Below are 71,212 nucleotides of genomic sequence, written 5' to 3'. Positions count from 1 at the left end.
AAAATCAATATCTAATAAGGAATGTTATCCAAAATTTACAAAGAACTCTTAAAACTCAACAATAAGAGAATAACCTAATTTTAAAATGAGTAAAAGACCTGAACAAACCTCTCACCAAAAAGGACACAGAGATAGTGAATAAGCATAAAAAATGATGCCCCACACCATAAGTCTTTAGGGAGCTACAAATTAAAATGACAAGATACTACTTCATACTAATTAGCTCAGCAAAAAATCCAAAACCTTGACAAGACCAAATGTTGATGAGGATGTAGAGCAACAGGAATGCTCCATGTTAGTAGTAGGAATGTGAAATTGTACAACCACTTTGGAAGAGAGTTTGGTAGTTTCTTATAAACCCAAACATATTCATACCATCAGATCCAACAATTGAATTCCTTGGTATTTACCCAAATAAGTAGAAAACTTTGTCCCCACAAAAACCTGCATGTGCAGGTCTATAAGAGCTTTATTAATGATCAACAAAATTTGAGAGCAACCAACATTTAGTAGGTAAATGGATAAAATGGGGTACATCCCCTCAATGGAAATACTGTTCAGAGCTAAAAAGAAATGAGCTACCAAGCCATGAAAAGACATGGAGAAACCTTAAATGCATATTACTGAGTGAATGAAGCCAATCCAAAAAGGTGCATACTCTATTATTCCAATGGTATGACATTCTGAGAAAGGCAAAACTATAAACACCGTAGTAAAAAGATCAGTGGTTGTTAAGCATTAGGGGAGAGAAAAGGGTGACTAGGTGGAGCACAAAGAATTTTTAGGGCAGTAAAAGTCTTCTATATGATATTGTAATAGTAGAAGCATGTCATTTTGCATTTGCTATAAGCCATAGAATGGACAACACCAAGTGTGAACTCTAATATAAACTATAGACTTCCAGTGATAGCACAATATGCAGCTTAATTGATTGTAACAAATATACCACTCTGGTGTAGGATGTTGACAATGGGTTATGTGCATGTATACATGGGAATTCTTTGTCTTTCTACATGATTTTGCTGTGAACTTAAATGTCCTAAAAATAAAATTTATTTTGAAAATGAAATAATACACGGAGGTTCCACATATAAGGGGCTTGGAAGTCACCACTCCATCCTAACAATAGGTGAAAACCTAAACATATTGAAAATTCAGTAACTCTTCTTGGATCTGTAAAAGAGGGGACATTACAGGGCAAATAGCTGCCCCCACAACTAGAGAGACAGGCAAATATGGAGAGTCCCATTAATATGGGAAGCTTTCTAGTACCCTTATTTCTGTGGTCTCTGTTCTCTTCTATTTCATTTTATGTATTAGTCCATAAGGTTTTAAAAAACGTTAAGACATTTTGAAGATCTTGATTTGATTGTCTATGTATCCTTTCATTCATTCATCATTCATTCATTCAGCAAACATTAAGTGCCTATAATGTGTTGAATAGTGTGCTATTTCTTTTTTATTTTATAAACATATAATGTATTTTCATCCCCAGGGGTACAGGTCTGTGAATTGCCAGGTTTACACACTTCACAGCACTCACCATAACATACCCTCCCCAATGTCCATAACCACTCCCCCCTCTCTCAAACCCCCTCCCCCCAGCAACCCTCAGTTTGTTTTGTGAGATTAAGAGTCACTTATGGTTTGCCCCCCTCCTAATCCCATCTTGTTTCATTCATTCTTCTCTTACCCCCTTAACCGCCCATGTTGAATCTCCACTTCCTCATATGAGGGAGATCATATGATAGTTGTCTTTCTCCTATTGACTTATTTCGCTAAGCATGATACCCTCTAGTTCCATCCACGTCATCACAAACGGCAAGATTTCATTTATTTTGATGGCTGCATAGTATTCCATTGTGTATATATACCACCTCTTCTTTATCCATTCATCCGTTGATGGACATCTAGGTTCTTTCCATAGTTCGGCTATTATGGACATTGCTGCTATAAACATTCGGGTGCACGTGCCCCTTCAGATCACTACCTTTGTATCTTTAGGGTAAATACCCAATAGTGCAATTGCTGGGTCATAGGGTAGTTCTATTTTCAACATTTTGAGGAATCTCCAAGCTGTTTTCCAGAGTGGTTGCACCAGCTGGCATTCCCACCAACAGTGTAGGAGGGTTCCCCTTTCTCCACATCCTTGCCAGCATCTGTCATTTCCTGACTTGTTAATTTTAGCCATTTTGACTGGTGTGAGGTGATATCTCATTATGGTTTTTATTTGTATTTCCCTGATGCCGAGTGATATGGAGCACTTTTTCATGTGTCTGTTGGCCATCTGGATGTCTTCTTTGCAGAAATGTCTGTTCATGTCCTCTGCCCATTTCTTGATTGGATTATTTGTTCTTTGGGTGTTGAGTTTGTGAAGTTCTTTATAGATTTTGGACACTAGTCCTTTATCTGATATGTTGTTTGCAAATATCTTCTCACATTCTGTCAGTTGTCTTTTGGTTTTGTTAACTGTTTCCTTTGCTGTGCAAAAGCTTTTGATCTTGATGAAATCCCAATAGTTCATTTTCATCCTTGCTTCCCTTGCCTTTGGCAATGTTCCTAGGAAGATGTTGCTGCGGCTGAGGTCAAAGAGGTTGCTGCCTGTGTTCTTCTCAAGGATTTTGATGGATTCCTTTCTCACTTTGAGGTTCCTTATCCATTTTGAGTCTATTTCCGTGTGTGGTATAAGGAAATGGTCCAATTTCATTTTTCTGCATGTGGCTGTCCAATTTTCCCAACTATTGACAAGGCTGTCTTTTTTCCATTGGACATTCTTTCCTGCTTTGTCGAAGATTAGTTGACCATAGAGTTGAGGGTCTATTTCTGGGCTCTCTATTCTGTTCCAATGATCTATGTGTTTGTTTTTGTGCCAGTACCATGCTGTCTTGATGATGACAGCTTTGTAATAGAGCTTGAAGTCCGGAATTGTGATCCCACCAACTTTGGCTTTCTTTTTCAATATCCCTTTGGCTATTCAAGGTCTTTTCTGGTTCCATATAAATTTTAAAATTATTTGTTCCATTTCTTTGAAAAAGATGGATGGTACTTTGATAGGAATTGCATTAAATGTGTAGATTGCTTTTGGTAGCATAGGCATTTTCACAATATTTGTTCTTTCAATCCAGGAGCATGGAACATTTTTCCATTTCTTTGTGTCTTCCTCAATTTCTTTCATGAATATTTTATAGCTTTCTGAGTATAGATTCTTCGCCTCTTTGGTTAGGTTTATTCCTAGGTATCTTATAGTTTTGGGTGCAATTGTAAATGGGATTGACTCCTTAATTTCTCTGTCTTCTGTCTTGTTGTTGGTGTAGAGAAATGCAACTGATTTCTGTGCATTGATTTTATATCCTGACACTTTACTGAATTCCTGTATAAGTTCTAGCAGTTTTAGAGTGGAGTCTTTTCGGTTTTCTACATATTGTATCATATCATCTGCAAAGAGTGATAATTTGACTTCTTCTTTGCCGATTTGGATGCCTTTAATTTCTTTTTGTTGTCTGATTGCTGAGGCTAGGACTTCTAGTACTATGTTGAATAGCAGTGGTGATAATGGATATCCCTGCCATGTTCCTGACTTTAGCAGAAAAGCTTTCAGTTTCTCTCCATTGAGAATGATATTTGTGGTGGGTTTTTCATAGATGGCTTTGATGATATTGAGGTATGTGCCCTCTATCCCTACACTTTGAAGAGTTTTGATCAGGAAGGGATGCTGTACTTTGTCAAATGCTTTTTCAGCATCTATTGAGAGTATCATATGGTTCTTGTTCTTTCTTTTATTAATGTATTGTATCACATTGAGTGATTTGCAGGTGTTGAACCAACCTTGCAGCCCTGGAATAAATCCCATTTGGTTGTGGTGAATAATCCTTTTAATGTACTGTTGAATCCTATTGGCTAGTATTTTGGTGAGAATTTTTGCATCTGTATTCATCAAGGATATCAGTCTGTAGTTCTCTTTTTTGATGGGATCCTTGTCTGGTTTTGGGATCAAGGTGATGCTGGCCTCATAAAATGAGTTTGGAAGTTTTCCTTCCATTTCTATTTTTTGGAACAGTTTCAGGAGAATAGGAATTAGTTCTTCTTTAAATGTTTGGTATAATTCCCCCAGGAAGCCATCTGGCCCTGGGCGTTTGTTTGTTTGGAGATTTTTGATGACTGTTTCAATCTCCTTACTGGCTATGGGTCTGTTCAGGTTTTCAATTTGTTCCTGGTTCAGTTGTGGTAGTTTATATGTCTCTAAAAATGTATCCATTTCTTCCAGATTGTCAAATTTGTTTGCATAGAGCTGCTCATAGTACGTTCTTATAATTCTTTGTATTTCTTTGGTGTTAGTTATGATCTCTCCTCTTTCATTCATGATTTTATTTATTTGGGTCCTTTCTCATTTCTTTTTGATAAGTCTGGCCAGGGTTTTATCAATCTTATTAATTCTTTCAAAGAACCAGCTCCTAGTTTCATTGATTTGTTCTATTGGGTTTTTCTGTTTCCATTTCATTGATTTCTGCTCTGATCTATATGATTTCTCTTCTTCTGCTGGGTTTAGGGTTTCTTTCTTGTTTTTCTCCAGCTCCTTTAGGTGTAGGGTTAGGTTGTGTACTTGAGACCTTTCTTGTTTCTTGAGAAAGGCTTGTACCACTATATATTTTCCTCTCAGGACTGCCTTTGCTGTGTCCCACAAATTTTGAACCATTGTGTTTCATTACATTTGTTTCCATGAATTTTTTCAATTCCTCTTTAATTTCCTGGTTAACCCATTCATTCTTTAGAAGAATGCTGTTTAGTCTCCATGTATTTGGGTTCTTTCCAAATTTCCTCTTGTGATTGAGTTCTAGCTTCAGAGCATTGTGGTCTGAAAATATGCAGGGAATGATCCCAATCTTTTGATACCAGTTGAGACCTGATTTAGGACCCAGGATGTGATCTATTCTGGAGAATGTTCCATGTGCACCAGAGAAGAATGTGTATTCTGTTGTTTTAGGATGAAATGTTCTGAATATATCTGTGATGTCCATCTGGTCAGGTGTGTCATTTAAGACCTTTATTTCCTTGTTGATCTTTTGCTTGGATGATCTGTCCATTTGAGTGAGGGGAGTGTTAAAGTCCCCTACTATTATTGTATTATCTCTCGAATTCTCCCCACGTGGTCTAGTAGCTGTTTGTCCATCTTTTGCTCAGCTTCTTTATTCTCTGTCATTTGGTATTCTATATCACTTATTCTTTCTTCTGCCTCATTTATCCTAGCAGTGAGAGCCTCCATTTTTTATTGCACCTCATTAATAGCTTTTTTAATTTCAACTTGGTTAGATTCTAGTTCTTTTATTTCTCCAGAAAGGGCTTTTATATCTCCTGAGAGAGTTTCTCTAATATCTTCCATGCCTTTTTCAAGCCGGCTAGAACCTTGAGAATCGTCATTCTGAACTCTAGATCTGACATATAACCAATATCTGTATTGATTAGTTCCCTAGCCTTTGGTACTGCCTCTTGTTCCTTTTTTTGTGGTGAATTTTTCCGCCTTGTTATTTTGTCCAGATAAGAGTATATGAAGGAACAAGTAAAATGCTAAAAGGGTGGCAAAGACCCCAGGAAAATACGCTTTAACCAAATCAGAAGATACCCCAAATCATGGGGGGAGAAAGGTGATAAAAAGAGGTTCGAAAAAAAAAAAGAAACAATTAAAAAAAATGAATAAAGAAAAAATATAAAGAAAGAGGGGCGCCTGGGTGGCTCAGTGGGTTAAGGCCTCTGCCTTCGGCTCAGGTCATGGTCCCAGGGTCATAGGATCGAGCCCCGTATCGGGCTCTCTGCTCGGCAGAGAGCCTGCTTCCTCCTCTCTCTCTCTGCCTGCCTCTCCATGTACTTGTGATCTCTGCCTGTCAAATAAATAAAATCTTTTTTAAAAAATTTAAAAATATATATATATAAAGAAATATAGATAGATAGATAGATAGATAGATATAGATTAGATAAACTAATTAAAAAACGTTTAAAAAGAAATGGGTAAAAGTTAAAAAAAATTAGCAGAAGAAAAAAAATTTGAAAAAGAAAAAAAAGAAATAAAAGCAAGTTAAATTAACAGCAAGACTAATGAATCATGGGGAGAAAGCCATGAGTTCAGTGCTTTGCTTTCTCCTCCTCTGGAATTCCGTTGCTTTCTTTGGTATTGAACCTGCACTCCTTGGTAGGTGAACTTGGTCCTGGCTGGATTTCTTGTTGATCTTCTAGAGGAGGGGCCTGTTGTAGTGATTCTCAAGTTTCTTTGCCCCAGGCAGAATTGCTAGGGTTTGCTTTTGGGAGCTTTTGTTCCCTGAACGCTTTCCGTAGAGTTCCAGAGGACAGGAATGAAAATGACGGCCTCCCAGTCTCCAGCCCAGAGGAGCGAGAGCTCTGAGCCCCACTCCTCAGTGCGCCCTCAGATAATAGCACCCAATAACTCCCAACTCCCTGCCCTCGGACCACGCTCCGAGCTCACCCAGGCTGCGACCAGTTCAAGGTAACCCCGAGCTGAGAGCTCACGCCTCAGCTCTGTCTCTGTAGCCGGCTTCCCCATTCTAATACCTGCAAGCTCTGCGACTCTCAGACATCCCTGATCTTTCTGTGACCCTGTGGGACTTGGGGCCATGCTGACCCCACGTGGGCTTCACCCCGGTTTAGCTTCTGGAGCGATGTCCCTCAGCATAACAGACTTTTTAAAGTCCCGATTTTGTGCTCCGCTGCTCCGCCGCTTGGGAGCCGCCCCCCCCCCCCCCGCCGCGGTCTATCTTCCCATTGCTTTGGATTCACTTCTCCACCAGTCCTACCTTTCAGAAAGTGGTTGATTTTCTGTTTCTGGAATTGCTGTTCTTCTTCTCTTCGATCTTCTGTTGGGTTTGTGGGTGTTTGCAATGTTTAGATAAGCTATTTAGCTGATCTCCTGCTACCTGATGTAGCCTCAGCCTGCTACTTCTCCGCCATCTTCGTGTTCCTCTAGTGTGCTATTTCTTATGGGAATATAAAGGTGCATAGATATACACACTTCATTCAGTCAGACATTCAATGGTTTTTGAACATCTACTATGTGCCATGCACTGTGCTAAGTGTTAAGGATTCAGCAATAAAGGGAGCATCCCATTTCAAAAATGGTGTGACAACCACAACGACAAACTCTTGTCCCCACTGGCTTTAACACGTCTCTAGTGAGATCTTCTTGGTACAACTCCTTGAACAGGTGAGGGTTTTGTTTGTTTGTTGGGTTTTTTTGGTAGTCACTCTCTTAACTTCTTTTGGACTCAATGCACTCCAAACAGACTTTCAATCCAACATATTCCAGGAGGACTTGCAACACGACTTTTCATGGAAATTCCACTTATCAAGTTAATTATTAAGTCTATGTTGCCAAAATCGAAGGTCTTTTTTTTTTTTTGTCATTGCATCTAATGCCCCACCGCCATTCAACATGGCTGGCCACACTTCCCTTCTTGAAATACTTTCTTCACTTGACTCTCACAGTGGCACTCTTCCATTTCCCTTCTGTCCCACAATGTTCCTGCTCAGGCTCTTCAGCTGGACCCTTTTCCTCTGTTTGGCCCCTAAACGTTGTTATCTGTCACAGGATTTAGTCCTGAGGACTTTCCTTCTATTCCTGAATACTCTCATTCTCTATTTCATCTAATCCTGTGACTTTAAAAAATTATTGTATACTTCCATTTCTCAAACTTACTTCTCTAGATGGCATAAGGGCATAATTGTCCCAAAGTGATCCAGGAATTTAACAAGGTACCAAGAAGTGGGATCCACTCTCCCCAGCATGAAGGACCAGATCCTGAATGGCTCTCTGTGGAAACAGTGGCTTTCTTCCCCGAGGAGAGGGAAACAGTTCCCGTGAGCTCCACTGACTCCAGGTGTTGGACAATTGATTTTTCTTACAACTTTTATAAACAACTGGCTTTCCAAACCCAGACTGTCTGGCACGAACATCACATGCGTTGCTCCTTCGATAAAGCTGCTTTCTGTGATTATACGATACAAATGTGATATACAGTATTATACTGTATACAGTATAACCCATGTAAATATAGCCAACTGATTTTTTATTGTCAAGAGAATGAGAAGACAAGTCACAGACTGGGAGAAAAACTTACAAAATCGGTATCCAATAAAGAATGTTATCCAAAATTTACAAAGAACACTTAAAACTGAACAATAAGAAAGTGAATAACCTAATTTTAAAATTTTAAAACATGAGTAAAAGACCTGAAAAGACTCCTCACCAAAGAAGACACAGACATAGAGATATTTTTATAATATAATAGTCTCCTTTATAATAAAGGAGGCTAGTGTCCCTACACTGGAATGTGGACCCACACTGGGCACCACTTAGGCATCAGTGTAGAATGAAAGGATGGGGAAATCATGCCTTCTGTTTATTCGCCAAGACTTGGCCTTTGTGAGTTTTCCTAATAACAGCATATTGATTAACCCATGCTATGGCATTTTGGGGAGTTCTTGGCAAACCCTGATGTCGAATGGTAAAGATGCAGATAGGCCACATCTTACATGACATGCCCTGATCTTCCTTGAACACCTGTCTCAGCACTATTTGTTTAAAAAAAAAATCCTCTTCTTCCATTGAATTTACTTGGTATCTTTGTCAAAATCAAGTGGCCATATGAATTTAAAGTATTAACTCATACCATAGGCAAAAATTCCCTCAAAATGGGTCATAGGCTTAAATGTAAAGGCTAAAACAATACACCCTTTGGAACAAAACATAGGTGAAAATCCTTATGACCTTGGGTTAGATAAAAACATGAGTGATAAAAGAGAAAAAATTTAGGGGCACCTGGGTGGCTCAGTGGGTTAAAGCCTCTGCTCTCAGCTCAGGTCTTGATAACAGGGTCCTGGGATCAAGCCCCACATCAGGCTCTCTGCTCAGCGGGGAGCCTGCTTCCTCCTCTCTTTCTCTCTGCCTCTCTGCGTACTTATGAGCTCTGTCAAATAAATAAATAAAATTGTAAAAAAAAAATTTAAAGATTTATTTATCAATTTTAGAGAGAGAGAGTACCTGCGAGCAAGGAGAGGTGCATAGGGAGAGAACCTCCAAGTAGACCCCCTACTTCGGGTGAAGCCCAGTGCAGGGCTCAGTGTCACCACCCAGGATATCATGACCTCAGCCAAAACCAAAATCCCACGTTTAACTAACTAAGCCACCCAGACACCCCCAAAGAAAAGAATTTTTAAATGGGATTTCACCAAAATTAAAAATGTTTGTGCTTCAAAAGACACTACTAAGGAAATGAAAAGATAAGTCATAGATTGGACAAAATGCTTTCAAATCATTTATCTGTGGAAATAAATAAAAAGAAATTTCATTTAGGATGGAGTCCGTAGGCCAGCAGGGGGAGGGCTTATGCCAACCACTCATTGTCAATTGCATACCAAACCAGGAGATGTACCTTGCAAGTAGATACCACTTTACTACCCAAAAAGGCTTTCCTCCTCCCCCAGAAGGAGCCCAACCAAAGAGGCTGTCACAGCTCAATCAATGGAAAGTTACTATCCTTCAAAATGGCATTTCACCCCAATGGACCTTCCATTAAAGCATCCCAGCTTCCCCTTTTCCTCTATAAAAAAGGCATTCCTATTCTTTGTTTGGTGCACTAGTCTATGGTTCTGTCCTAGCTTGCTTATCTGGGACTGCAATTCTCTGCTTTTCCTGAATAAACCCATTTTTGCTGGTAAAATAACTGGCAGTTTTATTTTGTAGGTTAACTTACCTATTAAAGAACTTGTATCCAGAATATGAAGTACTCCTACAACCCACCAATAAGAATATAAATAACCCAATTGAAAATGGGCAAAATATTTCAATAGATATTTCACCTAAAAGGTACAGGTACATCCAATAAACACATGAGAAGCATCACTAGCCATTAAGGAAATCAAATCAAAAGCGTGATGAGACACCACTTCTCACCCACTAGGACAGCTATAATTTTTAAAAAGGTGTATAATGATTGGAGATGTCAGGAAACAATGTGGAAAAAAATTGAAACATTCACTCAATACTGGTGGGAATGGTGGCCATTTTGAAAAAAGATTGGCACCTTCTTAAGTTAAAGATAAATTTACAATACGTCTCAGTGATTTCAATCCTACCAATCTACTTGGGAGAAATGAAAACATAGGTCTACACAAACACTTTATGTGGGTATTCACAGCAGCTTTATCTGTAATCGTCCAAAAAGTAGGGAAATCCCAATTATCCACCAACTGGTGAACCAATAAACCAAATATGGTGTATCCATACAATGGAAGAGTATTCAGCCCCTGAATGGAATGAAATACAGACACACGCTACAACAGAGATGAATCTCGGGAGTAAGAGTATGCTAAGCAAAATGAACCAGATACAAAAGACCAAATATAGTTTGACTTCAATCATATGATGTCCTGAAAAGGCAAGTTTGCCGAGTCAGAAAGGCAGTTGGAAGTTGCCTAGAGCTGAGGAGTGGAAATGAGTGGCCGCTAATGAGCACAAGAGAAACGTTCCAAAGCAAGATTGTGGTGATGGTTACACAAGCCTATAATTTTACTTAAAATGGTTGAATTACACACTTAAAACAAGTGGATTTTATGGCATGTAAATTATATCTCAATAAATTTATTTGGAAGTAAAAGAAATGTGATTTTGTGGCCCCCATCTGCCTTGCCCTTCATTTATTTCTCATTTTCTATAGAATTTATAGTTATTGGTTCCACTCAGAGACTCTAAACCCTTGTTCTTGCTCTTAGGCTGAAAGCGATTCCCAGAGGGACACTGGCCGAATTCTATCAGCCTCCAACACTCCCGACAGCTAGGGTAGTGAGTACCTTAGTGTTAAACCAGATGGGGGTTGTGTGTGGTTCACTGACAGCATGACTCTAGCAGGCAAAGCTGTATGACACACATTGGTGGCCCCAGCTTGGGCTCCACAGGTCTCAGCAAGACCGAGGGCCTTTAGCTAATGCTGACAGCTTCAGAGAACACGCTCCTACAATTCAGGGACTAAGCCAAAGTTCCCTAGGCAAGTGTGTTGGTAGCACGAGAAGTCAACTTTCAAGTGGGAAAAGGAGAATGTCCCCAACACAAGGAAAGGAGAAAGAGAGGCCCAGAGGAGGGTGTCAATCTTTGTAGGGCATTTCTCCCAAGAATTGAAGAAAACATTCTTCTTGAGTGCATGTCGTATTTTTGCCAGGACCTTAGGCTAGACTTCAAAACAGGTCTCCATAATTATCTAAGAGTCAAAAGCATACAGAGTGTATGTTCTGACCCCGAGTATTAAATTAGAAATCAATAACAACAGAATATTTAGAAAATCCCCAATTTTAGAAATTAAACAACATATTTTGGGATAACTCATGTTATCACAGGTAAATTAGAAAACAGTTTTACCTGAATGATGATAAAATCCAATACACCAAAACTGTCTGATGTGGCCAACCCAGTGCTGAGAGAGACATTTATAGCTTTACATGTCAATAGTCACAAAAGCAAAGGGATAAAAATCAATAATCTAAGCTTTAACCCTAAGAACCTTGAAAAGCAAGACTAAACTGAAGCCAAAGGAAATAAAAGGAAGCAGATAAGCAAAAGAAGCTGATGAAAGAGAAAAGGGACAAACAATGGAGAAATACAACTGTTAACTTTTCTGTAATCCACACAATTTAATTTCATATGTGTTCTATATTTAAATGTATATCTGGAACCATAAAGACTTTAGGAGGAAAAAAAAATCAAAGAGCATCTATTGGGACTAAAAATCAGAAAGTCATTGTTTCTGGGGTAGATTGGTGCGGGGAGGTGAGAATTGCCTGGAAAAGGGCAGGAAAGAGCTTTCTCAGGTGAAGGAAATGTTCCATATGTTGTCCTAGGTGGTAGTTACAATGATTATGTAATTTTTTTAAAAGATTTTTATTTATTTATTTATTTGACAGAGAGAGATCACAAGTAGGCAGAGAGGCAGGCGGAGAGAGAGGAGGAAGCAGGCTCCCTGCTGAGCAGAGAGCCCGATGCAGGACTCGATCCCAGGACCCTGAGATCATGACCCGAGCCGAAGGCAGTGGCTTAACCCACTGAGCCACCCAGGCGCCCCAAATGATTATGTAATTGTAAAGGGTTATTGAACTAACACTTAAGAGTTGGGTGTCTTAAAAAAAAAAAAAAAAGATTTGGATGTCTTCATGCATGTAAATCACACCTCGATTTTTTTAAAGTAGAAAAAAAAAGCTTATGGAGTTGGTATTTGGACAGCTCTGGAGCTCCCAAAGCATTCACAGCATCCTCTGAGATTCTGCTGAGAGTGGTTTTATAACCGAGACGTCATAAGATCTGCTGTGGCCACAACTCCTTATCCAAGCCATGGAGCTAAACAGTTACCACTGGAGATCTTCCCTTCAGTGGTAATCTTCCTCCCCAACTCTGGAGGTCTCCAAGGAGAAACGAAAATCGAGATTCTGGATATATAGTATTGGAAGGAAATTCACTGCCCGTAGAACTTCAAGGGTGACTGAAGCTGCTGCCAATGCAAATGTCTACACTTTGCAAGACAGTAATATTTCCAATGACACTCTGAGAGGGGAGCTAATGGAGTACACCGTGGATCTTCTCCCCAAATGTATTTACTTCACAAGGCAAACTTTCCCATTGCGCTGGCAGATTTTGTCTTTTCATTTAAATCCGCAGGTCTTGGCCTCCCAGACAGCTGGCACTGACTGCCGGATGTCTTGTTGCGAGGAGAACCAAACCTTTATCACACTGTGGCCCTGAAACTTGTTTCCTGTGCCTCAGAGGAATGAGAGATATATTAAAGGTCACTACTCATTGGGGGAGGAGGGAACCTGGAAAAGGCATGAGCAAAGAGTATGTGGTAAGAGTTCAAGGTGAAGAGGCTGAGCCAGAAACAAGAGTGGATAAAACTCCAGGCCTGCCTTGGGAAATAAGGAGACCAGAACCCAGGCTCTTCCAAGTGGCTTCCAACAGTCTAACAGGTTAGCACTTTTTAATTTTCTTTCAACTGGTCCTGGGCATGGGAGTTTTGCAAAAATGGAGCCTATAACCACCTGACTTCTCTTTCTGGCCATCCCAGGGTCACCCTGTAATCTAATCTGCTCACCAGTTTTTTCATTCCTGGAGAGTGCTTCTTGGCAACCCTATTTGACCATGGCTGGGTGGAGCTGTCTTGTGACAGGTGCAGGAGGGTTTCTGGGTCAGAGGATCGTTCGCTTGTTGGCAGAAGAAAAGGAACTGCAGGAGATCCGGGCACTGGACAAAGTCTTCAGACCAGAACAGCGGGAGGAATTTTCTAGTAAGTGAACTTGAGTTCATGGGTGGGTTGCTCCATCTTAACCTCTACACAGGTATGGGGAGGGGGTCTTGTCTAGCTGATCAAGGAAAGTTGTAGCCAAATCAAGGATGATTCCCTGTCCAAAGTCATCAGAAAGGAAATCAGAGGTGGTATAATGTAAGACATACACAGCTGTCAGGAGACCGGGTCTGACCCTGATCCAGAACTCGAGATCTGGATTACTGCAGGCTCACCACTCTGGCCTCTAGGTCTCTTTTCTTGTCATTTATAAAATCACGTATCTCTCCCTTGTCAACAACCCTAATGTTCTGAAGATTGTGGACTTGGCAATAGCTGTGCAACACCTCCAAAGGGCAGGCAAGCACCATTATCTGGAGATCCTACAAGTAGGTCCCTGCCCCTCTTAATTGCCCTGGTCTTTCTGTGGCTTCATTTAGCATTTCCAGTGAAGGTGAAGCTGAATGTGTTGTGTGTGTGTGTGTGCATGCGTGCCTGTGTGAGTGTGTGCGTGTATGTGTGTGTTCACACGTGTGTATGTGACAGGATGGGGGGAGGAAGGTGGAGAGGACACACAGCGAACAGCATGGGAGGGAGCCAGAGACAAACTGTGAGGCTCCAGAGCATGGGTTCCTCATGTGTAATTCCTATACATCTCTTCTCCACAAGAAAAGTGACAGCAGAGGGGCACCTGGGTGGCTCAGTGGGTTAAGCCTCTGCTTTCCGCTCAGGTCAAGATCTCAGGGTCGTGGGATCGAGCCCTGTATTGGGCTCTTTGCTCAGCAGGGAGCCTGCTTCCCTTCCTCTCTCTGCCTGTCTCTCTGCCTGCTTGTGACCTCTGTCTGTCGAATAAATAAATAACATTAAAAAAAAAAAAGTGACAGCAGAATCTGTTCACTGCTCTGCTGCTTTCCCCAGACTGCTGCCCCGGTGCTAATGCCAACCTAGACTTCTAAAAACCTGTTTCACCCCCAAATCCTTGAAACAGCCCTTTGAGGAAGGTAGGAAGGGGCTCTCCCCCAACAGGGTGTTGAGGAAATCAAGGTATATGAAGGTAAAGCAACTTGCCGAGGCACTCTGATTAATGGACTGCAGGGCTCAGAGTAGAGAGAGCCTCATCACGGATGTCCCCGTCATATGGCTCTAAGGCTGCCTCTTGGCAAAGGGAGTCTTCAGTCTCTCCCATTTCCCCACTGTGTATCCCCCAAAGCAGCCCCTCCCCTTCCCAGCCCCTGCGGACTGGGTGTCAACATGCAGGCCCAGGGTGCGCGGAAGACCCTACCTCTCCACACACAACCTCGCACACCCCCCGCTGCCCTCCAGGACTGTACCCGTCACTCTTCTCTTCCTCATTCCTGTGCTCTGAACATCTCACATGTCCTATTTCCTCTACCCTTTGCTTCAACGGGGCCTCTGATGAACACATATGAACATACACGATCAGCACCACTTGTTTGCGATCTTTTCTTCTCAGTAATACTCACAGTCTGACAGCCCATGCGGGGAAAGGCAAGGTTCAACCAGAAGACAGTTCCCCGGTGTGACCAGTCAGGCTGCATCCGGGGCGGGCAGGGGGCTCTCTACAGATCCCAATGGAGAATCCTCACAGCAGTCTGTCTACACTAGGCATTGCGCTCCGTGTTCTACGCAGGTCAATTCATTTGCTCCTGGTACCATCCCTGGAGGATAGGTAATGTTATCCTCCTCTTTTTAAACAAGAAAGCAGGCACAGAAGGGTGTCTTAGTCTGCTAAGGCTGCTACAAAAAGATCCCCCAGGCTGGGTGGCTTCAACCCGTTAGATATTTTATTTCTCACAGCTCTGGGGGCAGAAGTCCAAGAGCAAAGCAGAGTCATGTTCTGGTGAGAGCTCCCTCGGTGTTCAGAGCCTGTGTCTTCTTGCTGTAGAGGGCTCTCTCTGGGATCTCTTTTCGATGACCCCCTCATGAGGTCAAACCCTCGAGACCCTTCTCGAGAGAAGGCCCCATCTCCTGACAGCATCACACCGGCATTAGGATTTCGACGCATGAATTTGGCAGGACACAAACTCGCAGACCATAGCAAAGGCTAACTTGTTCAAGGTCCCCCCGCTGAAAAATGGCAACGCTGGAACTGAACCCCGAAGGTCTAAGTGCAGCGGCTGTGCTCTTAGCCACTAATTCGTCTAGTAGCTTCTCTCAGGGCCTCCCTACAAGGCAGCCCACACCGTGTAAGCAAGGGAGAGTTCGGGCTGCGCAGAATGCAGGAGTCCGCAGAGCCTTGAGGAAGGCGGGAGCTGCGCCTCGACCACCCACACATCGGCAGCGCCCTCTTCTGGTCTCTCCGCACCCCTGCAAACTAATAGGTTGATCGGAGCCAGCCTGCGAAGTCAGCAGAGAAGGGACAAGGGAAGAAGGGAGCGGGGCAAGGGGCGGGGAGGCAGAGATGGGGACACAATCAGAGAAAATCCTACTGATTCCCCCTGCCTTTCTCCCCCTCCGGGGCCTTCTTGGAGCTGCCCAGCAGCGGGAACTTGCCCAGGGCGGAGCAAACTTGGCAGAAGCGTAGGGAGAAGCAGATGGTTCTTCCAAGTTGTAACCCAGGAAGGAAAATTCCCTGCACTGAATTTTTCACTCCAGTTTCTCTCTCACTGTTCTCGGGTCTCCATTGCCTATTTCCATGAAACTGTCTTACCCTTTAAATACATACATACATAACATGCCTACAATGTATGTATGCAGATTATCCTTAATCTGCCTCAGGGAAAGAAAAAGAGTCCTGCCCTTGGGTGACACGGGAAAGAGAACCAGGCTTGAAGGCAGGGACAGGCCTGAGTCTTCCAAGGAACTGTGACTTAGACCTGCCCCTTAACCTGAATCTACCTCAGTTTCCCTATCTGTATAGTGGAAATCGGAATACCTATGTCATGAGATAGCCATGAAAGAAAAATCAGGACACTGTGGTGGTGTGGGCAAAGCAGAAAGCACAAAATAAGTGGAGGGTATTTATCCAAACTATTCGTGGCACCCTGTTTAGTTCACCGGCCAGTGTGAAGTGAGGACGTTACCTGAAGTGCCCCTTCCTGTGAATTTCCAAGAAGGTGATGTCCCTGAGGTTGAATCCACTGCCCTTGGCTCAATGGCCAGAATATTAGTCCCTTGGTGGCTGACTTATTTTCGGCACTGATACCTGCTTTAGATGATATCTAATCAGGTTTTGGTTTGGTTTTTTGTTTTTTGTTTTTTGTTTTTTCAGTTAAACCTCTCATTTGGGCCCATCCTAAATTCCCTGCTATTGGCTCCATTATCCTTCTGGTCACCTACGCAGGAAATACTTGGGTTGACATGGATTCTACCTCTTCCTCTCGGCCTCCCTCCAATAAGAACCAAGAGCTGGCTGGATAGGTTCTGAGAAGTCGAGCCTATGTATCCACCCCCTTGCCTGCTGCTGCTGGGGGAGCCCAGGCTCTGTCCTCCTCCTCTGAACTCTGCTGCAGACATTCTCTCCATTTCTCTCTCAATTAATGTCTCCATTTCATGCCTCACACTGACCCGTTTCACATAGTGCAGCCCGGGTTGGCTGCACCGACCCCACAACTGTGTTTATGTTTCTCTTCTTGTTCCAAATGCACGTGTGAGTCCTCATTCCCTCTAGGATTAAATTCAAATTCTTTCCTCTTATATCCACCCTCCATAATCACCCTAACTCTCCTTTATGAATTTTATGAACTTCCCATGAATCTCTTAAAGAATTTCCATCCTAGCCATACTTGACTCCTCACTGCACGAATTCCTTCCTTCTTTCCTTCCTTCCTTCCTTTAGAATGAAATGGGATGGAAACGGGTGTTCACTCTTCCCCAATAAATGCTATACCTTCGGACGTATGTGCCTCTGTTTAACTTGTTCCTTCCATGGATTTGTCCCCCATTCCCACCCTTTCCCCCCATGTACCTGTCCTTGAAGACCTGGGAAAACGCCACCTTTATCAGGAAACTTCCAGATCCAGAAAACCTTCCAGTGACCTGCCTTGTGTTCACACAGAGCTCCAGAGCAAGACCAATTTGATGATGGTGGAAGGAGACATTCTGGATGAGCAGTGCCTGAAGAGAGCTTGCCAGGGCATCTCGGTTGTCATTCACACTGCCTCTGTCATTGACGTCATGAATGTCCTTCACCGAGAGACCATCATGAATGTCAATCTGAAGGGTATAGTATCCCAGGGAGGCTATGGAGTGAGGTGGGTGCATGAGGCTCAGAAAACAGAACAGGAAGGAAGGAGAGGCTCCCATCCCCAAACACCTGCTGAGTCTGCCCCAGCTGCTTTTTCTGATCACTCCTGAGAGATTCAAGGCTGCTATGCTCAGTTTTTTAGAGGAGGAAACTGGGGCTGAGCAAAGCTAAATAACTTGTTCAAGTAGGAAAGCTGGAATTTAAGCCCACACCTATGTGTCTCCAAAGGCCACAAAAGCTCTTTCTAACTGAAGCTCCAATCAAGGGTCGACTCCAATCCAACCTTGAACTCTGGCTATCCAACTCTCTTCTGCTTCTCCTGGGCAAGGACCAGACCTCACAAGTGCCTTTCTGGTCATCATATTAGCCTTTCTGTGCCCCTCTGAGTTGGTAGTCACGCAGTAAGGCCAAGAGCTAGGAACTCTGTGATAAGAAGGGTCCCCGTGTCCACTATGAGTGAAGGGCCAAAGCTCCCGGCCAGTTTCCTTGTAGCAGGACTCCTGTGGGAGATCCCCCAGCCTAATGAGAACATCTAGCTCCTTCCTGCTTACCTCAAAGAAGGATTCATCTCAAGAGACCTGCAAAGCTAGTTCCCAGCCGTCTGGCAGGACAGAATTACCCAGGCCTGGCCTTCCCGTGGTATCTTCTTAACAATAATAGCTTGCCCATATCCATAAGAGTACTTCTTCAGCTCGCTGCTGGGTCTTTTGTAAAAGGGGCCTTTCTAGCTAGGTGCCCAAAGTCACCCCCCCTCGATCCTCATCGGTAAATGGCTGGTGGCTCTTTCTGGTTTGCGACTTTCCAATCTACTTTAAAAGGAGACACAGTTGTTTAAGGGATTAGCTTAAATCCCTTACTAGTTTCACATGCAAAGTCATCCTTCTGAGCGCTGGAGGCCAGTCCCTCTAGGACCACAGCGCCCCAACCCCCAGTCCCATCTGGTTTTCATGCCCTGCGCTACAAAGTTGGTCCTTAGAATGAGTCTTAGACAGAGGCTTCTTCTCTAAAGCAACTCGTTGCTTTAGGGTCTCCAGCGTAAAGTAGTACAACCTCAAGGAAGACCCTTTCTAATTTCTACTTACCCATACCCTCTCCACTCCCACACTGCAAGGAGGGTGCTAGATTAACTGAGTTTTCCTTTTTAGCCCCTTCTGCTAATTCCTGCTCTCCACGACTCCCAACAACAGGGCATTTGAAACCCCTGAGAAGTGGTAGAGGTATCAGTTAATTAAAACCAAGGTCAGTTCCAGGTTTAAAAGATACTTCAAATAACCAGGTGGTGGGTATTAGAGAGGGCACAGATTGCACGGAGCACTGGGTGTGGTGCAAAAATAATGAATACTGTCATGCTGAAAAAAAATAAAGGCTTTTGGGAAATTTCAGATACTAGATACATATGAGGACATTTACTTTCATACATGGTAATATTAGATGAGTTAAATGAATATTTCTCTGATGTGCACATTTAATTTTAAATCATCAAATTTTAGCAAAGAATTAATATTTCAAATGTAGCTTCCATGGACAAATAAACTAGTCCATAACTCAATAAATTAATTTTAGGCAAAAAAAAAAAAAAAAAAGATACTTCAAATAATGGTCATTTCCCTCTCTGCAGGTTGATTAGCCCCACATTTTCTCAGCCTCTAGATCTGATGTTTTTTTAATGAGTCTGTCTCTCTGAAAAATCAAATTGCACAGATAAAAAAGAGAGAGAGAGAGAAATAAAAATGAAACTTTGCGGGGGGCGGTATACTTAAGGGGAAGGTGCTCTGCTTGACCTCCCTCAGCTAAAAGGATTCTGCAAGATTATCCCATTATAGGTATCAACCACCAGAGGGCACACTCCCCCTACTGGTTCTCCAGCAAGCTCAGCCTAGAAGGTCAATGCCAGGCTCCAGAATAGTAAGTAAAAGGAAGGTTTCTCACCCCCACTCTTCAGACCGGGATAAAAGGAGTCACAGTCAGAATTAGGAGTGGCCTTTGTATGGAACACTCAATCAGGACTAGGTAAAATTCTAGTCCATATTCTGAGTATGGCCTCCTAATTATATTTTATTTAAAATAAACTGTTTTTAACGAGGTGGTAGGGATAAGTGAAAATTTTCTAATGTCTTCACTCAGCAAAACATAAAACGGCGATCCTCTGTCCTTTTCCAAAATTCAAAGTACACACACAGGTCCAGGAATTCCAAAAAAAAACTAGAATTCTTGCTCTCCAGAACCCAAAGTTCGGTTTCTTCTCACTTTTGCCTTTTTGCATTTTTCCTATGGCTATAGCATGTTCAGATCTTAGCTGGAGACACAGAGGAATGCACTCCTCCTGATCTGCAGTAACCATCTCACTTGGGGAAGGGGGTGGACATGGTCTGCAGCCATGATAGGCCCTTTAGGTTATTTGTTGACGCTGATGTTGTACTCCCTATGGGCAGGTACTCAGCTCCTTTTGGAAGCCTGTGCCCAGGCTAGTGTGCCGATCTTCATCTATACCAGCACCATTGAGGTGGCTGGCCCCAACTCCTACAGGGAAATCATCCAGAATGGCCACGAAGAAGAGCATCTCGAATCAAGATGGTCTGCTCCATACCCCTACAGCAAAAAGCTTGCAGAGAAGGCGGTGCTAGCTGCTAATGGGTGGGCCCTTAAAAATGGTGGCACCTTGCACACCTGTGCCCTAAGGCCCATGTATATCTATGGGGAAGGAAGTGCATTCCTTTATGACTGTATATACAAGGCCCTGAGGAACGATGGGGTCCTGACACATCAGAGCAAGTTCTCCATCGCCAATCCTGTCTATGTTGGCAATGTGGCCTGGGCTCACATTCTGGCCTTGAGGGCCCTACGGGACCCCAAGAAAGCCCCAAGCGTCCAAGGACAGTTCTATTACATCTCTGATGACACACCTCACCAAAGCTATGATGACTTCAACTACACTTTGAGCAAGGAATGGGGCTTCTCCCTTGATTCCAGAATGAGCCTTCCCATATGTCTGAAGTACTGGCTTGCCTTCCTACTGGAAATAGTGAGCTTTCTGCTCCGTCCAATTTACAAATATCCACCCCCCTTCAACCGCCACACAGTGACATTGTTAAATAGTGTATTTACCTTCTCCTATAAGAAAGCTCAGCGGGATCTGGGGTATAAGCCGCTCTTCAGCTGGGAGGAAGCCAAGCAGAAAACCGTGGAGTGGATTGGTTCCCTGGTGAAACAGCACAGAGAGACCCTAAAAACAAAGACTCACTAATCTGGGGGTGACAAGTAGATACAGAGGTTGTTGGGAGTCGTCTATTGAGCTCTCCCCCTCTGGCTTCATACAGGAAGAAACAAGGCCACAGGCCCAGGTCCTACTGCCTCCCTTTACAAGATGGCTGCCTTACTGTTTTCCTCCTACCACCGGAAACCTTCCCCGTCCCTGGCCCAACCGGAAGCTTTCTGTCCCGCCCACACTGCAGAGGACCGACAGGGAGATTTGCTGTAGCTGCTCAGACGAAAGCCTCCACTCCTGGCTCTGAGCTATTCGGGCCTCTTCCGTGTAGAATGTTGCCTGTTAGTTCCATTTCCTTTGTTACATGCAAAGTATGTCTTATCTTTTACAAATTCCTAGTCCCACGCACAGCTCAGTGGAAAGAGTAATAAATGTTTTAATGCCTAATCCGGAAGACGCTGTGGTTGACGTGAATACATACCTTCCTCCTTCCCCCTCCATTTCTAGGGATCATTATCTCCTATTTAGAAAAGCAGCATGGAATGGAGGTGGGCAGAAGCGTTGCGGGGGGTGGGGATTAAGACCGACGAAGCATTTGCTATGTTTCAGGCAAATATCACTTCATTTAACTCTCTCTAGAAACCTCTGAGAAGTTTAGAAACCTTACTAAGGTTTCTAGTAAGGTTTAGAAAGTAGGAAGTTCTTCCAGTACGGTCTAGAAACCTTACTGCCTTTTATGGCTAAGGAAACTTGATCATCAGATACCACTCACTAACTGCTAAGTGACCAGGACATTTTAGACTGACTAGAAAACCCCTATCTGTCCACTGAATCTTGCAACCTGAACTGCCTAAATTTATAACACAATGGGGGTGGGGTGGAGGGCTTGGTCAGCGGCGCAAACAGAGCACAGAGAGGAGGAGTGTGCCCAAGCTGCTCCTTGGGAGAGGCGGGTTCCTTTGGGTCACCTCCTTCTTGCTCAGCCCTGGGTAGGAGACCCAGCAGAACCCCGGAGGGGTAGCTGGGAGGTCTTCAGGCCCTTGCCAGATGGCCTGGGCAGGGGAAGGAGAGGCAGAGATGCCACCAGCCTCTATCACCAATGTCAACATCCTTGAAGACCCCTAGGACATAGGATGCACTGGGGCCACCTTGGCAGTTCACAACCTGTATCTAAACTTTCAAATCACATCATGAAACCACACCATGGAAACCACACCAGGAAAGTAAAGGGACCAGGTGTGAAGGCCCCTAAAACTTTGTCTCCTACCTGGTTCAAGACGTAGAGAAGTCTACTACCCCCACTGCCCCTGCAGAATCAACTGATCCCTACTGTTTCTCCTCTCCCCATCTACCTCTCACACTCCCTGCTGGAATGAGGCTTTATCCCTCTACCTCCTTAGCCTCTGTCCTTTCCCTCCGTCTTCCCCTTCATCACTGGCCTTTGCAACCAGCATCCTTCTCTGTTGTCCTGAGGAGAGGAGGCCAACCAAGGCAGGTCTGGGGACTTGAATGATGACACGGTCCTCAGTTGAGTAGAGGACCAACAGTTGAAAGAAACACAGTCAGGGCCAGCAGAGACTGGTGAAGCAGAAGCAGAAGCTGGTGAGGAGGTGGCTGTTGGGCTCAGAGTATGGGAGGTGAGAGCTGCCTATCTCCAGACTGGGCTGTAGCCTGTCTCTACGAACCAGAGCCACGGAAGGGTCATACCAAGCATCCAGATGGCTTCTTTCTTACCCAGGGAATGTACGGATTATGAATTCAGTTGAGTCTGATTACCCCGAAGGAGACAGTTTATGCTTTCATTCTAAGGAGAAAGGGAAAAACTATTCTGGTGGGGACGAGGGTTTCTATCACTTTTAAAACCCCAAGGGCCAGAGGACCCACAGTGGGCATCGGTATCAGAGCAGGGTGGCCCCATCCTGTGGGGGTAGGGGAGAATGACACGTTCCCTCCTGCCTCCCTCCAGGGCACAGAACACAGGGGGCAGCGCCTGTCCCCTCCTGGGCAATGCACACACCTTGACACGTGCCAGGAAAGGGAAGGAGGGAGGTGAAATCCGGGACAAGGGCTCTTCAGCTGAGTTTTTAACCTGGTGAGATTCCCTATCTAGGAACCCGCCAGGGATTCTCACCAGGAAGACGAGGAGCTCTGTGGCCAGAGGGCAAGGGAGCAGAGACAGAGGAGAGGGGAAGGAATGAGCTGGCGGTCTAGCTGAATAAGCCCAAAAGCCTTAGAATGTTTGGGCCCATGGAACTGGCCCTTCTTACTCATCCTGGGCACAGCACTGAGGGCTGCAGACCTTTAGAGCTAATGCACAGAAGCCCTCTTCCCTCCTCCCCTCTCCTCCCTCCCCCTCCCCCCCTCCATTCTCCACCCCTTTGCTTCCATCTCCATCTCCATCCCCTCCCCCGCTCCTTTCCTTTCCGGGCCCCTCCCCCCACCTGGAGTGGGGTGAATGAGTGAATGAAGATGCAGGGAAGGGCTCCGCGCCCAGTTAAGCCCTAAGGGTGAGTCCAGGGAACGGAGCTCACCGGATGTGGGGGGGGGGGGGGCAGTGAGGAAGCCCCACAGAGCAGTGGGGCCTCAGCGAGGCCTTTAGGGGGTGATGGGACTTGGGTAGAAGAGGGAGATATTCCAGACAGGTGAGGAGCCTGAGCAGCGGTGCCGCGGAGAGGGTGAAGTGTAGAGGTGGGAGGGCAGGAGGGTGAAGGGGAATGAAGAGGCTGGCCTGCGCGGTGGGAAGGGTTTAGCCCAGGGGAGATTAGACAGTTTAGGGTGTCAGAGGGGACAGTGAGGCTGGCCTGAGGGCAGAGGTGGGGCTGGCAGGCCGGTGAATGGCTGAATGAAGGGCCCACAGGAAGGTGGCAGGGGGCCTGAAGGCCTGAGAGGGGGTGAGGCAGACCTGAAGGCCAGCCAGACAAGCTGTTGTAGAAACCCAGAGCCCCTGTCTTTCACTCCACGTATAAAATTCTCAATTCATTAACATGCAAAGAGCAATACTGACCTCTCATCAGTAAGTCCAGATGTCCAAGAAAGAGCCGAATATAGTCTGGGATGAGGGCAGGGCAGCTCTGGGGTTGGGATGGGCCCCCTCATCGCTGGCACCCCGACAGCTCCAGGCCGTCTGTCCCACCCTGAAATGGATGACGCTATCAGGGAAGGTCATCCAAGAGATGTGACCCCCGACTGACCCTCGGGCAGGACCAGGGCTCTCAGAAGCTCTCCAGCCCCTCCCCTGTCCTTGGCATGCCGGCCCTTGCTTGCCTTTTCCATTCCCAGAGGCCAGGTCTTGAGATAATGTGGTGTTGAGAACACCCGCCCAGTATCCCTGACCGAACCCAGGGAAGGCCTCTATACAAACTTTTTAAGATCTGGCAGATGGACACAAGGATCCATTCATCTCGGGGCCACCCAAGATAAGCCTCGTTAGTAAGGTCCCTTGGCTTATTACAGCGTAGCTGCCGCCTACCAACCCGGAGCAGCCTCTTAAGTCTCTCCCTGCCCTCTGACTGTAGGAACCGGGTGCCAATTACACCTGGACACCTAGGAAGCTTCCATGAGGACAGCAAGCCAAGTCTGTATCACAGGTCATGTGAATATCCGTGCTTTTTTCCTGGAGATATTTCAATGTGTTGCAATTACGAAGTGCTGGCGCAGAGCCTCCTTGGGGTGTTACTTAATATATGATATTACCTTATTACCTCTTGAAAATCTGAAAGAAATCTGAATTTCAAAACACAGCTAGCCCCGAGAGTTTCAGACAAAAGTTCACGGACCACGGGCAGCAGAATTTCATACCAGGTATTCCCTTCCACATCTCATACAATGGTCCTAATTGGACTTCGGAGGAAGGGGCAGCACAGAGAGGTAAGTAATTTGCTCGAGGTCATTCAGTGAGTTCGTGGCTCAGGTCAAGTAATCAAAGGGCTTCCAAGGGCCTACCAGAAGAGGTGAAATTCCCACACCTGCAGAAGCCAGCCACCCAGACTGTAAGTGAGGTGGGCTAGAGCCGGGAGGCCTGGCGGGGAATGACGGGGGACTGTGGTGTCCAGGAGACCACACGCTCTGCTCCTGGGAGCTGGCGGCCGCCAAGCACCCCCGGTTCAGGCCTGGGATACACCCTAAGTTCCCAGATCTTCGGACTCTCTGACGAAAGCAAAACGTTCCCACATTTTATATGAAATCTCTCTATTTCTAAATATTGGCACCTAATTCTAAATTTCAAAAACTGTGTGAGGATCAGCTCTGGGAACGTGTGGGCGGCTGCTGCAATCGTATGTGTAATATTTTATCTCTTAAAGAGTGGGCAGCCCACCGTGTTCACTCTTGGTGGTAGGTCCTGGGTAAAGGTTACAGCATATTCTGTACTTTTCTGTATGTTTGATATTGGTTGTAATTTTGTGAATAAATTAATTTCCGTTTAAGAAAAAAAAAAAAAGAGTAAAAACTAATGAAACACATCTGCAGGCCAGACCCACAGCTAAGGCTTCCAGGGTTCCATCTCTGTTCCCAGGCGGCAGGTACCGTACACAATAAAATGTACGAAGGCCGTTAGAAAGAGGATCCCATCAGGGTAGGGGACTCAATAAAGCGCTGGCATTTGGGCTGAATACTGACAGATGGGTAGGATTTCAACAGGCAGATGTGGCAGGGGAGATGTATCCCAGGCAAAGGCAAGGAAGTCTGCCAAGAAACAGAGGTGGGAGAGGGGAGTCCCTTTTAGGTGGTGTGGACAGATCAGAGAGCATAGGTGTCAGGGAGAATGGAAGACACACCTGGAAAGACATGATGGGAAAAGACCAGGGTCACCTGGGGTCACCGCTAGGAGATACTCTGCCTCCTTCCTTCTTTCCCCTCAGAGCACAACTCGGTTGCCCTTCTAAAGACCTTTTGACATTTAGTTACTTTACACGTAATATACCTTAGTGGAAAACTATACTTGTTAAGGGCAAAGAGCACGTCTCCATGTCCCCACTAGCAACGAATCTTAACAGTCAGGCTAAAGAACCTGGAGATTATTCAATATGCAGTCAGCAACCTGTTCAGCTGTCCCTGGAAGGTTACTCTGGCACTGGTGTGTAGGATGGATTGGAAGAGATTAAGAGGATACTTCAAGAATCTCAGCAAGAAATAAAGGCCTCATTTATGTAATGTTAGCAAAAACGGGACACAGAGGGCAACTGGGGCCAGACTGAGGCAGAACGAACACACTACTACGTCAGGAAATGCCCGAATAGGGTCACAGCACCCCCTATGCCCCCATTCTCCCAAGCCAGGAACCTGGGAAGTCCTTCGCCCACTCTCCCTCCAGCCTATCAATCAGTCCCACCCATTTCCCCTCCAAAGTGCCTGCTGTGGGCGTCCCCTCTCTCCCTAGGAACACGGCATTGTTCAGGCCATCGTCGTCTCTTGCCTGGCCTCCCTGCCTCAGAGAGTCACCACGAAATCCCCTCGCATCCTTGTTGCCGGAGTTGTCGACCCAACGTCAAATCTGACCACGTCTGTGTCCTACCGAGAAACCATCCAGGACCCTTAGGAGAGCCCGGAGTGTCTTAGGATACCAGATAAGGCCCTTGGAGAGTTAGTGCCTGCCCACCTCTCTGGACTATATTGCCGCCAGTTCCTACCCTATCTCCGGATTCCCCAACTTTATGCTCTACTCCAGGAATAGGCCAGGGTTTGGCACTTCCTGCAAACAGGACGCTTTTACATATGGCTGCGCTTAAGCACTGTGTCCCTCCTGCTCAGGCCTTGCCCACCGCTCCTGTCAGCACATCCCTCCCAAGTGCTTTCCACCACCCAAAGCTTCCATCTGATCATCTGCGTGCCATGTGCACGTCTAATTGCACAGGGATTATTCTGCCCTCCCACGCCATGCTGTCTTGTTCTTGAGGGCAGCAATTAGCTGTTTCATCTCTGTGTCTCTAGTGCCTGGGCCGGTGCCTGACACAAAGCAGGCACACAGATGGACAGCGGACTGACAGGCAGACGGATGGATGGGTGGTGGGTTGGACAGAAGACTGGATGGATAGATAGGCAGACAAAATGCAAACAAATGGAATTGCTGAGATGGGGAAGGAAGGGAGTCGGGGAGGCTGAAGGAATGACAAAGCAAGAAGGAATTTAACGATAAGGTCAGGAAATTAATGAACCTGAAGAAGGTGGGGGGGGCGGAGCAATCCATCCGCACTGCATGAAGAGTGAGCGCTTGAAGGAAATGTGAGAGGGAAAGACATTTATGAAGGCAGAACGCAACTGGTAAGATTGTTAAGGGGTTTGGAAATGAGATGTACAGTCTGAAACAACGTAATGCCCAGAGAGTTTTCAAAATGCAAAAATAAGGATGTTCTAGGTTTAAAAACTGAATTCAGAGAAAATCTCATTAGAAGAAAAAGAAGATGCTTCTGAAAGCATCAAGGACTCTGAGGGAAGTTTGTAGGGAGTCCTCCTTTATCATGGGATCCCACACAAGGGTATTGAGTGGGGGGAGTGGGAGCTGGTGTTTCCAGGCATGAAAGAGACTCATTATGATGGAGTGGAGGGGGAGGGGAGGACTAACAAAAAGTGGACTGGCCACTCTGTCCCCAAGGGCAGGCGACCCTGGGGTCAGTTGCAAACTCTGGAACAGTCACCAGTCTGTTCTAGAAACCTGAAGCTCCCCAGTAATTAAGAGTGCAGTCTTTCCTCAAGAAACAAAAGAACTTGCGCGAGCAAAGTCAGTCCTTCTCCCAAAATAGGGGCCGGCCACAGAGAGGGCTGGCACATGGGCTCCTGGCTCTGTCGTCCTCTGAGCATGGTCTCTGCCCTTATCGAGGCAGGAATATCCTTTACACGAGGCAGGACGAAACGCCCCCTTGCACCAGCTGGAATCTGTAAAGTCGTGGGCTGAGTTACAAAGAAGCAGGGACGATGTGTGGGTATGGGGCTGGTGTGGACCTGGCCGGGCCCCACATTTGATTTTTCCCTAAGCTTTGGGAACTAAGTGACTAGTCTTGATTATGAGCATTTCTTTCATCAGTAGGTAAAACAACTCCCTCCTAATCACGGGTAAACCAGGGAGTCTCCCTATCCCCTCCAGGACAGATCAAATTGTTTGTGGGGTTCACATTTTAGAGTTAAAATGAACCCTAAAATAAACTCTAAATTTTTAGACTTAAAATAAGCTGATCTAGGGCCATAGGCCCATAGCCCATTTAGCTATGGGTTCCTTCCCTTCCTCTTTTCACAAACAAGGAAACTGAGGCCTGAGATGTAAAGTGACTTTCCCAAGGTCACCCATAAATCAGGAGCAGAGCTGGCCTAGGATGCAGTCCCTTGAGAACACACTAGAATCCCTGTGGTAAAGGAAAGAGGAATGTTTATAGCAGGGGCACCTGGGGCCAGGCAAAATAGGGTTTGAGCAGCATTGAATATGGGGGGGGGATTATTATAGCTTCTGACACCTCTCAACCCGCCACCTGAACACACTACAGCCACACACACCACGCTCCCACCATGGCCTCTCCCGCCTGCAACACATGCCTATTTCCTGGCTCCCGTCCCTCAGCCAACTTGTCCTCATGCTTCAGGCTGTGCCTCCCCTAGAGAGTCTCCAGCCTTCCAGGGAAGGGTAAAGCATGTCTCTCCACTAGGCACTAGTCACAGTCCAGGTGGCTGCTTATGAACTCATCTGTCTCCCTAACTAGACTGTGGACTCTGGAAGGCAGCGCGAGGAGCCTGTGCTGGCAACCTGTGCCCAGCTGTATTCCCACATCTGGCCCGGAGTGAGCACCCATTGAATATGTAAGGAGTGAAGGAAGGAAGACAATGTTCTTAAAGAAGGAGATTCTGGGAGTGCCTGGGTAGCTCAGTTGGTTAAGCCACTGGCTCTTGATTTTAGCTCAGGTCATAAGCTCTGGGTCCTGGGATCAAGGATCCCCCAATTCACCATCCCCCACCCCTGGCCATGTCCGGCTCCATGCATGGAATCTGCTTAGGATCTCTCTCCCTCTCCCTCTGTCCCTCCCCCTGCTCGCACACACACACTCTCTCTCTCTCTGTCTCTCTAAAATAAATAAAGAAATCTTTAGGGACACCTGAGTGACTCAGTCATTAAGTGTCTGCCCTCAGCTCAGCTCATGATCCCAGGGTCCTGGGATCGAGCCCCGCATTGGGCTCCCTGCTCAGTGGGAAGCCTGCTTCTCCCTCTCGCACTCCCCCTGCCTGTGTTCCCTCTCTCGCGGTGTCTCTCTCTGTCAATAAATAAACAAAATCTTTAAATAAATAAATAAATGCCTCTTTAAAGAAAGGCAAATAAGTGAAAGGTAAAGAAAGGGGAAGGGAAGGAAAAAGACTCTGGACCAGAATAGACGGGATTGGAGGGAGTAGAGTGAAGATTGTCCAAGACAAGTCTAGAGATTTTACCCACCTGGACTGGTGACCTTGTATTTGCTGCCCTGAATTTGGCCTGAGAGTACAGTGCTCAGAATAGGCAGGAGAGGCACAGCCTCCTGGAGGCCAAGAAGGCGCAGGGCCAGCATACTTGCTAAGGAAAAAGAGATAGGGATAAGAGAGACTACTTGGAAAGAGGGCAGGGGGCAGGCTTAACCGGCACCCCAACTGCCTGATCCTTCTGTGGAGCCCATGCAGCCCGACCCAGCTTGTAGAATGCTGGTCTGGCAAGAACAGAGACAAGCAGGGGCTTCCCGGGACAGGAACAAAAGTAGCCAGGGCCAGGGAGGGCTGGGGAAGACCAGTGCAAAAGAGAAGAGACTCTTCCGTCTCTGCAAACAAGAGTGAACACCTGGGCTCTCTTTCAATTTGGCCCTTTTCAGAGTGACTCAACTCTCTTTATTCTCCTGGGTCTGTGCCCTTACCGGCACACTGGAGCCCGTGGCCCACTTCTAGGTCCAGTCCCAATGATACTGGACACTGGTGAGTGGTCGCCCCCCGCTACCCCCCCAGCACCACTGTGCTTCTGCAGCGACCTGCCCCCATAACACCATTCTCTAGCCGTACGTTTGCGCAGAGCCGAAGCTGACCGAGTGGCTCCCTAGCCCTTCCCCAGCTCTGTTGGGGTCTGGCTTCTCATCTGTACAGGGCACAACACCCCTCCCGATTGTGGACGACCAAGGCCAGACCAAGCAGGAGCCCACCAGAGTGTTCCCTCCCTCCTTGGCAGTGCAGTCACAGCTGGGCCCCCAAAACTAACACGGACTTAGACGAGCTTTCGTGTCATTCTTGTATTGAGATATGGATGCCTCCCAAGTTTTAAGGTCTGTGACCACCACCAGACACTCGAGTGGGGAGGGTCCATAGAGATGGTGTCACTTGAAGAGGAAAACAGGCCCAGAGAAATCCGAGCCTTGCTCAAGAACACAGCCAGTGAATGCCAGAGCTCTGTCCTGCACTCTTCCCTCCAAGGACGGCAGGACCGACTCCTCCATTCTTCCTCTGTCCCCGGGAAAGGAGTGAAGGCCATGGTCTCCCATCCTCTCATTCCCCTCTGTCCCCTCCACCCCCCTGCCTCAGGAGCTGGAAGTTGGAAAGGGTGCAGTCCCACAGGCAAGCAACTGCTTTTCTTCTCCTTCTAGGCCCCCAGAAGCCAGGCTATGAGACGACGGTGTGCAACTGCCTTGTTTCCTAATCTTTGCACAGCCCCTACACCTTCCAGATCTTCTCCCCACACCTCACACCGACATCTTTCCATTGGACCGACAAGGCCAAGACTGAGCCCACCCGAGGTGCCCAGCTTAGGCTGCGGCAGCACTAGGCAGTGGCTCCCTTGGTCCAGCAGCTGTCTGGCTGTGAAGTCATGTCCATGACCTCTACTGTGTCCATCGATGTTAACCCAGAGAGCAGTAGAGCTGCTTCAGTGGAAACCTGGAGGTGGTCCTTGTGCATCAAAGTCCTGGCTTTACTCAGTCACCTTCGAACACTAGACCTGACAACGTGTCTAGCCGGGTCCCTAAGCAGCCCCTTGCTTCATTAACTCCTCCAAGGTCACACTGCCTCTTTCCCCTACCCTCCAAAGCCAGATAAAACGGACACTGCCTGATTTGCTGCAGCAGTGACCCTGGCACACGTCCTCCGCAGAGTCTGCTTTTCCCCGAGCCTTTGCCGGAGGCCTCATCTTACCCAGGCATTAACACCCACCGCCTTGGTATTAGAGTTCTTCCTTCTCCCACCAGGGGCCAAATCCAAAAAGTCACAACTTGCAGTTTGCAAACCGATTCACCACCGGGAACCTGGGTTTGATGTTAGGCAGAGAGCAAAACCAGCCTTCCCCTGCCCTGTTCTGGAGCCTTTGAACATGTGAAAATCTCTCTCTCTCTCTCTCTCTCTCTAACCCCTGGCAGCAAGCACCACCCAGCCCAGCGGCACTCCGCATCCTTATGGAGTGACCCTCTCTGGGTCTCTGCTTTCAATGAGCCAGCACCTCAGGGTACCTGCTCATACACAGGAGCTGTGTCTGGGACGTTCTGGGAACATCTCGGCAGAAGAAACCTTCCAGTCCTCGTGGGTCAGGGGAGGCATCTCTGGGGAGACTCTTCTGTGAATAAATGACGTCAAGTCACTTCCAGGGAGTCCCTAGTTTCCAGCAGCTGTGAGGCCTGGGGCCATTCAGTCCTTTCACTTAGCACAAAACCCCTGGAAATATAGACGTGTGGGAGCCAGCTAGGTACATGAAACACCTTGCCATCCAACTCTTTGGTTGCGGTGAAGCAGGTCACCAACGGGATGCAGACGAGTCTGGGAACAGTCGCCTGGATCCCACTGGGGCCGCTAGAGACTGAAAACCATGGGAATGGGCTTTGGGTGAGCCGGGGTGACCTTGGAAACACAGGCGGGCAGCAGGGAAATGTAATCTGCAGACACTTGCGGCTCTGGCCAGGAAAGAACGGAACCCAGGGCTAGTGTGTTCAAGCTGGAGACCTGAAGCGTGAGCTCCTCCCCTTTCCCTCCAGGAGCAAAATTCAGAAAACAACTCTATTGCCAAGGGCAGCTCAGGAAGGGAGAAATGCATGGAATTTTGCTTTGTTAAGTGAGCTGAGTTGGAATGAAGATCAGAAAGAAGGAAAGGCAGGAAGTCTATGATTGGCAGAGGAAGGCCAGCAGCAGCCCGTGAGGCCCATCTGGCATTATCTGATGAATGGCGAAAACAGGCACTTCTCCTGGCCCTTACTTATTATCTACGTGGGGAAGGTGTACGTAAAAAGTAGGCCTAGCAGGCGTGGGCAGGCTGCAAAGCCTGACTTGCCGCAGCAGTGACCCTGGCATTGTCTGGCTTTGCTGTCTGCCCACACCCTTTGCCTCTATACTCTTAGCAGGGGAGAGGATGTGAGGCTTATTAGTTTTACTTACTGTAATCGCCAAGAGAGCACGAAGGCGCCTGATTGGTCCTATAGAATTCTCATTCCAGGTTGCACATAAAAGTTGCCTAGGAGGTCTATATGTAAAATTACTGTTACTTGGACTTCACCCCAAACCAACCAACCACCATTTGGTAGAATTTTTTGGTTGTTGTCAGATTTTGTTGGTGGAGGTGGTTTTAGTGGGGTGGTGTTTAGGGGCAGAAAGGGGAAGAGGAAGAGGGAGAGAATCTTACGCAGGCTTCACTCACACCGTGGAACTGATGTGGGGCCTAATCTCATCATCCTGAGACCATGACCTGTGCTGAAATCAAGATTTGGATGCTTGGGGAGCCTGGGTGGCTCTGGAGCCTGGGTTGAACCTCTGCCTTCAGCTCAGGTCATGATCTCAGGGTCCTGGGATTGGGCCCACATCGGGCTCTCTACTCGGTGGGGAGTCGGTTTCCCCCTCTCTCTGCCTACTTGTGATCTGTCAAGTGGATAAATAAAACCTTTAAAAAAAAAAAAAGTGTTGGATGCTTAACTGACTGACACACCCAGGTGCCCCGGGTTTTTTTTGGGGGGTAGGGCTTGTTTGTTTTTAAAGCACCTGAGTGGCTCAGTTGGTTGGGCGACTGCCTTCGGCTCAGGTCACGACCTCAGAGTCCCAGGATCGAATCCCACATCAGGCTCCCAGCTCCATGGGGAGTCCGCTTCTCCCTCTCATGCTCTCTCTCACTCTCAATAAATAAATAAAATCTTTAGAAAAGAAAAGAAAAAAAAAAAGCTCTCCAGGTAATTCTACCATATATAGTTAAGTTAGATTAATGAAATCTTGATCTCAAACTAATTCAGCCCCCAAAATTCCAAGTTGACCAGATACATCCTCTCTACCTGGAAGGCAGACAGAGCCCTGCTCCAACAGCATGTTCAGGACCAGCATCCTCTCATGACAGAGCCCAGAAGTCCAGGTTCACTGCCATGTCTCCACAGAGCACTGAACAAATACTTCAAATACTTGATTCAGTAGTTTTCCTAGGGACCAGGAGCTAGACTGGTGGTTGCTTCAGACCTGAATAGTTAGGTTAGGGAGGAATGTTGATAAATCCTGGACTGAGTGCATGACCAGGACCCCAAATCCACCGGCCCTGCCAGGCAAGACAGGGTGGGTGGACACTCACACAAGGAGGTGGTTGTGATCATCACAAGAACATAAAGTGCCTTTTGCACTGCGTTTTTTCTATTTCTTGTGAATCCCTTCCTTACAAACTGCCTGTCTCATTGTTTCCCTGAGGTTGGGCACAGAGCAACTAAAAAACATTTTAAGTAAAAGGCCAGTCTAGCTGGTTAAGTTCCATCCAGTATTATCAACAGCCATTAAGTTACCTTTCTGAGAGCTGAGGGAAGGAAAATACTTTGTGATGTTATTCAGGAATACATTTTTTTTTTAATAGATTAGGGGGTGAGACCTAAGACTGCCTCTCTTCCCCATATCGGCTTTCCCCACTTCCTGTCAAAATGCCCCACAGAAAGGTTCCTCCAAGGAAGGAAGAAATTGATACCAGTGGCATAGCATTCACACATTTCCCAACATCCCAAAGCTACAAGAATACGGAAGTGCCCTGCTGAATTACTGGTTAAAATAGGCAGATTATGTAGACATCAACCAGTTCCAGGATGATCCAGGATCTTCCAGAATACTCAAACACAGGAGTCAGCAACCTTTGTCTGTAAATATCCAGAGAGTAAACATTTTAGGACTGTGGGCCATGTAGCCTCTGTCACAAAGACTCAGCCTTGCTGTGGTAGAGCAAAACCAACCACAGACAACATGTAAGCAAGGTTGTATGGAGAGGACCACAGCCCAGAACATTTTACTTGCAAAGGGAGATAGGCTAGACTCAGTAGTTTGCTGACCCCTGTTCTACCAGACAGTAAGCTTCTGTATATGGATCTCAGTGCCATATGGATGACAAAGAAGAATGACATGGAAAAAGACTGATATGGATTTAATGACAAATGTTCCATATGGGTTGCTGAACACCAGAACGCTGTCCGAGGAACCATCATTAAATAAAACCACCTGAAAATAAAGCAATTCTCACATATACAAGCACACACTCACACAAAACCTGTTACATTTAGGATCATTAAATTATTCACTATTTTAACAAGCAGCTGTAAAATAACATTATACTGAAGGGAAATGTGCGCAAACTTCAGAAACACAGTCCAGATTGTCTATGAACACAGATTCTTCATCTGTACTTTCTCACATTTGTAGAGCCTCTTGATCCTGAAGAAACCACATGGCTCAAGGGGTTAACTTCTCATCTTCTCTTTCCAACTCAGAGCTCAAGATTGAATCAAGCCATTTAACTTACCGAAACTGCTCCGGCTTCTGCTAAGCCAAGAGCAGCCTGCACTTGACCAAACTCCCCGGGAAACAAATGATACACTTGCCTCCACCAGCATGAATGAGTTGATGGAAGGAATCTTCAAAGTAGCATTTTTAAGGGTGCATCACAGTGGGGCTTGCTGAAGAAAAACTATTATTCTTGAACTAGATACAAGAACCAGCCTCCTGACTGCATTTAAATTCACTTAATGCAGCTATGATCCCTGAAGAAGTGTAGGAAAAATGGAATCACATTTTAAATGCACCATGCGAGTGGGGATTTTGGTGGTTGGGCTGTTTTCTTCTGCTGAGGGATCTGCTCCTCAAAGGGATACTGAAGTGGTAGCTGACTCTCTTACCCATGGTACTTGAAAGAAGAGAGGTCAATGAAACCCAAACATTTCCACTGCCACCAAATTATTTCATATGAACTTCAATGCCCCTTCCCTCTTGAACCTTCTTGAAAGCTGCCCATATATAACATAGCTGATGCAGACAAGACCATACAGAGTACAATGGCAGTCAAAGGCCAAATAACCCATAAAGTGGAGAATCAAAATTTGCATGAGATTTCATAGGCACAGATTTGAGAGAACATAAAATGGCTGGAAGAGGTAGATGTGCATAAAAAAACACACAAAGGAGTAAGGTTACCTACAAATTGGCTATATTATTTTCAAAGGAGTCCTATACACTTAGTATTCAGGGTAAAGAGTCAGAATAAATAATGGACATTGATTTTGCTCAGATTAATCAACTAAAAGAAAATAAAGAATTAGTGTCTTGCAAAATTATCTATCTTTTGAAAATCGATTTGCATTTGTAAATAACAAAAAACTGATTAAGAGGGCAAGATCAACAGGCATTGTACAAGCCCAGAATTCTCAGGATTTTTTCTTTTTGGGGGAAGGTGTTTTTATAAGGACAAAAACATGCTTCCCTACAGTCCCCAAGGAGGTTCTTTGTTAAAATACAATTGATCAAGTATAAATTACCAGCATCCACAGAAAGTTTGCTATAACTGTAAAAACAATCTTGCTTTCAAGTGTGTCCAACAGTTTGTGAAGATGCTTCCATGAAAAGTACAGAACAACTAACAATCACTAGTGAAGAAAACAAGACTGCTTTCCACAACTCTAATTCCTAAAGGCTAACCTGGGGGAGGAATTTTCCGTACAGGTAACCGAAATCTGTACAAGAGTCATCTAACTACAGCCCCCTACTAGAAATGGAACAATCCTAAGATACCCTAATTATGTGACAAAGACCAGCTTTGTCAATAAGGACATCTTTGGCCCTTCTAGACTAGCCTTAAGTTTTCCATGAAGCATTAAGAATTTTCAGTGTCTTCATTTTATTATATAAATCATGACAGGTTAAGTCTTTCTAGCAGCTGACAGGAGAACACAAAAGGTTTGACCATACCTATCCCCACGGTCGTCAGCCTGTCTTCCAAACAGCCTGCTGTACTCCTGTCCTCGGGTCTTCCCTACGACAGGGGTCATAATACTGATCTACCTCACAAAGGTGTGAGAAACAATTAACGGTCGTTAAAAAGCATAAAGCACTTTAGAAATAAAAAAGTGCTATTTTGGCATTTATATAACAACCAGAAAACATTCATTGCTTGTGCTATTTGGCAATTTTGCACTTAACACCTTTCCCTGCTTGGGCCTTCCTTGTGTAAAACCTTGAGCTTTCTACTGTGCCTCCCTGTGTACATAAAAGATATCTCTATTCAGACCAAAAGCCCATATCAATATGGATGGAGGTGGCTGTTCGATTATCTCCCCCATTACTACCAAGAGGGAGGGGGGCACTGGATACAGAGCAAAGGCAAATGAGACAAAGAAGCTCTGCACTCCAACATGTGAACATCTGCTCTCCTGGATTTCTCACATAAGGCCAGCAAAACTCTGAGCTAGATGACTTTTGTAGTAGGTCACTGGGGCAATAGTTGCTGATCTGAGATTCACTTCAAACAAGCAACATGCTGACCTGGAAAAGTGAAAGCCACACATAGCTGGGACTGTTTCATTCCCCTGCACTTCGAAGATCACAAGTGAGACGTGAAATACCAGGCTTGGCACACACCGAACACCTCCCATCCACACAGACCACCTTGACCCAGCATGAAGCTAGACTACTTTAAAGGAAGTGGCAAAGAACCAGGGGGAGCAGAACCAAGATTTCCCAGGTGATCTTAAAGCCTATTATGAACGGATTTCCAAACTTCAATTTTGTCCTTGCAATCAGAGTGCATAAGCTTTCCTGCCCAGTTTCCCCTGGATGCCTCAAAATAGCAGCTAACTGTGGCTCAGAGAAATGAAGGGGAATATATACTAAATATCTTCTCCCATAGCATCGACAAGGTTCCTCTACTTTTCATGAGACTACGGCTGATGTGGGGCGACAGGGCAAACAGTGTTAACCTAACACCTGGTGAGCCCAGGACAGAATGATTCATACCCGCCTTTTATTTTACCCCATAAGCCTCTCCCAACGCCCATAGGCCCCCACGGCCCGACCTACTCTACTGCCTGCCATCCTGTTCACTCCCCTAACCCCCCTTCTTCAACGTCCTCAAAGTGCCTGCTCTTCCGTGCTCTTCAACCCCTACCGCGTGTATCTGAAGACGTCATGGCTCAAGCACATCTCCCAAACACGTCCCGTTGGGGAGGCAGGCAAAAAAGAACACCCCAAAAAAACCACAGACTCGACCCTCCCCTTCAAGACCCCCTAACACCAAGACTCCCCGGTCACTCAGATTGTCCCTCCCGCCCCTTCCCCATTTCTCTCCACAAGCTCTATCCGCAGAACTGCTCCTCGCCACATGCTCCCCACCAGGGCAGCCTCCCCGAGGCCCGGCCCCTAGCACAGGTGCAGCTTCTGGTGCTGCGCCAGGTGCGTTTTGTAGCGGAAGCCCTTGCCACAGCCTGCACACTTGTGCGGCTTGTTGCCGGTGTGGATGCGGCGGTGGCGGATCAGGTGCGAGCTCTGGATGAAACTCTTGCCGCACTCGATGCACGTGTAGGGCTTCTCGCCCGTGTGCGTGCGCTGGTGCTGCGTGAGCGTCGAGAAGTCGCTGAAGCGCTTCTCGCACTGGCCGCAGCAGAAGGGCTTCTCGCCCGTGTGCACGCGCAGGTGGTTCACCAGGTGCGAGTTGCGCCCGAAGCCCTTGCCGCACTCGCGACACACGTAGGGCCGCTCGCCCGAGTGCGTGCGCTTGTGCGTGAAGAGGTGTGAGCTGACGCTGAAGGTCTCCCCACACTCGGAGCACATGTAGGGCTTCTCGCCCGTGTGCACGCGCTGGTGCTTCACCAGGTCCGAGCGCCAGCTGAAGCGCTTGCCACACTCGCCGCAGCCGTGCGGCTTCTCGCCCGTGTGGATGCGCTGGTGGTTGGCCAGGTGCGAGCGGCGCACAAAACCCTTGCCGCACTCGCCGCAGGCGAAGGGCCGCAGCGCCGCCGCCCCCGCGCCGCTGGCTGCCGCGTGCGCCCGCCTGTGGCTCAGCAGGTGCGAGCTGAGGCTGAAGGCCTCGCCGCACTCGGGGCACGGGTAGGGCTTCTCGCCCGTGTGCAGGCGCCGGTGCTTAAGCAGGTCCGCGCGCCAGCTGAAGCTCTTGCCGCAGTCCGCGCACAGGTTGGGCCGCTCGCCCGTGTGCAAGCGCAAGTGGTTGGTCAGGTAGGTGTTGCGGCTGAAGCCCTTGCCGCACTCCCCGCAGCGGAAGGGCTTCTCGCGCGGGGGCCGGGCCAGCGCGGGCCCCGCCCCGAAGCCCCCCGCCACGCCCACCACGGCGCCGCACTCGCCCGCAAAGCCGAAGGGCTCCAGGCTGGCTGCGGCGGCGGCCTCCGCCAGGCGGTGGATGCGCTGGTGCTGCAGGAAGGCGGCGCCGGGGCTGAAGCTCTCCCCACAGTCCGGGCAGATGGTGGGCGCGTCCATGATGCTGGCCATCAGGCTGTCGAGCTCCCCGAGGTCCATGGCCATGGGGTGATGGAGCCGGCGGAAGCGGCGGTGGGCGGGCTTGTCGCCCCGGTGTCGACTCCCCAGGGAGAGATGCCGCCTCCAGGGGAGCATGGGAGGGGGCGGCTGCTCCTCTTCGTCCAGCCGGTTCTCCCCAGCGCTCTCCTCCTCCTCCTCTTCCCGGGGGCTCCGGGAAATGCTGTCGGACTCCGACAGTCCCGGGAAGATGGCCATCTCGGCTACGCCGGACTGGTAATCATCATCTTCGCGGAGAGCAGCCCCTTCTTCCTCGCTCAGCAGTTCCTCTGCAACAGAAAAGGTGGCAGTGGTCGTGACTATACTTGGCGCTCGAGAGGCAAACCCGGAGGGCACGTCTCGGTAAAAGTGCAGGCCACCCTCCTGAGAGTATTCTCAACCCCTCCCCCAAGACCCCCGCGATTTCAGCCTTCTTCCCACCTGGTGCCTCCTGAGGAAGGCCTACAACAGGAGAGTGTGCTCTGAAACCCAGGCAAAGGTCACTCAACTGCCCCTTGGCTGGCCAGTTCTAACAGCAACTGTCTCTGGGGTCCAGGCCCCACCCAGGGCACCGGAGGCTCCACTCAGCAGAGTCATCTGAAGGCTTGACAGTCTGCTTGAAACGGGCTGGGTAGGACTCTGTGGGATCTCAGGAGACATTAGCTTACTCTCATAGCTCCTAATGCCTTTCAGGGCCCTGGCCTCAAAAGACAAGGCCACTCCAGCCAACCACAAGAAAAGATCACCCGTCCTAACGAGGTAATGGGCTGATTTTTAAAACAAAACTTGTTAGGGGTGGAACAACAAACCCAAACACACCCCACCTTAAGGGCTTTACTATGTAAGCCAGGCAGGAAGAATGAGCACAGGACCTAGAGCTGGGGATCCCAGCTTAGAGACTTCCAGAACACACACCTCTCTCTGGCTGCTTAACACAGAACAGAGGGCACTCCAGAAAGTTACTAAGATAATAAAGACTAGGTGTTGTGTACACTGCAGGGGAGAGCAGGAGAAGTCTGGGATGTGTCACAGGGGAGGGAATGTAACCTCATTAGTCTTGACCGCAAGGTATTTCAGTTCATTTCTGTCCCCAAGGCATGCACAGAGCAGTATAAAGCAACAAATGCCCAGAGATAGGACCAAGGATGTGGATGGAGGCAGAGGGCCAGCGCTTCCTCTTTCCAGGTCAGGAATACCAAAGGATTTGGCAGAGGCCTTGAGCACTTTGGGCGTTAGCCATATAAACCCGGTCACTTACCACTGAGTTTCCTTATCTGCGAACAAAGATGATGATGACTATAACTGCAAACATCTGGACACTTTATTAGCTCAATGCTGTGATAAGTCTTCAAATGCAGCAACTTATCTAAACTCCCCCAACAACCTGATGAGGTAGGTTCTGATATTAGCTGTGCTCCCTCTCATGTTATTGCAAGTGTTAATTTATAGCAGTGTTCTGTACACTGTAGTGCGACACCAGTGAGTTACCTTCTTCATCCACGTTTACCAGAACAGCCCCCCTCAGACTGGACTGAAGAAAAGAAGGTTCCTCAGGCTTATGGTTCTGCGTAATGGTCTCCGCTAGAGGGCTCTCCCACAAAGAATGCTGCCCTGGGTTCTAACTCTAGAGGAGCTAGAAATAACTGTGAGTGGGGGCAACTTCCATGGAAATGCCAGCTTTTCCTCACCTGGGCAGATGTCAGATACCAGTTCCCTCTCTTCTGGGTCCCCTCCCAGAGCTTCATCATGTGGGTTGGAGTCCAGCTCCTGCTCTGGGGGGCCTTCTCTCTTGTTGGCATCCTGTGGGTGAGAGCCCATTCCTCTTTCTTCTGGGTCCCGTTCTCTGTCTTCAGAGTTCTCAAAATCAGAGCCCATCCCTTTGTCTGCTGAGTCCTTAGCTTCACACACACCCTGTTTATTTTCTTGTTCCATCCAGGAAGAACAGCACAAGGGAGGTGACCGGGGACCCCTGTTCCAGAAAAAACACAGATATAGGTCAGGTCAGTCTGGCCTCACCCCCTCACCATATCTGGCTTTGATTTCCATGGAAATCAGTGGCTCAGTCCAAGAAAATGTGTAGAGGTTCAAGACCTAGATAACAAATTTCTGCTCCACGTCACATTTTAAGATGCAGAGAACCAAGCACAAAAGATGCTGGGCTGGGTGGCATGGGAACAGTGGCAACTCCATCTGAGATCACATGCCAACTCCCACTGGATTGGATGCTGAGTCATCTCCTCCCATCTCCAAAGTGGATTCTCCATTAACCTGGCTTTTTAGCCTTAACAGTAGTTGTTCCCATTTTTCGGCTGAGAAAACATGAAGTTCAAAAAGAAGGACCCCGTCAGCCTTTGACTAACCTATAAGCAGTAAGGTGGGGATTAAACCAGCAAGGGCCTGCTGCTTTCCTGCGCCCAGTGAGTCAAGAGATTGAAGCTCTAGCAAGTCTGCTGGGGTGTGGAAGAGGATGCAGGGGGCCTTCTGTATTAGAAGCCATCTCTACAGGGAGCCCCAAACAAGAACGTGACCCTCACGTAACAGATAACCCCATCTACAGCACAGGCCAACATGTGAATTGTAGGAAAAAAATGACATCAGATTCCAAAACCCTTTGTAGATATCAGTTTTACATGTAAAGGCCCCTTGCCAAGACGGACCAGCCGAGCCAAAAATAATCGACTTCTGCCATCCATCACTCTGAGGGCTTAGCTCAAGGCAGCAAAGCAGATTAACGGTCAAGGATCTTGAACTGTGACACTGAAGTGTCCAGCACTCTCTGGCTCAGCAGCCCCCAGACAGGACATACATGAATACCGCTGAGCAAAATGCTCTTTCCTTGCCTGGGAGCTTTTCCTGCCTTTGCAAGCTCTTGTCAGCCTGATTTCAGGGTCCAAGGCAAGGAAATTCACCTGTTCTTGTCTCCACCTCCTCTTGGGTAGCGCAAGCAGGACAATGCTACTTAACCTTTCTCCCAGGGAGGATATCAGAAGGAAACATTAAGATGGGCTTTAGAAAACACTGTAGCGAGAAACTGATACTTGGAGCATTACAAATGTGGAATACACAGGCCATTTCTCCGTCCAATATGGAATATGAATTATTTCTCTTTTTAAGTCCTGATGCCATTCCAGCACACCTCAGACATACAATCACCACCATAATTTTCACAGACCCGTTGCCCTAACATATTCTACCCTCTCTCAGAGATGAGGATATACTCCCTAGATTATAGTGAAAAGCCAAGCCTGGCCCTTAACCATCATCAGAAAATGGCCATGTCAGGGCGCCTGCGTGGCTCAGCGGGTTAAGCCTCTGCCTTCGGCTCAGGTCATGATCTCAGGATCCTGGGATCGAGCCCCACATCAGGCTCTCTGCTTGGCGGGGAGCCTGCTCCCCCGTCCTCTTTCTGCCTACCTCTCTGCCTACTTGTGATCTCTCTCAAATAAATAAATAAAATCTTAAAAAAAAAAATAAAAATAAAGAAAGAAAAGCAAAAAAAGAAAATGGCTGTGTCTGAAGCTGTTTAGTCATCAGTGTCCTGGAATGTAGCTAAGTTTCTTGAGACTCAATACAGTTTAAAATGACAGGTTCCAAACACCCAGGATTAAGCTCTAGGATAAAATCTCAGTAAAGCCATAAACTTTGAAAAAGGAATATTACATGAGATACTACTGACCCCAAGTCACTTCCATCCGTAACTCTCTTTGTCTTCTGGAGCTCAGACTCTACAGACAAATACATCCCTAGAGTCTGCATATATGACATACCCCGAAGGCTAGGGGTGGAGAGGGCAGAGCAGGATTTTCAAAACATGTGACTTATTGGTTTGCTAGAGGCTAAAAGCAGAGAAGGGGTGCGGCCACTTCCAGGGAAACAATCTCAGACCAGCAAGTAGAATTCTACATCAATAGAATCATCAAATAAGCATGTTGCCAGAAATATAAAACTAAGATGGCAGGGACACCTGAGGGGCTCAGTCAGTTAAGTGGCTACCTAAGGCTCAGGTCATGATCCCAAGGTCCTGGGATTGAGGCCCACATCAGGCTCCTTGCTCAGCAGGGAGCCTGCTTCTTCCTCTACCTCCACCTGCCACTCCCCTGCTTGTTCTTTCCCTCTCAGACAAATAAAGTTAAAATAAAATAAAATAAAATAAAATAAAATAAAATAAAATAAAATAAACACTAAAATGGCAAGGCATGGTGCCTGGAATGATACAGAAGTGACTACAGCTCACCCAGAAGGGCAGGCATTGGGGGTCCACCCTGGAAAACAGAGATGCTTAGGGTTTCTCCTTTTTTTCCTTTTAAAAAGGACACCACACCTTCTTCATACCTCAGGTACAGAGAAACAGAATGAGAGTACTTTCTGATGTGATTTCTCAGGAACCAAGAGATACCAGATACCAGAAATATTAAACAAAGAAACACAGCTTTTATAGATTTAAGGGAGAGAAAGGAAAAGAGGCAGAGCCCGAGTTCCCTGGATAGGGCTAGAATACAGAAGTTCACAGGTGCCACACTCAGAAGCTTCTGAGCTCCCAAAGGGAAATGCTCAGATCCTCATTCACACCAGGAGAGGGAAGATTAGGTATGCCCTACAAAAAGTGGGGAGCTCCTGTCACCTAGAGGAACACCATTCATGGTGCAACATCTACTGAGATTTCTTTAAGAGTGTACTATGTTAGAGCAGACCTGGAAACCTTCATGACCCACAATAATGGATTCAGTTCCATTCACACCAACCCATCAGTAGGTTCCAGGCAGCTACCAAGTACTAAAGACTATTTAGAAGTAAGGAAAGGCAGTCATGATATATCGTTAGATGAAAACTAGCTGGCTTAAAAAAAAATCTCATTTATTAGTATATGCATACAATATAATATATATACACACACACATATATATTTACACATGTATATACATATTCAGAGAGGAAAATTAGAACATTATTGAGGTATTAATCAAACATCTCTTGGTCACATCTAAGGGTTTTGTACCATTTAATCTAAACAACTCAATGATGCAGGGTCTAATTTTCTTTTTCTTTTTTTTTTTTTTTTTAAGATTTTATTTATTTATCAGAGAGAGAGAGAGATGGAGAGAGAGAGAGAGAGAGAGAGACCGAGCACAGGCAGACAGAATGGCAGGCAGAGGCAGAGGGAGAAGCAGGCTCCCTGCCAAGCAAGGAGCCCGACTCGGACTCGATCCCATGATGCTGGGATCACGACCTGAGCTGAAGGCAGCTGCCCAACCAACTGAGCCACTCAGGTGTCCCGCAGGGTCTAATTTTCAACTTCAGAGACACATGAAGGAATAAGCAAAGAAGCTGTGACTAGCTCAAAGTCACACATATTGCCAGTGGCACAGCGGGGATTCAAACCCCTACAGGATAGTTCCAGTGCTCACAGTCTTAGCCAAGAGCTGGTGTATTGCTTGGGATCGCTTTTCCTTTTTGTGAACATCTCTACTTTCTACAATAAAGATATATATTTTTTTTTATCAGGAGAAAAGCCAACTTTGTTTTTAATGCGATAAAGCACAATGAAGGAATAGCTACATTATTTTAGAAACAAGAAGACAAGGGCAGACGTTGTGCTTATCTCAATCTATGGAAGACAATTTTCAGAAACTTATCTAAACACTGTGGTATAACTGACGTGTCAGTCAGTAGATCTGTAAGCACATTTTGTTCCAACTCCTTTCCCATTCATTCTCAAAACAAAAACTAGCAACATGCCTTCTTGGGCAAGGCCAGGGGTGGATAATGAATGGGTGGCCAGGCACTGTGGTAGATGTGCGGCTACACTGACCTAGGTTCAAATCCTGTCAGCTACGTGACCTTGTGCAAGTTACTTAACCTTGCTCATCTTTAGAGCTTGCATGGAAAAAAACAACTATACTGCCACCTATGAGATATATATATTTTTTAACGTTTTACTCATGCATATACAAATACAGGGACTTAAGGAATCCCTAAGAGACCTTTGACCTCCTTGCCAGATTTTCAAAACTGTACCTAATCTTTTTTTTTTTTTTGAAAGATCATCACTTTCTTTTTTTCAGCATAACAGTATTCCTTGTTTTTGCACCACACCCAGTGCTCCATGCAATCCGTGCCCTCTCTAATACCCACCACCTGGTTCCCCCAACCTCCCACCCCGTGCTGCTTCAAACCCCTCAGATTGTTGCTTATATCCTATAAGATTAGGAAAAGCAGTAGGCATAGTGACAGTAAACAGTAGTTATAATGTTAGGAAACTTACGCGAACTTCTTGATATAAAAAATTATATGCACACACATACCCCTCCTAAACTGAAGCTCACGGCTATTCACCAAGAAGAGCCTTTGGCAAGTACATCGCAATTTCCTGTGGCCTCACTACTCAAGACTTTATAATGAACAGCCCACCTTGCGGACACAAGAGCCAGCAGAGGGTGAGGGAAGAAGGTGCAGTCCCATAGTGGTTTGGAGATGTGGATAATACAACCTGCATTCAGAAAGTACAAGCGAGCTGAATGAGGTATTCCATAAACCCAGACTCCACTGTAGGGGATATCCTGTCCACCCCTGCAGAAGAGACAGAAATTTAAGGGGGTGGAGGCAGTGAGGCAGACCCGATGAATCCTGCATCTAACGCTAATCATTGAACTAGCAGCAATGGGGAGGAAGGAGCCCCTGTTTCTGACTAGCACAGCCCCTGGGCTGTGTGACTTTGAGTATTTGCCCCCTCTGGGCTTCTGTTCCATGAGGAGGTTCAGTCTGAATGGACCCAAGGCCTCTTCTGGCTTGTCATATGACATGCAGGAGAGAGGTAATCTAAGGGGACATCACTGTCAGTGTCATTAGACATCTTCATGTTTACTCAACTAGCACAGCAGAGATATGAACGCCCCGAGTGTCCACCCCCATTTCCCTGCCCCCGCCCCCCACCACACCTTTCTCCTTGGGTACAGATCACTCCAGGGTGGGATCAGTTATCTCTGCAAAGACTGCTTAAATCCTAGTTTCTAGAATTTGCAATATTTTCATGTCTCCTCTTTCCACCCCATGTCTCCCAACTCAAAGAAGAGTCATGTTCATTACCCTAGAAAGTTACTAGGAAAATGCTTAAGTGCCTTCTAGACAAATTCAACCCCAATGGAACGATTAATCAGATCAATGTGAAGACAATGCCATAGAAGTAAACGGGATAAAGTATGCTGGAAGGAGGTACTGAGGCAATGAGGTGGGGGGAAAGGAAGTGAAGCCAGGAGCAGGGCCAGAACTAGCATTTAACCACAGTGTACCAGTACATTTTCACAGTGGCCCCCTTTGCAGCTATGTGCAAAACCTAGCTCTTTTCCAAAAGCGAGGGCCCCACCAATTTATGGAGTCAACCGCACTTCTGGGAGCAGGCTGGGGCAGACAAACCCAGGTCACTCCCCCACCTTCTTGAAAGAAAGAGTGCTGGCCATGGTTCTCCAGGGCCTCTGGCGCAGGACCCCACATGGTCATGCCACCTCTGGCCAGGGTAGGTGGAGTAGCACGAGGTGCTCCCAGGCTCCTGCTGTGAGGCGGCCTCCCCCTGGGCGCTGCAGCTCATTTGACTCCAATAATCCAGTAAATCAGGGAAGTAAACACGGAGTGCCATCTACCCAGGTCTACACATAACGAACACCACAGCTCACAGAGCTCGGCAGATGAGCTCCCAGTGACACAGCTCCTAGGTACCCTAAGGATTCCGGCCAGCGTGTCCAGGCCCCTTGCCTTGGCACTGCTGCCCGGGAAGGGCACGCTGAGCTCTCGGGGCCGGGGGAGCGGAGCATGGCCCACCTAGGGCCCTGGCAGGTGGAGGGGTTGGCCTGCGCACAGCCCTCTGCCGACAGACTCCTGGCCGGTCCAGTGGGGGAGTCATGTGCCACGGCCACTGCCAGGTGGCCAGGAGCCAGGCCGACGGGGCTGTCATGTCACGGGAAGGAAGCAGCTGGGCAGAGGGCCAGGAGCAGCTCCCACTCCGCCTCCTCCAGGCTGCAGTGCCTTTCCTGTCTCCCTATCCTCTCCAGAGTGCTTTCCTTACCTCAGCTAGGGCTAGGCAGCCTCCCCGCCTACCCCGCAGCAGCCGACTGAGGCCTCCAGCCTTCACTTCCCACGCCCCCCAGGCGCACCACTTGCTCCCTGGGGAGGGTTTCCATAGCAGAGGCTGGGCAGGAACGGGCAGGGACGCCAACTGGGGAGAATGCTGGAAAAACAATTTTAGTCTGCAGTTCAAAAGGCTGAACTCATGACCATAACTGGGGTCTAACCAGGGATTCCATGGGGTTAATCATTTGTCAGTCCTCAGCACCAACTGAGTAAACAGTCAACCAGCACTAGCCTCTCTGGGGAGATGCCCATCAGGGTCCTGCCTCCTCATGATGAGCCTGTGGTTGGAAAGAACCCCAGAGGCAAAGAAATCCACCTCACCATTATTTGCCTGCATGCCTCCAGTGATCAAGGAGAGTGTGTCCACATCCAAAGGGGGCAGCTGATTTCCCCAGTCACACACCCAGACTGTCCAACCCAAAATGCCAACCTGACCAGTGGCAGACTGCCACATGAGGTGAACATTAATTTCTTACAGAAAGCCAAAAGATTACTGCAGCTAAATACTGAGTACTCACCAGACAGGAGAAGCTAAAATAATACGGTTTCCTCCTTGTGGTTACCGCTTTTTTACCTGGAGGGGAAAGCCCAAGTTGAAAAAGAGAGACAGGCTCAAACCAAGGCAACAGAGAAATCAATAGACAATCCCACTGGCCAGAGCTAGTCTGAGACGCCTTCCAATCTCTTGGGTCAAGAATAGCACAGATGTCCTTGGGGTCAGGCATTTCCTGTCTGTTGGTTGTGCTAGGGGCCCCTCAGTTTGGCCAGAGGGCCTCAGAGCTTGTCACAGCTGTCAAGACTTCACCACCACCCTACTCTGCTGCAAAAAAAAAAAAGCATTCCTCCAATTCAGAGACAGATTCTGGGTGCCCTCAAAGTGAGACCATCTGCCCTTCGAGGAGAAGGCACAGAAGCTACAGGTTCTCATGCGGACATTTACTCCTCCATGTTTTACAACGAACCAATTGGAATGTCCTACTCGATGTGCAGAGCATCCTTTCTTGTCATGGTTTTTTTCATCACTGTGCTTGGCCTTGTACCACCACCACTACTGTATATATCCATCCTTGGCTTTTTTTTCTGATGTAGTCCTTGGGCAGTCCTCGGGAGAACTGCCTTCAGATGCCTCCTCGGTAGCTCGCTCAAATGTTCAACATTTGTTATCTCATGGAATCATCGAGCTGGAAATCCCTTAGCTCAAACTCCTACAGACGGGAAAGTGAGGCTCGGAAAGGGAAAATGACAGGGTCAGGAACCAAAAGACAGCTTGCTAGAAGACGTCAGGTCAAAATCTCAATTTTCTCATGGCCTCTCCAATGATCTTTCCATCTCTTTAATAGAAAACACCACTTCAAAAAGAGGCAGCCAGGGCACCTGGGTGGCGCAGTTGGTTAAGCGACTGCCTTCAGCTCAGGTGATGATCCTGGAATCCCTTGATCGAGTCCCGTATTCAGCTCCCTGCTTGGCAGGGAGTCGGCTTCTCCCTCTGACCTTCTCCCCTCTCATGCTCTCAAATCTCTCATTCTCTCTCTCACATAAATAAAATCTTAACAAAACAAACAAAAAACAGCCAGCGAGATAAATCCAGGACATATACTGACTTGCTTTTTTCCCCCCTCCACACCATTTGTCAGCATTCTCTAGAGAAACAAAACCAACAGGATGTGCATATAGAAAGAGAGTCACTATTAAGAGACTGGCCCATGGGATTATGGAGACTGACAAGTCCAAAATCTACACAGAGGGCCAGTAGGCTGGAGAGCCATAAAAACTAATACTTTGAGGCCCTTCTGCTGGAGAATTCCTCCTTACTTAGGGAAATCAATCTTCTTGTTCTAGTCAGGCCTTCAACTGATTGGATGAGGCCCACTCATATTATGGAGAGCCATCTGCTTTACTCAAACCTACCAATTTTAATGTTAATCCCATCCCAAAACTCTGTTGCAGGAACACCCAGAATGTTAGATCAAGAATCTGTGTACCTAGTGGCTCAGCATAAAATTGTTGATGCATAAAATTAATCATTACACACAATAAATCCACAATAATGCCATCATAAGTCAAAATTTACTTACTAAAAACATCTTCCTTTTTATAAAAACTATTCCTATATATAGTTGAACTGGGTGTGTATGCACTGTACAAACAGTAGGAAAGAATCAAAATTAATCTTACCCAAAGAGCTACAATGACACATATATGGGTACAAACAACACTCCCACTGCAGAGACACACACACACCATCTAATGATCTGTTTCACTGGAGGACAAGGCAGAGAGCCCACCTAGAATGTACAGCAGCTGTATGTGGGATAAGGAAGTTGTTAACAAACAGCCTCCTTCTGAAGAGTTGATGCTAGAATTCTTGTTAAGGTTACCAGATGGGGCCAGGTGACCTCAGCAAGTCTTTTCCACCCTAAATGATTCTGTGATCATATTTCCTCTGGAATGAACAGTCCTCAAGGGAATGCCTACCACACCTTCAAAGGGAGAGAGGAGGATTGGGACCAAAGGGTTTGATGCATACGTTCAATCACCCACGTTTTCCTCTACAAATTCAACAGGCAAAACTGCTCTTCCATTTCTCTGCCCAAAATATCTGTTTGGTGTTGTTGATGAAGGATGGCTGGCGTTTCCGCCCAGTTCATTTCAGCAGTGGGTAAGTAACACCTCTGTATATAATCGGCCAAGGTGTCTTCCAACAGAGAGAAAGGAAAAATAAAAATGTAGAGACATCTCCCGATGCTTCCATTTCCCTGCCTAGTTAAACTGTAAACTCTTTAGAGCTAGGCTGTTTTTCAGCACAAAGTGAAACATTTACATACACGAAAAACCACCTTTTTAAAAATTACATACTTGTGTTATTCTTATTTCCTTGAAAATAACATTATCAGCAAAACCCAGATCACAGAACTACAGGAGAACCATAGGAGACACATCAACAGTGATGAGAAAAGGAGCAAGAAACATAAAGGAAGGAAAACTGTATGTCAAAATACTTGAGATGTATCCACCAACATCAACGCAGAGTATTTGAATCCCAGTTCGACTGAAGTACAAAAACAAATTATAAGGCAGTCAGGAAATTGCAAATGTTGATTAGATATTGGATAGTAAGAAACTTGTTCATTTTTTTAAGGCGTTGGTGTTGGGAATCAATTTACAAAGGTAAAGGTATACGTAATGAAATTTACAGGTGAAATGGCATGTCTGGAACTTGCCTTATTTGAAACGAAATGTCTGGAATTCTAGGACAAAGGAGAGTGAGCAGGGATGCGGAAGAAACAAGATGGCCAGCCACTGATTACTGTTGAAGCTGATCGGTGTTCGTGGTTGTCCTCTACTCCTGTGATTGCTAGAAAAGCTACTAATAAATTTTAAAATAGAAAACATACATTCTTGTTTCTGAAACTGAGGTTGATCAGATTCACTTAATTTCTGAACAGGCTGTGATCGATGGTCAGTGACTTCCACCAAAGAACTAGCTCGCTTTTAGAGTACACCGAATCAGGACTGATGACAATGCTCGATACTGAGTTGAGCCCAGGAGAACTGGGGGCAGAGACAGTGGGGTGAAGAGATTAAAGACCTTAACTTCAATGCTTTTGAGACATTTTTTCTTTTTATGAGACAGAACAATAGCCGCTACATGCAAAAAAGAATGAGAAAACAGTTTCCACTTTCACCTACTTTTGTATTCCCAAAGAACTCAAAAGAGGATCGCGCCATAGCTGGTGCTTATTTATTTCCACCATTAGTTCGGCAACTTTATACCCAAGACAAAAGGGGGAAATAAACCTGGCTAGGGGTTGAGGTCCTGACCAGTCTGTAAGAGGAATGCTTTATCCCCAGGAGTCACACCGACGAAATAACGTGAGGTATCCAACAGATTGAATACATTGATAATCGGTCATCCACAGAATGATCTTCTAAAGGCATGAACAATGTTAGGGTGTGTGTTGGTGAACAGGAAGTTAATACAGTAACTAGTGATTTATGAAAACTAGTGATTTATGAAAACAGTAATTAGTGATCTCCATGCGATGAACATGAATTACTTTACTAGCCCAAACTGACAACTTTTAAATTTAGAGAGTGTCCTTCTCAGAGAAATGCCACCCAAATCTACTCACCCCACATTACAAAGAGAGCGGCAAGAAGGTAGCATGTTTCCACTTTAGGTTGGAAACCGGAAGTTCACAGATACCATCTGTTTTAGCAAAGGACGCAGAGAACTCGTCACGGGTCACAGCTTCATCCAGGAAGTGGCACACTTGTCTCAAGGAGACTCTGGTGTCCAGGCCTCATCCGCTGCTCGAATACCATAGTTCCTAAGTCATTCGTGAGGCGCAGGCCCTTTGGGTTCCTTACGTCCCCTTTACCTCCAGCGCCTAGGATTCCCTGGAGAGAGCAGCAGTCCTGTACAAGCTCAGAAACAGAATAATGATATCTTCCTTGTGCGTGGGTTCTTAGCCTGAGGGCGTTCAGAGTCCACGAACTCTCTGAAACCTTACATGAAGGTGTCTGTAGAAACTGTCTTCTGAATAGAAGACCCACAGCTTTCTTTCCTTTGGACTCTGAAAGGATTCATGGCATACAAACAAAACAAAAACCCGGCAATTCCCCCGTTGCTACAGAGGACTCACAATACATTCCCTAGCACAGTATTTCAGAAATCCACAGTGACTTTCAGGAAGAGGGATAAGAGCCCAATGCACCACTATATGCCAAGAAATCTTCTGGTGGGTTGGTAGAGAAGAGAAGATACTGACAGTAAATCCCAAATGAGGTGGTAGCAGAGACAAAAACAGCAGTTAATTTCAAATAGGGGCTACAGCAGAATGAGGGGAGCAGCAACCTGCCTGATGGGTTTGTCTCATCCAGGACCCTATTTCATAGATGCACCAGGCAACGGAGACTCAGAAAGATTCAGTGAATTACCCATGAATGTGCCAGTTAAGGGCAGACTCGAGCTGAAATCACTGACATCGAGAACCTTCTGTCCCAATCCCCTTTCTCTTCAACCCCACGCAGCTCTGGTGCTTGGCTGAAGCACTCCTGCTTGCCCCCACGGCCGAGCATTACCTCACCTGCCTTTCACTTCCTAATCACCTGTGTCACATGGCAGGGGCACTAAGAGGCCTTAAGAAGCTCTTCAAGCTTCTAACACACTGTGTCTCTGGGATGAAGCTAATTTATACAAGTTTGACCCTGGGTTTATGGCTCCCATCAGCTGCTTACTTGGGCAGTGAGTCAAAGCACATTAATCAAGCTGTTACCTTCCCAGGACACAAAATGCTTTGTTAGCTAACCCTCCTTTTCTCAAAGGAAAAAGAACTAAAATCTGGCCGAAGTCGCCAACTCATTCCTAACCAATCTTCAAAGTGTTCGCGCAGTCATCCAACCTACAAATAATAACTTGGAAATTCCCAGGTGAGAAAGGGGATTCTGGGAGTATAAAAAAAAAAACCAACGTAAGGAGCCCTGGTTCACACCTAATGGCAAGTAAAAAAACCTAGCCCGCCATACACCTTCACCATGACCCATTACAATGAATACAGTTGCTCCGATTCACCCTTTTTTCTATTACATCTTTGTGCTCCTGCATAGCTCTGCATTCCCAGGTGGTGGAAGCAGGCCAACCACAAGCTCAATTTTGCTGAAGAGACAATATCCACAGATCCTGAGACACTCTCACGGTATTTTTTTGAATAAAAAATTGAAAATGTCTTTAAAGGATTCCCTCAGTTTCTGTTTTAAAGATTTTTTTACTTATTTATTTGACAGAGAGACCAAGAGAGCACAAGCAGGGGGAGCGAGAGAGGGAGAAGCAGGCTGGGAGCCCAGTGTGGGGCTCAATCCCAGGACCCTGAGATCATGACCGGAGTCAAAGGCAGAGCCCAATGGACTGAGCCACTCAGACACCCCCCCCCCTTTTTTAAAGATCTTATTTATTTATTCAACAGTGGGGGCGGGGAGGGAATAAGCAGGGGAATGGCAGGCGGAGGAAGAAGGAGAAGCAGGGTCCCCACCGAGCAGAGCTCGATCCCAGGACCCTGCGATCATGACCTGGACCAAAGGCAGACACTCAACCAACTGAGCCACCCAGGCACCCCTAAAGGATCCCTCATTTCACCAGTAAGGAAAAAGAGGTCTAGGGGAAAATCAGTAGCTTGTTTGAATTCACAAAAGTAGTCAGTCAGCTGGTGGGAGAACTGTGACTACCATCCAGGTTATGTGATTCTGTGGAAGTTCAATCTCCGCTGCACGGAAGTCTGCCAGCCAGCTCTGTCATATTTATGGGTTTAGTGCTCTGGATTTACCGATGTAACATTTCAAGGACGCTACCCTCTTTCTTCCTATTTTCCTGTTCCCTCCCAGACTCCTAGTTTTTCTTTCTATTTTAATTATCTTTCCTCTCAAAAAACACAGAAAATGTTCTTCAAACTTATCTTCATGGGATGCTTTGAAATGGTCTCAGATTTAACTGTTTTTCTTCGACAAAACAGACATCTTGTTGGCCAGAACAAAGCAGTCATTTGAATTAGCTTTGACTTAATGGAGTTAAGTTATGGTAAACAGTTAATAAGTCCACATCCTTGGTACAGCCTCTGAAAGAAAAGTCTTCATGAGAGAGAGGGTTAGAGAGAAAAGAAAGCCCAGGAAGCCATCAACCGGAAGAATTAGTATTGGTTATGCCATTTTAAAAGAATTTTAAAAGACATTTTTCCATCAAACTATGAAACTCTAAGAAGGGACACTTTTCCCTCACAATATCATCTTTTAAATGCCCCAAACCAATGATCAAACTCTATTACATTCCCTTCTGCAGTGCCATTTTTTTGGCCAACAAGCCTCACAGTCTCCTGGGAAAAGGAGGGATCAATGCCACTGAGCCCTGATAAACTGCTTCAGCATCACCACACCTAGCAGTTTCCCAGTTAACTGTGGGCTTCCCAGGTGTTCGCCGTCTCAGCACACAGTACTCATCGCTAACATTTCCGGAGTCAGGCTCACATCAGTACCGGCTATAATTTTCAAACTTCCAAATCCACCCAGTTTCTTCTCCTCTGATCTTGCCATTGTGAAAATTAGTAAAGGGAAACCTCGCTAAAGTCTAGTCTGGAGGGCAGGCTCAAAGAGACAGCCATGCTACTCAGGTCAGTCAAAGGAAGCACTGTCAATTTCAGACCCAGACAGAGAAAGACTTACATTGTATCTCCTGCAAGAAATCAACTACCCTAGCATCCCCTTACCTGATTTCAAGCTTTACTACAAAGCTGTGATCACCAAGACAGCATGGTACTGGCATAAAAACAGACACATAGACCAGTGGAACAGAGTAGAGAGCCCAGATATGGACCATCAACTCTAAGGTCAAATAATCTTCGACAAAACAGGAAAAAATATACAATGGAAAAAAGACAGTCTCTCTTAAATGGTGCTGGGAAAACTGGGCAGCTATATGTAGAAGAATGAAACTCGACCATTCTCTTACACCGTACACAAAGATAAACTCAAAATGGGTAAAAGATCTCAACGTGAGACAGGAATCCATCAGAATCCTAGAGGAGAACATAGGCAGTAATCTCTTTGATATCAGCCACAGCAACTTCTTTCAAGATAATGTCTCCAAAGGCAAAGGAAACAAAAGCGAAAATGAACTTTTGGGACTTCATCAAAATCAAAAGCTTCTGTACAGCAAAGGAAACAGTCAACAAAACAAAGAGGCAACCCATGGAATGGGAGAAGATATTTGCAAATGACAGTACAGACAAAAGGTTGATATCCAGGATCTATAAAGAACTCCTCAAACTCAACACACACAAAACAGATAATCATATCAAAAAATGAGCAGAAGATATGGACACACACTTCTCCAATGAAGACATACTAATGGCTATCAGACACATGAAAAAGTGTTCATCATCACTAGCCATCAGGGAGATTCAAATAAAAACCACATTGAGATACCACCTTAACACCAGTTAGAATGGCCAAAATTAGCAGAACGGGAAACAACATGTGTTGGAGGGGATGTGGAGAAAGGGGAACCCTCTTCCACTGTTGGTGGGAATGCAAGTTGGTGCAGCCTCTTTGGAGAGCAGTGTGGAGGTTCCTCAAGAAATTAAAAATAGAATTTCCCTATAACCCTGCAATTGCACTACTGGGTATTTACCCCAAAGATACAGATGTAGTGAAAAGAAGGGCCATCTATACCCCAATGTTTATAGCAGCAATGGCCACGGTCGCCAAACTGTGGAAAAAACCACGATGCCCTTCAACGGATAAGGAAGATGTGGTCCATATACATTATGGAGTCTTATGCCTCCATCAGAAAGGATGAATACCCAACTTTTGTAACAACATGGACGGGACTGGAAGAGATTATGCTGAGTGAAGTAAGTCAAGCAGAGAGAGTCAATTATCATATGGCTTCACTTATTTGTGGAGCATAACAAATAGCATGGACGACATGGGGAGATAGAGAGGAGAAGGGAGTTGGGGGAAATTGGAAGGGGAGGTGAACCATGAGAGACTATGGACTCTGAAAAATAATCTGAGGGTTTTGAAGGGGTGGGGGGTGGGAGGTCGGGGTACCAGGTGGTGGGTATTATAGAGGGCACAGATTGCATGGAACACTGGGTGTGGTGCAAAAATAATGAATACTGTTATGCTGAAAATAAAAAATAAATTTAAATAAATAAATAAATAAATAAACTGGTTAAAAAAAAAAAAAGAAATCAACTACCCTGTAACTCAGCCAATAAGAAACAGTCATCACCCTCGACTTGGGCTTTTCTGCTGCTGATGGCATTCAAAACGACCTTTCTCCACTTCCTTTTTCTCTGTAAAATAATGTTCCTCTCCCTTGTTGCTTGGACTTGCCTATGGTTTTGCCATAGCTTTCAGGTCTCAAATTACATTTCTCTACTTTTCCCAAATAAACCCATTTTGCTAGTGAAATAAGTGACTTTCATTTTTAAAGTTAACACCATCAACACTATAAAGTGCTTGGCATACAAAACAGGGGATTTGGTAAGTGACGGCAGAAATCCTGTTGAGACACTTTCCTTGGAAATTCTCTCCTTCCTGAGCATCCACGTTATTACACGGTGCCAGTCCTTCTCGTGATCACCTACCACTTTGCCTTCTCTTAACTCCTAAAATAAGTCAACCCCCAAGATTCTTGTTTACATTTTCTTCTTTCTCACCCTACAATCGTCCAGCCACTTTCCCTAGTTTTGAATAAACACCTCTATCCAGAGACCTCGATAATTTGAACCTCTTGCCCCCAGCCCCAATATGCACCCCATGTCCCTGTTTCTAATGATGCACCAAGCACCACAATGAGGAGCTTTAATACCCCTCCTCATCCTGAGGTGTTGCCCTGCACAACACATGGGACACAGGACAGGAGGCATCAACAGACCCGGGTTCAAGCAGAAGTTTACCACCTACATGTCATATGCCCCAGGACAGTTATTTAGCTCTTTAGCTAGTTTTAGCTAAATTAATAGCTAATTTAGCTCTTTAGGCATAGTTTTCTCATCTATGTGATGAGAAAAACAAGTGACATTCAAAGGCCATTGTGAAGACTAAATGAATTTCCATTTGTCATTTCCAATTGTAATCTGACCCGTATCACACCAAAAAAACCCAGTAGTTCTTTTCTGAATCTTTATTACAAATCAGCTCCTCACAGTGCCCATTTCTGTTAATGCCTCTTTGTCTTTACTTGTGGGGAGGCTCAAAACCCTTGAGTCTGACTGACCCTTCCTCACCCTTTTCAATCAAATCAACTGCCCAGGCCTTCCTTTTACTTTCTTTTTCTGTAGCCACTATCACTGCCACAGACACTCTTGCCAGTTACAGGCATCTACTCAACCACCGTTGGATCCATGTTAAAACACAGCTGCCCCTCCATTAATTCCTCTTGTTCAGAAACCTCTGACTGACAGCCTTCAAAGAAGCACAAACTCCAATTCCTCAACAATGTAGCCCAAGACTCTCTTACCTCTCCCTAACCTCTAATCAGCTAACCTCAGGCCAAAGGGACTGCTTTATGACCCCCAAGAAAGTTCCCAGGGTTTTTCCTCTCTAGCCATGCTCTTCCTTCTCAGAACGGCATGAGGCAGTCTGTCCTTTCCTGGAGGGAAGCAACACCCGGAGTGGTAAAAACTTGGATTCTGGAGCCACACCACCTGCATGAATCCAGCCTCTAACTCTACAATCTTAAGCAAGTTCCTCAATCTCTTCGAGCCTTGGTGGGGTTTTTTCATCTGTAAAATGGGTCACAACTGTATCTACTCTATAAAGATTACTGTTAGGTGCTCAGAGAGAAGTATTACTGTTTCACTTTGTATGACTTCTTTGAGGTACTTTTCCTTATCTTGTTCTGTCTGATATTAGTTTTTAAAATATAATCAGAGTTACAATAATTTGCATCTTGTTTGTCCTCTCTCTGTCCCACCTCCCAACTGTCAGCTCCTGTTGGGAACAGACTTATTTACTCACTTTGGTTATCCCCCACATAATGAGCCCTCAATTATTCCTTGAAATGGGTAAAATTAGGTGTACTTATTTCTCTCCCTCGGTCTCAACAGGAAGAGCTAATAAGATCAGGAAATGTAGTGATGTGGCCAAGATCACGCCAGGTAAGGCAGAGCCCTGGAAACAACCTAGCTCTCCTAAAAGGATCCAATAACCTGTCAGCACCAAGAGCCAAGCATGCTTAATTATCCTGCTAAATAAGTAGACATGATAGAAAGTGGTGATTAGCTTCAGAAGTTAAGACAGAATGTTCTTGAAAAAGAATCCTGCATCCCTTGGCCCAACGCCAGCACCCCTTATTTGCATCCAATTGTCCTGTGGGTATCTTCCCCTCCACTCGAAGATTTTAACATCCAGTTCAGCTCTGCAGAGAACAGAGGTGGCACAGAGCTGTGTTTGTATTTAAGGTAGGAAACGCCACTAGACTCTGCCAGCCTGACAGGACAGCTGCTTCTCTCTCATCCCTGGAGGAAAGACAGGACTAGAACTAACATAAATTAAGCCATGAACGAAAAAGAGACTAATAACTTGAGAAGTTGTGTGGTTGGGGTGGGAAGGTAGAACAGCAAGCACCATCAAACACAGGAGAACCTGATACTCAACACTGAAAGTGTCCACTCAGACCAAAGCTTACCCTCTGGCAGTTTTCAAGAGTTTTGTGTTTTGGCTTGGTTTTCTTACTAGTATAATAGGAAGGGCATGCATGTCTTGATTTCTCTTCTGACCTACAAGCAATCAGCCTAAAAAACCCTTTTCCTAAGGGTCCAGCATTAAGCTCTGAGACACACATAGGCTCTTGAAGGAATTTGTAAAAAGGGTACATGCTCTACAGAAAATAGGTGACCAGAAAGAGTCACCAAACCACCAATTCAATCAATACACACAATACCTAGTAGCGAATAGGGAAACAGAAATTAAAGAGTTCCTCATAGCAAGTGCCCCCAAGCTAATCCAGACTGAGGCCACAGTTTTGTAGAATTCAACTGACATTTACCTTATTTTTAAAAAAAGAAAAAAAGCAGGGGAGCATTTCTTCAGGTTTATTTCACATGTGATTTCTCATTTCTGGGGTAGGCTGGTTTTACATTAAAACAGATCTGGCAGGGATCCCTGGGTGGCTCAGTGGGTTAAGGCCTCTGCCTTCGACTCAGGTCATGATCCCGGGGTCCTGGGATCAAGCCCCACATCGGGCTCTCTGCTCAGCGGGAGCCTGCTTCCCCCTCTCTCTGCCTGCCTCTCTGCCTACTTCTGATCTGTGTGTGTCAAATAAATGAATGAAAATCTTAAAAAAAAAAAAAGAACTGGCATCATACACTCATCAAAAAGAAAAAAAAAGGGAAAATTTCATATATATATTAAAAAAAAAGTATCAAGAGAATGAGAAGACAAACCACAGACTGTGAGAAAATATAAAGACACATCCGATACAGAACTGTTATCCAAAATATGTTAAGAACCCTTAACATTTAACAGTAAGAAAATGAATGACTTGACTTAAAAAAGGGCAACAGATCTAAACAGACAGCTCACCAAAGATCGATAGATGGCAAAAAAGCCTTATGAAAAACTGTTCAATGTTATATGTCATTAGGGATCTACGCATTAAAACAACAATGACATACCACCACACAGTTATCAGAATAGCAAAAAAACTTAGAACATTGGCAATACCAGATGCTGGTGAGGATGCGAAGGAACAGGAACTCTCTCTTACTGCTGCTGAGAACGCAAAATGGGACAGCCACTTCGGAAGAGAGATTGGCAGTTTCTTACAAAACTAAATAAGCATTTTACCCCCTATAATCCAATATTCTCACTCCTTGATATTTATAGAAATGAGCTGAAAACTTCTGTCTACACTTAAAACCAGCATGTGGAGGTTTACAGCAGCTTGATGCATCATCACCAATATTTGGAAACAACCCAGATGTCCTTCAAGAGATCAATGGACAAATTGCCGTACCTCTAGAAAACAGAATATTATTCAGAGTTAATTAATGAGAAATGAGCTAGCAAGTCATGACAAGCCATGGGAGGACCTTAATGTCTCTTACTAAGTGAAAGAAGCCTATCTGAAAAGGCTACATCTACATACACTATGATTCCAACTATATGACCTTCTGGAAAAGGCCAACTATGGAGATGGTAAAAAAGAACAGTGTTTGCCAGGAGTTAGAGGGGAGAGAAGGATGAACAGGTGGAGCACAGAGGATGTTTTAGGGCCATGAAACTATTCCGTATGATACTAGGGTGGTAGACGCATGCCATTACATATTTGTCAAAACCGTCATGGAATGTACAACCCCAAAATGCACTAAAATGCACTACGGACTTTGGGTGATAATGATGTGTCAATATGGGTTCATGGATTTAACACACCACTCTGATATGGGAGGTTGATAAAGGGGCAGGCTGTACATTTTTACGGCCATAGACCACACTGGGACTCTCTGTACTTTGTGCCCAATCTTGCTGTGAACCTAAAACTGCTCTATTAATAAAGGCTACCTTTTACAAAATTGTATCTATTTCCTCTGCTTATAGAGCACATAAGCACCCACCCTGTGCCACAACTCACTGTAGAAAACTGGCAATGACGCACTATTGGGAAAAAATCAAAATGAAATATTTTTAAAATATAACATTCATTCGCTCAACAGTTACTGAACATTTACCATGTGTTACTACCCATTATTCTGGGTTCTGTTCTGTGGAGGTTACATTCTAATGAAATAATCTTAAAAATCCACTTTTTTTTTTTTTAAGATTTTATTTATTTATTTGACGGAGAGAGAGTACAAGTAGGCAGAGAGGCAGGCAGAGAGGCAGGCAGAGAGAGGGAGGGAAGCAGGCTCCCCACTGAGCAGAGAGCCCAATGTGGGACTCGATCCCAGGACCCTGAGATCATGACCTGAGCCGAAGGCAGGGGCTTAACCCACTGAGCCACCCAGGTGCCCCCAAAATCCACTTATTAAAAAACATTTTATTTATTTATTTGAGAGAAAGAGAGCATGAGCAGGCAGAGGGACAAAGAGAGAGGGAGAAGCGGGCTCCCCACTGAGCAGGGAGCCCCACTGGGCCCTTGATCCCAGGACTCTGAGAGCATGACCTGAGCCAAAGGCAGATGCTTAACTGAGCCACCCAGGTACCCCCAAAATCTACTGCTCTCAAAACCACCTACTGCTAACAGAAATCACTGCTGATACTTGCCTAAGAGATTATCAAAAAAAAGAGAAAAAAGACTATGAAAGAAAATAACAGTGATTATTTGAAATATACAAAGGTTCCCAGGTTGCGGGGGGCAGGGGGGCCAGGGGGCAACAAAGGGCAGTATGTTCTTCCAGTGGTGCCCTGCCTAACTGTTATCAGGCATCAAAGGTGTGCTAACCACTTGAATATGCACAGCACCGAAACGATGAAAGTGACACATTTATTATTAATAAGACCCAGGTAGAATGGTTCCTGTTTTCTAACTTAGGATATGACCCTAAGAAAAGTTCTTGGAAGGCAATACATATCTAAAATGCCTCTCAGGGGGCGCCTGGATAGCTCAGTGGGTTAGGGCCTCTGCCTTGGGCTCAGGTCATGATCCCAGGGTCCTGGGACAGAGCCCCACATCGGGCTCTCTGCTTGTCAGGGAGCCTGCTTCCCTCTCTCTCTGCCTACCTCTCTGCCTACTTGAGATCTCTTGTCTCTCAAATAAATAAATAAAATCTTTAAAATGCCTCTCAGAATACAAGTACGCCCTTCCTCCCTAACTACATACGTTTTAGCAAATTAAAGCTGCACCTATAGGGATATATATAAGATGCACACTTCACCCTTTGCAGGAAGGGACACGAAGACTTGCACATGTCCTTCCCCACACCTAGCTGTAACACTGTTGCCAGGCTATAGATACACAGTGAATGGCTGAACAAATGCAGGAATGGCAACTACTATCCCATTTGCCGTTAAAATGGCTCATGTGCTTAAGGACAACCCACAGCACACTGTGTTTGTATGCAGGCTTCCAAAGTGCTGTGTTGCCTTGAGGTTAGGGGAAAAGGTGGCACAGTCAGCCTCTGGAGTTGGATTCAGCCTCTTGTGGTGGGTAAGCACCTTTCTACCAGAAAGGAGAAGCCGGCTGACCTTTCTACCTTCCCCATTAATACATGATACAATAACGCCCAAACCCATATCCCACCCAAGTGATGCTACTCCCCCAGAGGTAAAAAAAGGAATTAATTCCTTCCTCACCTTAGCCTTACCTCTTGCCTCCCCAAACTGTTTCTGCAGAAGGAAACTTCTGATTTTCTCAGATGTGCAACAAAAGGCCCTTCCTACAAGATTATGGAGAGGTGGGCACGACATCAAGGGGGCAGGCATTGAGGCCAGCCCCCCCCCCATACTATCTCAATAAAACACCATAAGCACTTAACAGTGATGTCTGAGTCAACCTCAAGCTCGGGAAACTCAGCAACACACAGGTCTGCTTTGGCATATTTCCAGAAGGTGCTTTTTATTTGTTTGTTTGTTTGTTTATTTTTGATTTTTTAAATTGGGCATGGAGTTGAACATGGGGCTTGAACCACGACCCCAAGACCAAGACCTGAGCTGAGATCAAGAGTTGGACGCTCAACTGACTAAGTCACCCAGGCTCCCAGAAGGTGCTTATTTCTTGTGGCAGTCACATGAAAATTAACTAAGAAAACGATCCCTCTGACCTGTCTCCCAAACTGTCAACATGCAAATGATGTTTCATGTCTACATTTCTGCACTGTCAGTCATTACCAATTTATGGTCAACTCAACTCAGTTCCTGAAGGTCCACTGTATGCCAGGCTGTGTTCTGGACATACAGTTCCTGCCATGAACAGGGAATATGCAAATGTTCCCATATGGGGTGCGGGCTTATTCAGGTTTGTGTTCATTGGGAAGACACTGAGCTCCAGGTATTTCAGACAACGCAAAAAATTCGAGAGGCTGCATGTGACCTGGAGTGTCAAGAAAGGCGGCTTAGAAACGGTAAGACTTGGCCGGGAGGGAGGAACAGAAAGAATTCAGATAGGCTAGGAGAGAAAGGAAAAGGATTCCAGGCAAACAGTTCTGTGCTCAAAGATCTTATTCCAGGCAAACAGTTCTGTGCTCAAAGATCTTATTCCAGGCAAACAGTTCTGTGCTCAAAGATCTTATTCCAGGCAAACAGTTCTGTGCTCAAAGATCTTATTAGGGGTTCTGAACCTGAGCTTTCGAACGGACACCCATGGGAGCTTAAGGGCATAAGAAGAACGAATTTATGAAAAACCAGTGCCTTTAAGAATGAGATCTAGTAGGATGAATTTAAAAACCCAACAATGTTCCCGGTAGGAAATTTGGAAAGTGAAAGATCTCAGAGGAAAAAGGAAGGGAGACCTGGCAATATTCTCCCAGGGTAAGCAAAGATCCACCTATTCTGAACAGGATTGGGAGTCAACAGACCCAAATTTCCAGCCTATTTCCAGATCAGAAACTGGGACTTAGAGCAAATTTCTTAACTTCCCTCTGACCCTCCATTTCCTCAATTATTCAATGGAGAGAATACTACATAAATCATCAGATTAGGGCAATGTATGGAAATTACCCAGTTCAATAGTCGATACATAGATGTTCAATAAACAGTTAACTGCTGCTGTCATCAAGTGCAAAAAGCAGCACAAAAAGCTGTCCAGTGAGGGTTAAGTGAGGGATTACAGAACAGCAGCACCTTTGGGGAAAATCTGAGAGTCTGATCTGCCTTGCACTTTTACATACAACATTTTAATCCTGGTAGATGGCTTGGACTATAAAAATCAAAGCAACATGACAGATGTCAGTGGTTTCATGGCCCAATACCAGGGCAGCCTTTGTTGGTGCTGCTTTCTAGAAAGTACATCTCACCTGCACAACTGAGAGAGAACAGTCACCTTCTTCAGTCCAGGAGCCAGGCGGAAACTCACTAATTACCCACCTGGGATTAATCGATTCCGTACCCTGTCTATAAGAGTTCGAAAACATAGGCTGGCAAAGAACTTATTCAACAAACTTTTAATGAGTGTCGTTGTATTAGACACTGTGATGGATCCTTTTAGGGCCTCTTAATCCAGGAGCACATGGAAAAGCACCAGAGACTCTCATGACCCAGATGACTTCGATTCACAACTGCGAGGAATCCTCACAGGTCTGAGAAAGGCTTCACCCCTTTTTTATAGAAAAAGGAAAGAGATAAATTAAGACATATGCATTCTTTCACTCATTCCTCATTTACTCATGCATTTCAAAGAAACATCTGTTCTGCACTGCTAGGTATAAAACACCAGGTAGAGAAAGCCATTACCCTCAAGGGGTTTACAGTCCCAAGGGCATAAAATTAACATCTAGCTATCACAAGGACGAACAGAGGTAGGAGGCATCCCAAGCATACAAAGTACCATGCGGATGGGATGAACTCTCACTGGGAGGTCTGGGAAGCCTTCTAGATGGGTGCTACATCAGATAGGCAAGGATTTGCAGAAACTAATCAGAGGTTGTGCAGGGATGCCAAACAAGCATGGAATTCAACGCGGTGGAGACACTGGGAGAAGTCTATCTGTGGTGTCTGGAAATGGGGAGCTGTTTGTTGCAAGAATGGGTAGGTATTTTGGGGTGCCCTGGATCCAATGGAAATAGGTGGGCCCAGAACCGTGAAAGGTTTTGTATGCCCAGCTAAGGAGGTAACTATACTGAGTACATTAACATTACATAGTGCTAAGAAACCTGTTCAGGAGGGGTGGGGGTGGGGGGAGAAGGAAAAGAAATCGGATCTTAGATCCAAAGAAAAGCCCACATAGCACTGGCAGAGCTTCAGGCTCCAGACCTCTTAAAACGGCTCTGCAGTTTTGGGGGAAGGGGTTCCCACCCTCCATGAGCAGGCAATATCTTTCTTGTCTTAATTTATCCTCTTACCATCAATTTTTGCCCTTTCTCTTTCCCTTAGCCAGATGCTAGAAATGAGGCAAACACGTAGATTCTGAGGAAATCCAAGGAGCTTTTTGGGGGGTGGGGTGGGGGAGGAAATGTGATGCAACTCCATCGGCCTTAGTCATACAACCTTCGGTGAGGTCAGCTTCATGCCACCGCCTCACGCCAGCTGCACCAGCTCGTTTGCCCCAGTCTGATTTGTTTCCATTCACCTCCTTAATCCCAATGGTTTTTGAAGGCCATCAATGTTTCCCTTTGTGTGTAATGTAAAGGGTGGCCTGACTTCCCTTTTATGATTCTGCTTCACTCTGGTGCCATCTTATTCTCTTTGGGGGCCCAGCTGGAATTCTGACATCAAATTCTCCCCCAACAACAACCTCCACCTCCAACATTTGCACACGCACACACAGCCAAGATGTTTCAACTCGAAATCATCTTCCAAACTGACAGAGCTTTTCCCCTTTATTTTGCCATCTTCAGGCCCTCAGCCTGGACACCTGGGTTTCTCCCTCAACCCCCCATTCTTACCTTACCTTCAGAAGTTTCATTTCTCCTACAGAAATCAGTGTAAACAGTGTGTTTCTCCCTACAAACCCTTTATACAAGGTGTAGGGCTCTGCCCTACTACCTCCTCCTTAACCATGAGCCTTGGGTGCTCCTGTCTCACCACCAAGTGTCATTTTTAAAGGTCCATCTGGCTCTTAAAATAAATTCCACATTAACTAATATCCATGTATTGTCTTGTTAAGAGAAAGAGGTAACCATCTGGGTACGGCATTAAAAAAAAAAAAAAAAAAAAAAAAAAGACGGGAAGGGGAAAAGGAGAACCAGAGACCTTGGTCAAGTGAGTTCAGATACAGCAATAACACTTGGGCCGTGTTCAAAGTTGCCCACTCATCCATCACAGCTCCTCAAAGACTATTAACTTGCTAGCCATTATCCAACCACCTTCACCACACCCTCAGTCCCCCAGGGAAGAGCATAAGGCCAGAGGGGATGCGGCGTATTCATGTCACCCCCAACCCCAGGTAAGAGACAAATAAGTCCGCTATAAAAGCGGGAATACAACAAGCCCAAATTGAACCCAGCCTACCGCTCCTTGCAGCAAGGGATGAGTGATTCACTCCTGGGGTGGGGGGGACAGTGAGGAAAAAGGAAAATCGTGGAAAGTCCCAGAGGAAGTGGTAACCCTATTCTCGAAGCCTGGCCAGAATGTACACTGGCTCATAGGTACACTCAGCGCCCCTGCGGCCGCTGCTCTCCCACCTCAACCTCTTCTCACTCGCCCTCTCCTCCCAACACGCGTCTCACCCCCATGCCTCCACTCACAGCATTATCCTTGGGTGAATGTATCAGCTTTGTCCCGCTACCCGCCACCGGCAGACATGGACATCTGGGGTTGGGAAGTCCACCACAGATCAACGGGGCGACGAGCTGCTGCCCATCTTCCCACCCACTCATCCTTATTGTGCCATTTGCCCAGTCTGATGGCAGCCCAAGCCGCTGATGTGAGTCGGCTAGAATGCAGCGGAGAGGGCAGAGGAGGAACACATAGCACAGGGACCCAAGAGGACCCGCCGCCCCTCCTTGAAGTGCCCCACCCCCACCCCTCCAGCCTCGAGTCGGGCTGGGGGCGCAGACAGACAAGGGAAGGGAAGCACACTCGGTCCCTGTCCGCAGCTGCACACAAAGCCCTTCACCTTCTCCTTGCCTTCCAAGCTCCTCCCTGGGCTTCGTTTTTCCGAGGGTCTCGGATGCCCCCTTCGGTGGTCGGCGGGACGGTCCCACCCGCCTTCGCCGTTCTGCCCCCTCCTCCCTAGCGTCTCAGCCGCCTCTTCCCCGCCCCTCGCCACAGACCCCGGAGGGAGCTCAGCCCGGGTTCGGGGCCGCAAGAGCACCCCACGCGCGCGGGGCCCCTGCGCCCCGGGGGAGCGGACAGCGGTCCAGCGCGCGCCGCACAACTTCGCCCAGCCTCTCCGCCACCCGCTCGCGGGCGCACAGTCCATCCCCGCAGCGGTCGGGTCGGGTGCCCGACCAATCCCAGCCGCTCGAGAGCCCCGCCGCAGCCACGCTCCTACCTGCGCGGCGGCGAGAAGCGAGTGCAGCACGCGCCCCGGCCGGAGTCCCGCGCCGCGTCTGCCCTTGTGCTGCTGCTGCGGCGGCGGCGTCTGCAGCGGCCGCGGGCTGGCTGGCTGGCTGGCTGCCCGGCTGACTCCTCACTGGGGCTTCCTGTAGGGCTGGACAAAGGACATTTCCTGGGAGGAGCAGGGGAATGTTCCCAGCATGCCTCGATTTGTAGTTCCCGGGGACTTCCTGCCACCAGGGCAGCGGGCGCGGAGGCTTCCCCAGCCACACGCGCACTCCGCACGCGAGGACACGCGCTCGCTCCTTCTCTCGCGCTCCAGGACTGGGAGCCGCAGGGGCGTCTAGCCCTGGGCCCGGCCCCGCCCCACGGCCCCGCCCCGCAGCCCCGCCCCGCCCCGCGGCCCCGCCGAGCGCGACTCCGCTCTCCCGAACACGGCCGCCCCCGCAGCTGGTGGCCTGTAGCTGAGCTGTCGCGGGGTGCCGGAGGACTCCGCGGTGAGAGCTGCCATTTCTTCGGATGGGGGAAGTTTGGGGTGGGTTCTTTTTGAGTTGACTTGTTTTTTCAATAGATTTCTTTTTCTTTTTCCTTGTCTTTTTTAAACCGCCGGAATCCTGCTGGGGGCGGTATAAAGAACTTGACTGCTCACCAGGAATTCAGGTTCCTTAAGATTTGGGTGCTCATCCTTAAAACCGTAAGACCTGTTTTGTTTCCAGATCCTGACCCCGTGACATTGCTCTCTCCCATGTTGGCCTTGTCCCAGGCGTGTTTTCAAGAAAAGTAATTAAATTAAGAGATTGAAGACAAATTGCATGAATTAACTCCAAGACAGGTAAAACAACAACAACAACAAAACAACCTGTGCTGCAGCCTTAGGAGCATGCTGGAATTTCTGTTTCTCTTTCTCTTGTTCGCCTTTAGGATTTGGTTTCGTCCGCCTTACAAACAGACGCGATGGTCATCTGTATCAGGGGTTTAGGAACATTGGGCATTGGCTATAAGAGAGAACTCCACTTCCAGCCCAGCCTATCTCAGGAGTCCTCCTCAAATTCCTGTCTAATTCTGGAATTGCATACCCAGGACACTCATGGGAAAAATCAGGGAAGGGCCACATGGAGACTTAGGAAAAGCAGTGCTCTCTCCTTAGGGAGGGTGATCAGAATGTAATGAACGGAGCTAGGAAAGGAAGAGTTCCAACATGCTCTAAAATGTGTTTGAAATGTAACCAGAAAGAGGGTCATAATGACCGTGCCTATCCATTCGGTCTCTCACATTTCAAATGCGCATGTGCACATTCAATGTGCACTTAAGAAAAGTGCATCCACGTTGCGGTTCTAGTTCTTTCTCTTGAGATACTTAACCACAGGGATAAGATGGGCTGGATCCATTTAAGGTGTAGCGATGGTGAGAAGTGTGCAGATGTCACCAGCTACCTCCCCGAAGTTCCCATTGCATGTCTCCCTGTTGACTGTCCACCTAAATTAATTTTTGTGTCATCTTTGCATTTGGGGGACCCTGCAAATCACTGCTTCCTAAGGGTTTGCAGTCTGGTAACATTCTTTTTTTTTTTTTAAGATTTTATTTATTTATTTGACAGAGATCACAAGTAGGCAGAGAGGCAGGCAGAGAGAGAGGGAAGCAGGCTCCCTGCTGAGCAGAGAGCCCAATGTGGGGCTTGATCCCAGGACCCTGGGATCATGACCTGAGCTTTAACCCACTGAGCCACCCAGGTGCCCCAGTCTGGTAACATTCTAATAAAACTGTCCCTTCCTCCACCACCACCAAGAAAAAGAAAAAAGATAATTGATAATCATTTGGCAAACCCAGCGACCTCTTGTAGTGTTCAGCTTGAAAAGAGGAAACACTTGCTATAGCATTTAACATGGCCTGCTATGCCCTCAGCAGAGCTATTTTCTGCCTTCCAATATAGCACACTCTTCTCATTCTCCTCCTACGTTTCTAAGTTAGCTCAAGATGCCTAAAATTTCACTCACCTCCCTCCCATACCAAAACCGTCTCTCTCTTTTGTTGCCAACCCCGGTTAACTGGTGACTTCAGTAGGGATCTGTTTAACACTTACTACACATTAGTCACCATGCCCAGAGTAGACATATGTTAACGTTCCACTGTAAGACATTTACTGCGTAAGCTCTGTCTTAACCCTCAAGAAGTTCATACTCCTGGGCCCCATGCTGGGTGTAGAGCCTACTTTAAAAAAAAAGTTCCTACTCCAGCTGACATCACACAGACAATTACCACATAACATTTAAGTGCTATAAAAGAGCCGTACATAGAGGTTTGTGTTCTCAGAGGGTCTCACTCTTTGCATAAACTCTTTTGTTCAGGCGAAATCAGGAATGGGAACAAGAGAGGCCCGGAAACACAAGTAGTAAATAGGGACACTCCGTGTGTGAAATTTGGTTGCAAAGGGGGTGGTAACTGGGAAGGAAGTAAGGTCTAAGGGGAAGACGATTTCTGTTTGTGGGCTTTCTGTTTGTTTAGTTTTTAAGATGAGAGCTCCTTGGGGATGCTTGAAAGCTGATGGGAAAGGTCTAGGAGAGAGGCAGAGGGTGAAGGCAGAGGAGAGAGAAAGGAGAAGAAATCAGGCATTCAACAAATACTTGTTGAATTAACTAATTCCTGTGACATATCATTGCTGAAGATGCTCAGATCGACATTAATAAATTGCACATTCCCAGCTAATATGGGCAGAGCCTGAGACCAGACAGAAATGACATTCCTTTCCTTGTCGTCATGCATCCTCCCCCGCCCTTCAAGCCCTCAGGGAGGGAGTAGGGAGTGAGGGGAGGGACACAAGGGCTCCCTGATGTTCCAGGATGGAGGTCAAGATTTCCAATTCTACAGCAGATTCCAAGGCACACAGCAACTTCAGAAAAGCCTTAACTTCCCAGCCTATGTGTTTAATTTTTTAATTAAGTGAATATTTAATTAAGTGAATGGGTAGCTCAGTCAGTTAAGTAGCTGCCTTTGGCTCAGGTCATGATCCCAGCATCCTGGGATCCAGCCCCACACTGGGCTCCCTGCTCAGTGGGAAGCCTGCTTCTCCCTCTCCTGCTGCTCCCACTGCTCTTTCTCTCTCTGTCAAATAAATAAATAAATAAATAAATAATTTTTTTTTTTAAATAAGAAAATATTTTACCCTTGCCTTTTTTTCCCTTCACTTTGAGATAGAATAGGTAACTATACTCATCCTTACTTTTCAAAATGGGAATTGAACCTGGAGAGATTTGCCTCCATGTTTTAACAAGCATGAGGTGGACACCTGTTGTTTCCTTACCTATACAAGCATCCATCCTCCCCCGCCCTCCCGCTTTTGTGGTAACAACACCTTTGGGGAAACAATCCCCTTTCCAGCTTAGCCCTTACCATTTTGAGAGGGGCTCTGCTTCAGTGGTGGGTGCATAATCATCACCTACCAACTACCTTGTTCCATTGCTGTACAAAGGATCAGCTACTAAAAGAAGCAAAGCTGAGAAAGGTGGGCGTGTGCGCACACACACGCACACACGCGCACACACACGCACATGCAACGTACAGACATACAGAGACGGAGGTGGAGAACACCACGCACCAGCAAATCCTTACGTTATTGTTTGATCACTTCTGAAGGCAAGGTAACCCTAGATATTTTGTTAGATGAGCCAGAACATTCCCTTTGGGACTTAAGCTATTTTGACTTCCGTTCCATGTCTTGCAGCCAAGAGGGTTCTCTACAGTGGAGTATGGGGTGTTAGAGTGCAGATCCTCCAGTGGGCAGCTAGTGAAGCTGAAGAAGGGTGAGAGGTGGAAGGATCCCTCTGTCCCAGGCTGGGGAATTAGAAATCTTGGTGATGCAGGTCATCAAAAACACCGAATAAAACGTCTCCAGGTCCCAGCATTTCAAAGGTGGAGTTTTAGAGGTCTTGACGGACAAATGTCAGCCCTTGGACTGCTTGCAGTGTTTATAAATATTCCAAAGAAAAAGACAGGCTCATGTTGAAACCGGCCTCTTCAGAAGCAGGAAGGAACAAATTACAGCCTGGCTAAAAGATGCTCCTTTTTGACTCTAGCCAGCAAACCCAAATGGTCAAGAGTCAGATATATTAAGCCATGCCAGGATGAAAAAAGGAAATTCTGCGCCCTTTCCAGAGTAACAGCAAAGGCAGGAAGGTAAAAAAAAAAAAAAAAAACACCTCATCATGGAAAGACCGTCGCCAGGGTCTGCATCAGACTCCTGCTGTGCCATCCCTGTCCGAGAAAGGGAAGAATTAACCCCATTTTAAGTAGGGTGACCATATAATTTATAATCCCAAATGGGACAATTTGGAGTGTGGGGAGGGGTGCTATTAATAATTACACCTGAATGACAGCTCTAAAGCAGGTCACCCTAATTAAAAGAGCTCACCACTAGGATACAGCCTTGCATCAAGAGGCCAATCTGGGGACACCTGGGTGGCTCAGTTCGTTAAGCAGTTGCCTTGTGCTCAGGTCATGATCTCAGCGTCCCGGGATCAAGTCCCACATGGGGCTCCTTGCTCGGCGGGGAGCCTGCTTCTCCCTCTGCCTCTGCCTGCCATTCTGTCTCTGACAAATAAATTTAAAAAAAAGAAAAAGAAAGAAAGAAAAAAAGGCCAATCTGTCAGTCCTCCTCCGTCCGAGTTCATTGTTCCGGTTGCCCCCAGGCAGAGGTCAGGATGGTGGCCATTAAACTGAAGACTAGAAAGGAAATCAACCATAAGGCTTTTCCTTAACAGACAGAAAGCTCCGGGCCAGGGTCTAGAGTGTAGATGAACCCCAACACTGCTGAGTTACAAGAGCAAGTGGGTGGGAAAGCAGTTCAGTCCTGAGAACAGAAACCCTCCCCAGTCCCCACTGAGGTTGTGCTCAGCGATGAAAATAATGAATAAGAATCTTTCTCAAGAGTTCAAGTGGAAACAGCTCCATTGGCTGTCATTGACAACTCAGTTCTTTCCGCGGCGGGTAATTCTTGCTATTTCTAATTAGCAGAGTTGAACGCATCCTATAGGATAGCCTCGCAGCTGATTATTTTCCCTTTCC

At 46.4% G+C, this 71,212-nt stretch overlaps 2 protein-coding genes and 1 long non-coding RNA gene across 4 annotated transcripts; 1 reads left to right on the top strand and 2 right to left on the bottom strand.

Annotated features, from left to right (window-relative positions):
* The first annotated feature begins 12,868 nt into the window (after window positions 1-12,868).
* On the top strand, window positions 12,869-21,183 carry LOC101680243 (3 beta-hydroxysteroid dehydrogenase/Delta 5-->4-isomerase). Its single transcript, XM_004771044.3, has 4 exons — window positions 12,869-13,008; window positions 13,107-13,325; window positions 17,341-17,505; window positions 19,962-21,183. Exons 1-4 carry the CDS (start codon window positions 12,870-12,872, stop codon window positions 20,771-20,773), a joined length of 1,335 nt encoding a protein of 444 aa, XP_004771101.1. The 5' UTR covers window position 12,869; the 3' UTR covers window positions 20,774-21,183.
* LOC106003646 lies at window positions 14,226-20,721 on the bottom strand. Of its 2 annotated transcripts, none has more exons than XR_001176254.2 (4): window positions 20,635-20,721; window positions 17,251-17,524; window positions 16,367-16,491; window positions 14,226-15,680 (listed from the first exon to the last, which is right to left on the bottom strand). It is a non-coding gene; the product is annotated as an uncharacterized LOC106003646 (long non-coding RNA). The 2 variants fall into 2 exon arrangements; XR_001176255.2 differs by having other exon boundaries at window positions 16,367-16,488.
* A 12,864-nt stretch (window positions 21,184-34,047) lies between the features above and the next one.
* Window positions 34,048-66,495, bottom strand: ZNF697 (zinc finger protein 697). The gene is made up of 3 exons (XM_004771042.3): window positions 66,150-66,495; window positions 40,129-40,409; window positions 34,048-38,730 (listed from the first exon to the last, which is right to left on the bottom strand). The coding sequence occupies exons 2-3, from the start codon at window positions 40,370-40,372 to the stop codon at window positions 37,334-37,336; spliced, it is 1,641 nt and encodes a 546-aa protein (XP_004771099.1). The 5' UTR covers window positions 40,373-40,409; window positions 66,150-66,495; the 3' UTR covers window positions 34,048-37,333.
* Window positions 66,496-71,212: the final 4,717 nt, after the last annotated feature.

This window comes from Mustela putorius, unplaced genomic scaffold (genome assembly GCF_011764305.1).
Source record: "Mustela putorius furo isolate JIRA1106 unplaced genomic scaffold, ASM1176430v1.1 tig00000585_pilon_pilon_pilon, whole genome shotgun sequence".
Taxonomy (NCBI): domain Eukaryota; kingdom Metazoa; phylum Chordata; class Mammalia; order Carnivora; family Mustelidae; genus Mustela; species Mustela putorius.
The sequence above is the reverse complement of the archived record's forward strand: the minus strand, read 5'-3'. Positions and strand labels throughout refer to the sequence as shown.

Bases quoted from the DNA above. Each gene is read 5' to 3' on its own strand.
- ZNF697 (XM_004771042.3), bottom strand. From the start codon at position 40,372: ATGGAACAAGAAAATAAACAGGGTGTGTGTGAAGCTAAGGACTCAGCA. The intron at 38,731-40,128 runs GTGAGGAAAAGC...TTTCTGTTGCAG, and splicing joins GGTATCTGACATCTGCCCAG to AGGAACTGCTGAGCGAGGAA.
- LOC101680243 (XM_004771044.3), top strand. From the start codon at position 12,870: ATGAGCAAAGAGTATGTGGTAAGAGTTCAAGGTGAAGAGGCTGAGCCA. The intron at 13,326-17,340 runs GTAAGTGAACTT...GTGTTCACACAG, and splicing joins ACAGCGGGAGGAATTTTCTA to AGCTCCAGAGCAAGACCAAT. The intron at 17,506-19,961 runs GTATAGTATCCC...CCCTATGGGCAG, and splicing joins CATGAATGTCAATCTGAAGG to GTACTCAGCTCCTTTTGGAA.